A 72,089-nucleotide genomic window follows, 5' to 3' on the forward strand; every position below is an offset into this window, starting at 1 on the left:
ATTAATGCATAAAGCAATATTTGTAGTATAAAACGTGCATGAATTCACTTGTATAGTATGTAATCAGACAATGTTGACATTTAAACACATAATTGAAGATATTAAATAATAATTAAAGTGTACGGAAGTTACTGGTTTCGTGCCAGTTGTCACAGTCTCCCCCCATTAAAAGAATTTCATCCCGAAGTTCAGGCTGAGCTAACTCTCGCAGGAGTCTTCTTGAACAGATGGGGGTATTTTTCTTTAAACTGGTCTTTACGTTCCCACGTGTACTCGGGTCCGTGCTGAGAATTCCAACGTACTTTGACAAGTTTGACATTGCTCCTCCTGGTCTTGTTGACTTTCAAGTCTGTAACCTCAACGGGTTGTTCTGTAAATCGGAGGGTGTCATCAATATGCACTTCATCCGTAGGGATGATCACTGTTTCTTGTGTTGGACTCTTCTTGAGGTTGGATACATGGAACGTATCATGTACTCCATTAAGTTCTTCCAGTAATTCCAACTTGTATGCCACGGTACCAATTCTTTCCAAGATTTTGAATGGTCCGATGTATCGTGGATTCAGCTTTCCATGTTTTCCGAATCTTACTAGCCCTTCCAAGGTGATACCTTTAGCAAAACTTTGTCTCCCACCTCGAATTCCAAGGGTTTTCGTCTTCGATCCGCGTAGCTCTTTTGTCGATCTCGAGCCGCCTTAGTGCGCTCTCGGATCTGCATGATTTTGTCGGTTGTCTCTTGTACAAGTTCAGGACCAACCATTCGTTTGTCTCCAGCGTCTACCCAACATAATGGTGAGCGGCACCTGCGGCCATACAGAGCTTCGAACGGTGCGGCTTTTATGCTTGTATTATAACTGTTATTGTAGGAAAACTCAACTAAAGGTAGATGAGTATCCCAGCTACCGCCTAGGTCCATAACAGATGCGCGAAGCATATCTTCTAGCGTTTGTATGGTCCGTTCGCTCTGGCCGTCTGTTTGCGGATGGAAGGCCGTGCTTAGATCTAGCTGAGATCCAAAGGTTTCCTGAAAGGATTGCCAGATTCTTGAGACAAAGCGTCCATCTCTGTCTGAAATAATTGAGATAGGCACTCCATGACGTGCCACGATTTCTTTTAAGTATATCTCAGCAAGCTTTCCAGTGCTATCCTTCTCTCGGATCGGTAGGAAATACGCAGATTTCGTCAATCGATCAACTATCACCCAAATCATATCGTGCCCTCTAGGGGTCCTTGGTAATTTTGTTATGAAGTCCATAGAGATTTGCTCTCACTTCCACATGGGTATCTCTGGTTGTTGCAGTAGGCCAGACGGTTTCTGATATTCAGCCTTAACCTTAGCACAGGTTAGGCACTTTCCAACATAAACAGCAACATCGCTTTTGAGTCTCGGCCACCAATAATATACTTTCAACTCTTGATACATTTTGTCCGATCCTGGATAGATCGAGTATCTCGACTTGTGTGCTTCATCAAGGATGACTTTTCGAATGTCGCCATAGAGCGGAACCCAAATACGCCCCTTAAAGTACAAGGTTCCCTCTTCATTTGGCACCATATATTTCAACATACCCGGGAGGTATTCAGCTCTACAATTTTCTTCCTTAAGGGCTTCTTGTTGTGCGTCATGAATACGTGCAGTGAGGATCGTTCGAATAGTCATTTCCAATGCTCGAACCCTTAGGGTCTTAAGCCTTTCTTTTCGACTTAGCGCGTCTGCTACAACGTTTCCAGGATGGTACTTAATCACAGTCATAATCGTTCAGCAGTTCGACACATCGTCGCTGACGCATGTTTAATTCCTTCTGATCAAATCTGTGTTGTAGGCTTTTGTGATCTGTGAAGATTGTACATCGAGTACCAAATACTTAATCTCACAGTCATAATCGTTCAGCAGTTCGACCCATCGTCGCTGACGCATGTTTAATTCCTTCTGATCAAATATGTGTTGTAGGCTTTTGTGATCTGTGAAGATTGCACATCGAGTACCAAATAAATAATGTCGCCAGGTCTTCAAGGCGAATACCACCACACCTAGTTCCAAGTCGTGCGTGGTGTAATTCCTTTCATGCACCATTAACTGTCTTGAAGCTTAAGCGATGACTTTCTGGCGTTGCATGAGCACGCAGCCCAAACCTTGACGCGAAGCGTCGCAGTATACCACGAAGTCTTCAGTGCCTTCGGGCAAGGATAGTATCGGTGTGTCGCATAGCTTATTTTTGAGCAGTTGGAAGGCTTCTTCCTGCTTGTTACCCCAGTCGTACTTCTTGTCTTTCTGCGTAAGGGAAGTCAGCGGTTGAGCTATCTTTGAGAAATTCTCGATGAATCGCCGGTAATAGCCCGCTAAGCCCAAAAATTGTCGAACTTCAGTTGGGGTTTTGGGGGCTTCCCAATTCTTAATTGCTTCAATCTTGGATGGGTCTACATGAATGCCCTTCTCATTCACAACGTGACCAAGAAATTGAACTTCGCGAATCCAAAATTCGCACTTGGAGAATTTTGCATAAAGTTTCTCTTTCTTCAGTAGTTCCAAAATGGCTCTGAGGTGTTGCTCGTGCTCTTCTCTTGTTCGCGAGTAAATCAGGATATCATCGATAAATACAATCATGAATTTATCGAGATATGGTTTGCATACGCGGTTCATCAGGTCCATAAATACCGCTGGCGCGTTCGTCAGTCCGAATGGCATCACAAGAAACTCGTAATGCCCATAACGTGATCTGAATGCAGTCTTTGGTACGCTTTCCTCTTGGATCCTTAACTGATGGTATCTAGATCAAAGGTCGATCTTGGAATAGTAGCTCGATCCTTGCAACTGATCAAATAAGTCATCAATTCTTGGTAGTGGGTACCGATTCTTGATTGTGAGCTTGTTTAACTCTCTATAGTCGATACACATCCGCAGTGTTCCATCCTTCTTTTTCACAAACAATACCGGAGCTCCCCAAGGTGAGAAGCTTGGCCTTATGAATCCTTTATCCAACAACTCCTGGAGATTGTACACTAGACTCGAGAAGGGATCCTAAAGATTGTAGACTAGACTCGAGAAGGAATCTTGGTTCACTACAATCGCAGCTCTGATACCAATCTGTCACACCCCTTTCTAAGGCCGAAGCACGAGGTGTGATCATGAAAGGTTCTCATTGCATACGAATGGTAAACATACTACATGCTCGTAAAAATAACTTCAAATGCCAATAACATTACGTAATTGAAAACATAGGTTAAGTTTGGAGTTTACATCACATCATAAAACGTTGTCTAAAAAGTTTACAACATTATTCATAGATAAACATAAACGACATCCCAGAGCAATAGTAAGACCGCGCGCACATCCACTTTAGTTACCTGAAATATGTGTGAGTTTTTAGAAAATCGTCAACATAATGTTGGTGTGAATTCATGCAGTTTTTGTATTAAACGTTTGTATACTTTGTATGAAAACATGGTATGTATCTTGTATAAATCAAGTATTTCTGTAAGTATCGAGTTTGTTAATGGGTTGCAAGGCCATTAACATGTGACACGACATAGGAAGCATCCAAACCATATGCATTTTTCTAGTTGTCGATTCACGACTGAGACACAAAAGCACTACTTGGTACTAGTTTTCACCAAGAGTGTGGCTGCCCGAAAACCCATTAGATCTAACCTTTTGTTCTGCGGTCTAGGTATATTGTTGATTAATGGTGCTTCTGGTACCCTATTCATGACACGATTTAAAGTATCATTCCTTAGTCTTTGTATCCAGCATACCATAACACATGTATTTCCCCCAAGTTTAAAAAGTATGTAAAAGATTAAAAGTGGGGACATGAACTCACAACTTTGCGTTTCTTGCGTCGTAAACTTCACGGGGTTTGCTTATATAGTGGCGTGACCTATACATGATTTATTAACGTTAGTCACTAGACTTGTATCGCACAAGTACAAGTCACCATTGTAGGTCCCTTGTTTCGCGGAGGATTACGAACCTAAACCTTGTTATACAAACCTACTAGCGAGTGCGGAATCCAAGCTAGCAAGCAAACCAAGTTAGTAGCAAGTAGAGAAACAAACACAAGAGTTCACCGATTAACACAACTTGTATTAATGCAATGAGGGTTCGGTTACAAGCTCAATGTTTACAGAAATGTTCTATAAACTCTCAAAGTGTGTGTGAGTTCTGGGCAGAATGCTCTCTAAGCTTTCTATCTCTCGGATGTGCAAATGGCAGAACTCTCTCACATACATACACTGCATGGGTATATATACCCAGCCCATGAAGTCTGGATCGAAGGATCTGATAGATGGTCCGAAGGATCATCTATCGATCATAGTTCACACGAAAGATCAGCATGGACCTCGAAGGATCATCCTTCGAGGTCTAATGGTCGAACCATGGTCGAACCATATCTTTCGATCACCTCGAAGGATCAGGTGTATCCTTCGAGGCTATCCTTCGATCAGAACATCTTTCAACTGTTGTCCAAGTCAAACCGGAGGATGGTTGACTTGGTCAACTTACAACACAAATCAGGACATCGTTTATATCAGACCGAATACAGACAAAGTACAGACACAAGTGCACCAACAAACTCCCCCTTGGCTGTAGCTTTGTCTTTGTCTTCCAATAACTGTAGACTCGTCTTGGACTTCGACGGTCTTTGGTCTTCGAGTTCCCAAAACTCTGACGTCCTTACAAGTCTTCAATGTCGGAGGATCTTCAAAGTCTTCACGTCTTGAAAGTAGAAAGTGTATCAACAAACTACCCGTATCATGTAGGAAGTGTGTTGACAAACTCCCCCTTAACATAAGCTCCCCCTTGAGTTATGCTCGTGAAATACTTTAACTTTATGAAGTAAGATCCTTGAGGTGATGATGATAGCCAGCGGCAACTCGATCATCTTCATTCATTGAGTGCCTTCGTGTCTTCATTCCAAAGCTCGTCATCGACCATGTTCTCCTAGCCTTTAGAATCTGCACATGCAAGAAATCTAAACGCGTAATGAGAAACAACTGCTTGGAATATAGTTAACATAAACAAATGACACACGTATGACCATGTCACAATCAAACACCGTCCGACAGTATGAAAGTTTAATAAATTTTTCAAATTTTAGATTCTAACTTTCAAAATCTGCAAATTTTGACCGTTTATGAAGATTTAGTCAGTTCGGTTTTCAGTCAGGTTTCAGGTAACGAAGACTTGAGCTCCAACATCGTACGATCGAAAATAAAGCAGAAATAAAATCTTTTTGGCTTTTATAAAGTTTAAGACAACAATTTAAAATCCTTTGAGTGTTATCAAACGACATCACCGCTAATGTCGTGCTGATATGCACCAAACGACGAAACTGTTTTAAAAGAAAACAATAAAAGTTAAGCAGTAAATAACTATATACAGACATTCTTTTTGTGAGTTTCGAGGGTAAGAGAATCATATCAGTGTACGGTCATGCCAAAACACTCTTGTTGTTCAGTTAGTTAACAATAAGATAAGCATCCTATAACAATTATCAGTATTGTTGTCCACTTAAGCTCAACTTGTCAGATGTAATCATGTTTAGAGGATACGTTAATGTATGATTTATACTTACCGACCGGTGTTCATCCACATCACGACACATTCCCGTATCAAGGTATGCACGAGAGTTCATCTTACCGGTGAGTATACCGATTATCATCTGTTTGACCGTATAAATTGTGAGATACTCACTTATTTTGATTTGAAAACAAGTCCTTTGTGATATAATCACTTATTGATGAGGAACTTGATTTTCGTATGCATGAGGGCACAGGTGCAAGTCCGTGAACAGGTCAGTACTTCCGTACAGCAGAGAGACGAACTTGACACCCGGATAAATGTGATATTTTTATCACTTATTTGTTTGGACATGTGATTGTTTATCACTTATTGAGGTCGAATGCAGTATGCAATATGTACACGTATGTGTAGTATCATGGAAGATCTAGACTTGCGTCCCCGTTATTTTTCGGTAAAAGATACAACCATGATACCCAGATGATAAGCAGCATAAAGACCGAATATCTCAGAACCTCGGCAATCTATCAAACGAAATTTCGGTACTAAGACCATATGCCAATGAATGGTTCCCACCTGGTTTTCAGTCGATTAAGATTTATATCACCCTGCACACTTTAAAATGATTGTGAGCCTACCGATACATCTTATATAGAGCTGCTTATCGTTTTTCATTTAAGGTTTAAAGAGGTTTGGATAGACCACTGATGTACTATCATTTTCTCTTTTGTTCGCCAGGAAACTCATTTTTGATTTTCTATTGTTTTTGTGATTTTGAAATTTTTCGATGTTTTTGTATTTTCCGATTTTTGGATTTACTCCCCCTAAAATCAACAAACTAAGATAAATTTAAAAACACACCAAGATATTTACAAAAATGATTTTCCGATGTTGGTTTTACTCTTGCTTGACCTTAATGCCGTTTACCAATAATAAAAAGTCAAATCTTGATTTGTCAAAAGCTTTGGTAAATAAGTCGGCACGTTGGTCATCGGTGTGGACCTTAACAACATCGATTAGCCTTTTCTCAAAGCAATCACGTATGAAGTGATATTTGATTTCGATGTGTTTGGTCTTTGAATGCTGCACAGGATTTCTAGTGATATCTAAAGCAGCAGAATTATCAACGTAAATAGGAGTAGTTAGGAATTCAAAACCGTAGTCCCGCATTTGTTGTTGGATCCAAAGAACTTGGGAGCAACAACTTGAGGCAGCAATGTATTCAGCTTCGCATGTTGATGTAGCTACACACGTCTGCTTCTTGCACTGCCATGTGACTAGGCGATTTCCTAAGAACTGACATCCAGCCGTTGTGGATTTGCCGTCGATTTTGCATCCGCCAAAATCAGAATCACTGAAAGCTACCAATGCAAAGTTATTATCCCTAGGGTACCACAGACCGGTGTCAGGGTACGCCTTCAAATAACGAAAAATCCTTTTAACAGCAGCAAGATGTGAGGCCTTCGGGTTAACTTGATATCTAGCAAGCAGGCACGTTGGGTACATTATGTCTGGCCTTGATGCTGTGAGGTACATGAGAGATCCGATCATGGCGCGATAGATAGAAGGGCTAACAGCTTCTCCCTTCAAGTCTGGAGTAATTCCGTGATTAGTTGGCAATGGGGTACCAATGGGCGTTGCATCAGACATCTGGAACCGGCTCAAGATGTCACCAACATATTTAGTCTGATGAATAAATATTCCAGACTCCGTTTGTTGTACTTGTAGGCCCAAGAAGAAGGTCATTTCCCCCATAGCACTCATCTCGAATTTATCCTGCATAATGCGCTCGAATTCCCTACACAAGACATCATTAGTAGAACCAAAAATAATGTCATCAACGTATACCTGTACCAGAAGAAGATCTCCATCTTGTTCTTTGATGAAAAGAGTACAGTCGATAAGACCTCTACGAAAACCGTTCTCCAGCAGATAGTGTGATAAGGTTGCATACCAAGCTCGTGGTGCTTGATGAAGACCATAAAGAGCTTTGTTGAGCAACCAAACCCGATCGGGATGGATAGGATCTTCAAAACCTGGAGGCTGTTCGACGTACACCTCTTCTTCAACCACACCGTGTAAGAATGCACTTTTCACGTCCATCTGATAGACCTTGAATCCTTTGAAGGACGCATAGGCTAGAAAGATTCGAATTGCTTCGAGACGTGCCACTGGTGCATAGACTTCGTTGTAGTCGATCCCTTCAATCTGACGAAAACCCTGAACGACTAAACGAGCTTTGTTTCGGATAACAACTCCATGGTCATCCTTTTTGCATTTGAAAACCCAACGGGTACCAATCTTCTTGTATCCAGCAGGTTTCTCTACAAGTTTCCAGACACCCAGCTTCTGGAATTGTTGCAGTTCTTCCTGCATTGCTTCAACCCAAGCGTTATCTTTCAAGGCTTCTTTCCACGTTCTTGGTTCTTCTTGTGAGACATAACACGCGAAGGACCAATCGTTTTGTTGTCCGGATTCTCGAATAGCTGCATACAAGCCTGCATTGTTGTTGTTTCGCAACATGTTTCTTGTTTGAACGCCACTCTGCACATTTCCAATGATGTTTTGTTGAGGATGGGTATTATGAATCCTTGTTTCTGGATTATCTGGAACTGGAACATTTATACCCAGGTTGTTGAGATTAAGATCAACAACCAATTCAAGACCCGGAATTGACGAAGAAGATGATGCAGTAGTCTCAGCTGTTCTATGTGTATCCACTGGAGGAGTACCCTCTGAAGTACCATGAACTGCTGTTGTAGGAGCTTCTTGATCTGCATCTAGAAATTCATCATCCTCTGAAGATTCGTTCAATTCGTTTGCATCATGAAAATCCTCATTATTGAGAGTATTATTGTTCACCGAAGAAGATGGTTCTTGATTAACAAGAATTGGACGAACCACCGGTGAAACTGTTGCATTGTCACTCTCGAAAAACATCCTAGCCGCAGCATTTTCTTCAACGGCTTCAACATTGATCGAATTGAAAAAGTCATCGTACTCAAACATCCAAGGTTGACCCGGATTTTTGACTGGCAAGGTATGCCTTTGTACTCTGACCTCAGACCATTCCTCAACCCTTTTAGTCTCTAGATTCCAGACTCGTAAGTTAGGGGTGGCATACCCAAGAAAGTATCCATCAATTGCTCTTGCCCCAAACTTTCCATTAGGGTCGATGATTGTGCATGGAGCTCCAAACGGTTCTAGATAAGACAAATCTGGTTTCCGTTTCTGAAGAAGCTCAAAGCAGGTCTTGTTGTGTCTTTTGACTGTAAGGACTCTGTTCAATGTGTAACATGCAGAGGCCACAGCTTCAGTCCAGAATGGAATGGGCAACTGTGACTCTACCAACATTGTCCTAGCAGTCTCGATCAATGTGCGGTTCTTACGTTCAGCGACACCATTCTGTTGAGGAGTATAAGCTGCACTAAACTCATGAAGAATACCCTTTGAAGTGCAGAACTCCGCCATGGAATGATTTTTAAATTCAGTACCATTGTCGCTACGTATCCGCCTAACCTTCAACTTATACAAATTCTCAATCTGAATGATTAAGTTTTTGATAATACCAAAGGTTTCACTCTTGTGTGCCATGAACGCAACCCAAGAAAATCGTGAATAATCATCAGTAACCACGAGGCAGTATTGATCACCCCGAATACTCTTGTGCTTGACAGGACCGAACAAATCCATGTGCAAACGTTCAAGAGGAACTGCCACCGTGTTGATCTTCTTTGTAGGGTGCTTCTTCTTTGTTTGCTTTCCTTTCTGGCACGAAACACAGATGTCTTGAAGATGGAAATTTTTGAGGGGAACACCATTCACCAATTCATTTGAAACCAAATGATTCATTTTTCGTAAGTGAATGTGACCCATTCGTCTGTGCCAAGAGATAGTGTCTTTTTCTGTGGCTTTGGAAACGAAACAAGTTGCTTGTGCAGACGTAGTAATAGCCTGGCTCATGTCAAGGACGTACAAATCATTTATCCTTGGAGCCGACAAGAGAATCCATTCTTTTGGAATTTTGAAGCCGGGTTTCAGCACATAACATCCATTAGCATCAAAGTGTACTGAAAATTTCTTGTCACAGATTTGAGAAACACTAAGAAGATTGTGATCAAGTTGTTGCACAAAATTGATCTTGTCAAAGCTGACAATCCCGTTAGATATCATTCCTTCACCCGTAATGTATCCACCTTTATCTCCAGCAAAAGCAACATAACCTCCTCTAATAGATTTAACGTCGTAGAGAAGCTTCATGTCGCCCGTCATGTGCCTGGATGCCCCACTATCAACAATCCAGTGACTACTGATAGTTCCTCCTGAAGCACCCTGCACATGAACTCAAATGAATTAGTTGGAGATGGGGACCCAAGCCATTGTGGTCTTGGGTCTTCCATTTTCATCAATGACAATAACTTCTTGTCTTTGATGGTTGGTGAATTGTGATGGTCCCCTTGATTCAACAACCGTTTTTGGTTTCCAAGTCTGTTTGGTTTCACCAGTGTTTTTCTTTAAAATTTTAACTTCTTGATGATTTGAAGTTTTAGAATTTTCTGGTTTTACAACAACAGATTGTTTTTGAACCACATCGGTTTTAATCGCTTTTTCAATCCTTTTGACCTGTTGGCGTTTCTGTTTCTTTTCCCTTTCTTTTACAAGGCGGGAATCTTGTTTTGTGGAAACAGTTGGCTTACGGTCAGTTTTGCCACGGGGATCATCAACCTTTCCTTTCTGCTTATGAAGATATGGGCAGTTTCTAATAATGTGCCCAATGGTTCCACACTCAAAACATGATCTTCGGTCTACAAACCCCGAAGTATCATGTGATCGCTTAGCCGATGATGTTGAACTTTGTGAACCCGAGGTACTAGGTTTTGAACTACTTGGTTCATTTCTTTTCTCGACAAAAGCTTTCTTGACAAAATCTAAGTTAGATTGATTTTCAAACTTTTCAATTTTGTCCGTTCCCGTCGATTTCACAAAGTTAACCTTTTTCTTCTTCTTTTGGTTCGGCTTCTTGTCAGCTTGAGCCGGTGCTTTACCTTTGGGTTTGATGTGATTTTGCTGTGTTGGCACTGTTGGTAATTTCTTGTTACCAAATTGTTTTCGAATTTCAGCCTTTGGAATAGGAGGACACTGTGTAACTGTAACTTTAGGTCCTGCCTTTCCCAAGAACTTACTCGTCGAATTCTCAAAGACTTTGCAGATTAAGGATTGATTAACATTCTTAATGGGAAAATCTTTGTCTGAGTAAATTTTATCATCACCAACTAGAGTGTACAGCAAATTCACACTCTCCGGCTTTTCCGCAGATGAGGACTCAGTTGCAACAGTCTTAGCGGGTGTGGCAGGGGGATCACACAGAATGTGATTCTCAAGAGGTATGTCCTCATTTTTGGCTACCGCATCAGACTTTGCTGGGACAGTATCGTCAGATTCATCATCAGACGAATCAGCATCCTCAATCACAACTGGAGGATCTTGATTCTGTTCAGCACTCACAAATGTATCTGCTGACACATCTGAATCTGAGGATACTTCCTTTTGGTATCCGAGTCCTGCAGCAAACTCCTTAACATCTAGAGGCACAGAAGGTTCAAAGAAAACTCTGTCCTCTTCATCAGGCATGGCGTCATAATTATGTCTCACTGGTGGTGGACACTTCTTGTAGCCTATGCATGTGACATCTCTCTTCTCCTTCTGAACGTCAATGATGTGATCTAACACATAGCTAGAACTCAAATAACTGTCTAGCTTGAGTTGGATCGCATCACTTTCGGTTTTCACACAAGCCATTTCTTTTTGCATACTCTCAAGGCGAGATATATACAAATTAATATCAGTTTGTTTTCTTGAAACCATTTTAGTCAGTTCAGTTTTATCCTTCTTTAATGTTTCAATTACTGACTTAAATTCTTTTTCATGGTTTTCATAAAACATGTTGGCTTCTGTGCATTTAGAGAGGTCCACAGTCAACTTCTGATTGTGGATGAATGTCACATCATATTTCTCTTGCAAAGCCTCATGCTTGCTTTGCAAGTCACACCAATCAGCACTCAAGGAACTATGTTTGTCTTGCAAGTCAAACAAACTAGCTTGTAAAGCATCATGTTTGACTTGCAACTCAGACATGTTTCCTTCCAAATCAGCACACCTAGCATGCAATCTATCACATTCATCACAGTTAATAGCAGTGGGTTCATCGACACATACCTGACTTGATGAACCGTCGACATTAGCCATAAAGGCTGAATGGAGAGAAGACGAAGAGTAAGCAGCCTGATCCACCAGAATAGATCTTCTTTGAGTTTCTGCTACAGCTTCCCCCAAGAGTTCATCAATGTCAATATCATCCGAAACATTAGATGTCTCACCCACATGATCATCACCAGAATTGGATGATTCTTCATCAGCACTCCTGCTATAACCAGAAGAGTCTTCATCTTCAGACGATTCACCACCACTGGCAGAAGATTCTCTACCACTGGTGTGAACCAACTCTTTCACAATTTGAGCAAAACATGCTGTTTCATCAGGAGCATCACCACCCAACTGGATTGACCAGTCACAACCTTCATCCACCTGAACTGCAAGTGCTCGGTTGGTTTGGTTATTTGCAGGCACCAATGAACGCTCAGTGTTTCTGTTCTGATTCTGCTGGTTGCCTCGGTTTCTGAAGGGGTTTTGATTCCCGTGCTGGGCTGGCTTTGTGCACTCCCTTTTGAAGTGACCCCGTTCACCACAGTTGAAGCATTTTACAGCTTGCTTATCGAACCCATACTTGGTGTCTCGCTTGCTTTCCAAGCTGGTTCTGCCAGTACTTTCCATCCAATCCTTTGCTCTTCTCACAGCACTCGCAAAGGCCCACTTGATATCCATCAAGTCCATCTCTTCCTTATCAATCTGCCTGTAATCTTCTTGTGTCAGATTAATGTTTCCAATCTGACCTTCTATCAACCCACAGTACGCGCTCACTACAGTGTTAAGCAGCTCCATGTGTTCCTTAGCTACTTCTACATTGATTTTAGAGAAGCTTGACGTGTCGAGCTGTACTGTACTTGACTTTGATTGTTGACCTGCAGCAGATGATGTTCCTCCATAACACGCATATTGAGGTTGTTGAGCAGGAGGAGGAGGAGGTGGTTGTATTGGATTTCCATACAGATCTGTGGTTGGAGGCGGCTTTACAGGAACTTGCACTGGATTGCCATACATATCCGTGCTTGTGACGAACGCCGTTTGAAGTGGAGCATGTGAACCGGCTTTTGCAGATGAAGTAGTGGAGGTGCCATAATACATCTCTGGATTCTGTGGCACTGCAACTCTCTTTGCCTTCAACGTTTCTTCCTGATCCTTGTTCTCCAGAAGCTGCACGAAATCGTTGATATTTGTAGTTTTCAACGTTCCGTTGTACTTCAAGATTTCCAGGAAGTTATTCCATTGAGGAGGCAATGCATCGGCAAACTTCTTTACCACCTCTGTTGGAGTCGTTGTGACTTCAAAGTTGGTCAGCTCAGTAAGTAGGTGATAAAAACGGCTTGTCATATCTCCCAAGGACTCCTTATCCATACATGTGAAGCCATCGAATTCTTTCTTCAGTAGATCTCGTCGTAGTTGACGTGTGGCTTCATTACCTACTCCTCTTGTCTTCAATGCATCCCACAGCTTCTTCGTAGTCTTGAAACTGACGAACTGATGATAAATATCCTTGCTCAGTGCTTGAGTGAGAATAGCGTATGCTTTCTTTTCTAAGTCATACGTCTTCTTTTGATCATCAGGAAGATCGGCAAAAGTAGCTGTCGAAGAAGCAGCAACCTCGATAGTTTGATCGAATTCCGTAGTGAACCGCAACCACAACTCTGTATTTTGACCAAGAATGTATGTATGGAAACGATCAACCCATCCCGGATATTCATTAAGATGCATCAACTTTGGAGGCCTGTTCAAACTTCCGGTTTCACTTTCGCTTAGTAGAAGACTTTGAATACTCGGAGTTTGATTTGAAACAAACGCCCATTGACCAGCTGGAGTGGCATTTGTTTGTGAGGATGTAGATACCGGAGATTCGGCCCATGATGGAGATTGACTGGTATTCATGTATTTTCCACTGTCTGGAGCCGGACTTCCCCACCAACTCGGATTCATGATAGATGAGCAAAATAAATGCTAAGTAAGAATGATCCGAAAGATACACAGCCGAAGAATCCTGGTCGAAGGATCTGAAATCACAGAAACTTGTTAACAACAAACTGACCACAATCGAAAGATTAACTATTGTTCGAAGGATCAACAGTATTCGAAAAATCACTGTTGAGTCTCGAACAATGATTTCGAAAGATTCAAGAGCTCGAAGGATTCTCCTTTGAAAGATCCTTATCTTTCGAGCTAAATCCCTATCTTTCGGACACTTATCTTTCGAATAGCTAACTTCCGAAGGATCACACTTGTTCGAATGATCAACAGTGTTCGAAGGATCACTGTTGACTTTCGAGCACTGGCTTCGAAAGACTCAAAATCTCGAAAGATTCACACTTGAAAGATCCTTATCTTTCGAGATAAAACAACTATCTTTCGAAAAGATTCCCTGATCGAAAGATATGTTTCGAACTTCGAAGGACTACTCGAAAGATGCTTATCTATCGAGCTGTCACTGATCGAAGGATGGTCTTTCGATGTCGAAGGATATCTTTCGATGTCGAAGGATATCTTTCGAATGTGCACTGACACACTGACACAGATATGACGGGTTGGTGAAAAGGTGATTGGTTGGTAAGTCAACTTTCGGCAAAAGGGTATGGCAGGCTGACAACAATCTTACCAACCAAGATTTTGAAATAAAATATGCCAAAAATGGAAAACTTAACCCAGAAACCGGTGACCGGAACCTTAACCGGAATATTGCCGGAATTCACCAAATCACTCAAAAACAAGTTTTTAAGTTACCCAACCCACTTTAAAACACTCCCGGTTAGGTTAGACACGTTTTTACTCAAAGAAAATGCAAGAAAACAAGTAAAAACAGGTGCAAAACCAAGTGTTTCAACACACCAAAACTTGTAAAAACCCGGTTTTAAACAAGGTAAAGAGCGAGGCTCTGATACCACTTGTAGGTCCCTTGTTTCGCGGAGGATTACGAACCTAAACCTTGTTATACAAACCTACTAGCGAGTGCGGAATCCAAGCTAGCAAGCAAACCAAGTTAGTAGCAAGTAGAGAAACAAACACAAGAGTTCACCGATTAACACAACTTGTATTAATGCAATGAGGGTTCGGTTACAAGCTCAATGTTTAAAGAAATGTTCTATAAACTCTCAAAGTGTGTGTGAGTTCTGGGCAGAATGCTCTCTAAGCTTTCTATCTCTCGGATGTGCAAATGGCAGAGCTCTCTCACATACATACACTGCATGGGTATATATACCCAGCCCATGAAGTCTGGATCGAAGGATCTGATAGATGGTCCGAAGGATCATCTATCGATCATAGTTCACACGAAAGATCAGCATGGACCTCGAAGGATCATCCTTCGAGGTCTAATGGTCGAACCATGGTCGAACCATATCTTTCGATCACCTCGAAGGATCAGGTGTATCCTTCGAGGCTATCCTTCGATCAGAACATCTTTCAACTGTTGTCCAAGTCAAACCGGAGGATGGTTGACTTGGTCAACTTACAACACAAATCAGGACATCGTTTATATCAGACCGAATACAGACAAAGTACAGACACAAGTGCACCAACAACCATCTTTTATGTATTTGTTCTTGTGTTAAAAAAATTTATATTTTTAACTACGTATCTTACTTATATTATTTTCTCAAAAATAAATATAAGTATCTTGTATTTTTTTTTCACCCGAATTATGTATTTTGTCCAAAACTTCATTTCATGTTCATAACTTGTCCAAGTTACATAATCTATAAAGTAATATATTTTCATAAATATATTCTCTTGTATTTGTCTATGCATGTTGTATGTGTATTTTTGTATTTTCACTCCTCAGGAGTATTTAGTGTATTTTCAAGTCCTAATACACTAGTTACACATAATACATAGTACATACACTTAGCACAAAATTTTGTGATCAATAAATATATATATTTTTCTCAAAAAATATACATACTTAATATCAATTCTTATTTTGAAGAAATCGTCATTTCTTAACTTGAAGTTTACATAAAAATTAGGGAAACCTTGGTAAATACATTTAGGTAAATTTTTAGGGAATAAGTTTCATCAAAACTTATATTTTTCTAAGTGTCAAAATTTATAAAAATTTTGACATAGTTTCCCCTAAAAATGGAGGTTTCCCATGTTTTCAAAACATGTGTTTATTTTCTTTTAAATCATCATCAACATCAAGAACACAATCAAGACTTACCACAAGCCAAGATCATGTAAATTACACTACATCATGAACTTGAAGTTTTTGTAAAAACTTGTAGTAACTTACCATGTTATTTAGTAGGTTTAGTTACCCTTAAAACATGGTTATTATTTTGTAAATCACTTTATTAAAAGATTTAGTCATTTACAACTTGTAAGATGATTTTTCTAAAAATATTCCTTTTGTATTTTTCTTGTTACTCACATGTTTCTAGTCTTGTTTAAACACTAAAAATATGATTAGTTTATTTAGAAACCATGACTTTGTAAATCTCATAAATAGACTTGGTTTCTTGAGAAAAATATTTTTGTAATCATCTATTTACAAGATTTGTATTTTGTTTTATCATCTTTACATATGAAGATCACTTTCATTATTCAAGTTCATGAAGACATATAGTATGATGATCTTGGTCTTTCACAAGGTCACCCCCTTAACTTACTAGATCATGTGTTTAATCACAATCTAGTAGGTTTCTTATGATGCCTAACATCACCAACACAAATCATAAATCAACAAGAAGCAAATCAACACATTCAACATGTAATCTTATATTTTTAAGCTTATGTTAAAGTATTATGATCATGTTCTTTAGTGTTCTTGTGATTAACATTATTTAACATCCTTTAACCATCAAGATATGAAGTAATAAGAGATCATGAGGGCTCACCACTAGCAACAAGGTTAGGGAAGAATACTAGAAGTTGAAGATGACAAAATGGTTGGATAAAAGCAAATGAAGAAGGTCCTTCAAGATCCAAGAGTTCCAAGCTTCGTGAATCACCTTCTTACACCTCAAAATGATCTTGGAATGGATGAATGTGATTGAATGATGATGGTGGTGGTGGTGGTGGTGCCTACTCACGGCCGAGAGGGAGAGGAAGAGAGTGAGAGTTGTGGTGTTTGTGAAGATGAAGCTCTAGTGTTCTACTTATAACCACAAGTCCCTAATATCCAATGGTCCTAATGTCTCAAGAAGTACATGCATAATCTTCCATAATCTAAGAAAAATCAAGATGATATCTTAGGAAATCAAGTGAAGATTTGGATGTGGGGTCACCCTTTATGACCGTAGACAAGGAGGGGGGTGGTTAAATGTAATTTTTGAATGGTAATTAGTTAGTTAATAATTCAAATCCAAGTATATGGTTACAAGTGTTAGTTACTAGATATTCTAGTGGGTGTTAGGGTGTTCGGGGTTCATAACTAGCCAAGAAATAATAAAGCAATACTTCTAGCAATATTTTGGTGTTCCGGGTAATGTCCGGTTGTTCGGTTAAATACCGTTTCGTTAAAGTGCTAAATTGCACCGTTTAGTGTCCTTTAAGTATCCTTTTGTCACCCTTTCAATTCCCGACACTTAGGAAAGCATTCTGGATAATAAAACATGAATTCTGCATGATATATCAAGGTTAAAATGCTGAATTATGGCTGATTTATGTAAAATTCTGCATTTAAAATGTGTTTCGGGTGCTTTTTAGTGCACATTCTAGCTTCCGGAACGTCTATATGTTAACCCTTGTATACATATTTGGGTTTTAATGTACTCTTGACGTTGGACCTACACCTAGGCCCCAATTCTATTGTCTGACTGCTTTCTGCAGAATTGTTGAGACAATGTGTCTTACCGGTGAGTTTACTAGTATTTCTAACGCAACGCTATCATTAATGCATAAAGCAATATTTGTAGTATAAAAGGTGCATGAATTCACTTGTATAGTATGTAATCAGACAATGTTGACATTTAAACACATAATTGCAGATATTAAATAATAATTAAAGTGTACGGAAGTTACCGGTTTGGTGCCAGTTGTCACACTGTTAAAACACAATGTCAAGAAATCTTCCCGCATTACCGGCATGAATGGTAAAACACATCGTCAAGAAATACCAGCATGAATGCTAAACACAATGGTATTAATCTGCTTGCTATTAAACACAATGTCAAGAAATCATCCAGCGTTACCAAACATCATTCATATTATGGGATCTATAAAAACATTGACTTTAACCCTCTAACTGTTAAAACACAGTACCAAGAACATGCTGATAGATTGCAGATAAAGTTTAATGATCAGCGATGAATCTTGTGAGCAAGAAAACGAAGGAATGATTGATATTTATGTGAGATCAGAATTCGAAAACAAAAAATTCCGAAAAGTATGGAGGAAATCGGTTTCATTCGTGTACATGGATAGTTAGTTATTAAAGATAATTTCCTAAAATAAAAATAGATTGTGAAATTACATAATTGCCCTTCTAGTTAAAATCCTTCAATGCCACGTGTTGCATTCTGATTGCTTTCTAGACTTTCTAGGAAAAATCCACTTTATACCCAACTCCTTCTATATATATATATATATATATATATATATATAACTGTCTTTTTATATATTTATTTCTTTTTATTTTTTATTAAAATGTTTCTACAAGTATTTATAAGAAAAAGCGTTGAAAAATTTAAAAAAAAATTGATTTTTAACATGTTAAGTTAAATTTTTAAGAGTGTTCCCCGGTTCCCCATTTCTTTGGTGTTCCCCAATGAATCTCACACTATATATATATATATATATATATATATATATATATATATATATATATATATATATATATATATATATATATATATATATATATATATATATATATATAGCGGATGGTTCAAATGAAAACCACTTTTATTGTGAAAACTCGAAAACTAACTAAAAAAGCCTAAAAGACACACAATTTTTTTTCAATTTTTTTTGTAAAATTCGCAGGTTTTTATATATAAAAAAAACTTTTTTTCAAAAAAAAAAAAAATTTGTATGACACATGTGTAATAATACACATGTGTATCGTGTATTATTACACATGTGCACTACACAAAATTTTTTTTTTTTTGAAATTTTTTTTATATATAAAAACCTGGGAAAATTGGTTTGCAAAAAAAATATATTTGGTATGTTTTTTTGGCTTTTTTTATTAGTTTTCGAGTTTTCACAATAAATAGTGGTTTTCATTTGAACCTTCCCCTATATATATATGGCAAGATCAAATAAAAAGTAGGATGAGAATAAATCTTAATTATTTATTTTTCAAATCAATGATTAAGATGAAAAGTTAGGAAAAAAGAGAAGTGTAAGGGTACATTGAGAAAATCATATTTATTGACTTTCTCTTTTCACATGCAAGACACATGCATATTCCACATCCATTTTTTAAACGTTCATAACTTTTTATACGACATTATTTTTTCATAAAAATTTCACCATAAATCGAGCGTCTTTTTATCTTTAATCCGAGTACCATATTGTTATATAAAATATGAAGACTAAAAAAACCCACAAAAATGTGTTATATTTCTATGTTATATAACTTTTTTTTTTGCTAGATTTTTGTACTACGTTTTTGTGCTAAATTTTTTGTGCTAAAATTTTGTAGATATTTTTTTTGTGCTGAACTTTTTTATGCTATATGGTTTTATACTAGATTTTTTTATGCTATATTTTTTTTTGTACTGGATTTTTTGTGCTATATATTTTTGTACCGGATATTTTGTGCTAAATTTTTTGTACTGGATCTTTTTTATTGTGTTTTTTAGAAAACAAAAGGAGTGTCACATGTCACTTTTACACTCCTACTTATAAGGACCAAAATGTTTTAGTAACAAAATGACTTCATTCCTACTTATAAGGAGTGTCACATGTCATCATCACAATCCTCGTTAAGCTACTTAGGCAAAATCCACTTTTTAGTGGATCCTTCCCCAAATCACCTAATAAGCAACTGAAGATGCATACCTTGATCGCAGGTAGTCGTAATGTCGTGAGGGTGATGACTACAACAATAATAAGCAATGCCCAATCACCAAATCCGTCTTCAGTGTGGTTCGAACCCTTGATCTTAATGAGAGTAACATCTTTAACTCCAATGGCTTTGAAAATTGGACCAACCCCCCCCCCACCCCCCACCCAATATATTTACATATCCTGACCACAAAACTTTGAAGAAAAAGGAAAAAGAGTACTTGGTTTTGCAAGTTATACATATGTATGTACAGTCTATGGCAGAGTCAAGTCAAGGTGTTGGTTTAAGGGTTTTGTTTACAATAATTTTGATTCATTCCTCGTAAGCCTTGAATATTACATACTTCATGCAAACCTTTTTGCATATTCCAATAGGTTTGATGATAATATTTATTTCATCAAGTTGTTTGTAGACAACATGTTGACGGTAGGCCCAAATTAAGATGGTATTAACTAGATGAAGGGATATTTGGCTAGAGAATCTAAGATGACTAATTTACCTAGACAACTTTACTTATCCACAACTTTATTACATAGTGAACTTGATGTAAGGACACCTGCTTTTGACTTTTTTTGGCGACTCCTTGTTCTTCATGAAACCCTAGATTTTTCGTTGTGATCTTTTGTATAACAGTCTGTGATTAGAGCTTTGATCTATCAAAAATTCTATAACGAACTTGTTAGCAATAGTGATCAATCTGAAATTAGGGTTCTTATTCGCTTTTCTTCAAGTCGCTGCCTTAGTTTCTGATTGGATGTTCTGACATATTAAACTGGTTGTTATTGATTGCGGTTAACTGAGATTAATTTAGCTAGATTGATACACTGGTTTAATCAGTTAAGGATTGAAGATTGGCACTAGAGTTTAAGGACTAGGGTTTTATTGTTTTGTGGTTTTGGTCTTCGTTTTCTTTGCTGGAGTGTGTTTTCGGATTGCATGGTTAATTGTTTTTCACAGAATAAGGGAGAGTGGAATAATCTAGGATGAATGAACGTAAAAAGCAGGGGAGTAACATCCCGAACAGCCAGCCAAAGCCGCCATTTTTTGATCGAGGTAAGCCTTTGTCGTTAAAGGGTCGTGCGGATAGGGTTGGGGATATTGATGGTAACACTTTGCTTCCACGTCGTGGAGTAGTGGTTAGCGATCAGAAGGAACCCAAGTTAATTAATGTCATTGATGAACTCACTAAAGTGACTGTTCCTGTTGATTTGGGTAAAAATCAGCCAAATCCGATGGAGGAGGCGATAGTATTATGAAGCAGAATATTAGTCAGGGGTCTTGTGATGATACCATGAAGCCGAATGATAAATCGGAAAACATGGTGACCGGAAAGAAGCAGGATGATGGTCTATCTGAAGGGGTCGAGGGTTTTGTAGGTAATCTTGGTAGCACATCAAAACCTCTATCTTATGCGGATACAGTTATAAATTCAGCGACTAGGAAAGTTAATTTCAAGTCACTTGCTAGCTCTGACAAGCAAGAGGGATGTGATGTTGTTCTTCCGCGGGCATCAGTTCGTGCAGTTCAAGAGAAGCTTGCTAACACGTTGTACGGATATTTTTTAGGTGACCGTTTGGCTTATCCAGTTGTGGAATATTTCGTCAGGAACAATTGGAAGAAATTCGGGTTGCAAAAATCTATGATGAATGCAAATGGCTTTTTCTTTTTTAAGTTTGCTGATGAGGTTGGTATGATGAATGCACTTAAGGAAGGTCCCTGGATTATCAGGTCTCAACCTTTATTTCTTAATATTTGGTCTCCATCTTCGAAGCTGGAAAAAAAGGAAGTCAAAAAGGTGCAAATGTGGGTGAAAATTCATGATGTTCCTATTGCGGCTTACACAGAGGATGGTTTAAGTTTGATACCTACAGCCATTGGAGATCCAAAGTTATTGGATTCTTACACTACTTCTATGTGTGCCGATGCTTGGGGTCAGAGTAGTTACGCTAGGGCACTAATAGAAATATCAGCTGAAAATGATTTTAAAGAGGAAATTACTATGGCGGTTCCTGATGTTGAGGGTGATTGTTTTGTTAAGGAGAAAATGTATGTTGAATATGAATGGAGTCCGCATAGGTGCTCGCATTGTCGTGTGTTTGGACATTCGGATGACACTTGTCCGAATCAGAAGTTTGTTTATGGTAAAAATAAAGGTCAAAAGCATCAGCAGGTTCAACAGAATGTTGGAACGGTTAAAAAGCAACCGATGGTGGATGAAGAAGGTTACACTGGGGTATATGGGAAGAAAGAGGCTAAAAAGGTTGGTTTCAATGTGAATAAACAAAAACAGAAATTTGAGTATAGGCCTGTTGGGGTTCGGGATAAAAATGGGTCTACTAGTTCAGGTCGACCGGCTTCAGTGGCGTCCCATAACAAGTTTGATGTTCTAAGGAATGAAGAGGCGGATAAGGGTCAAGGTAGTGATGGTCAAGTGAATCATAAAGATGATTCGGACGATGAGGAGGTTTATGAAGTGTACAACGAGACGAACGAATTCCTCAGGATGGATAATCAGTCTACTAATAATGTCTTTAAAGGGGCAAGCACTCCTTTCACTGGGGTTTCCAATGGTTAGTTTGGCTGCTTAGAACATAAGGGGGTTGAACCGCCCCCTAAAACAAATGAAGGTTCGTCAGGCGGTTAAGGATAATAATTTGAGTTTCTGTGCCATTCTTGAGTCTCATGTGGATGTAGGTAATCTAAGCAGGGTGTGTTCGTCTGTTTTCCGGTCCTGGGATTGGACTTTTAATGGGGGTTGCTGTGATAAAGGTACGCGTATTATTCTTGGCTGGAATCCAGCAGTAGTCGATATTATGGTGCTATCTCAATTATCTCAGGTTATGCATGTTCAAATGTTTCTTAAAGCTGAGAAAAAGTCGTTGTTTTGTTCGATTGTTTATGCGGATAATTCTCATATTTCTAGAAGGAGTCTGTGGAATCACTTATCTATGCATAAATCGCTTGTTAATAATAATGCTTGGGTGGTTTTGGGTGATTTCAATTCAGCTTTGTTTTTGGAAGATAAGTCCATTGGTACCTCGTCTATGTCGATTGGTATGCGTGAATTCCGAGATTGTGTTGATAACTTGGAGGTGTTCGATATTAATTCTACTGAGTTACACTTTACTTGGAACCAAAAGCCGAGGAAAAGAGTGGGTTTGCTTAAGAAGATCGATCGTATTTTAGGGAATACTACTTTTGTGGCTGCCGGAATCGATTGCTATGTTTAAACCGTATCGGATTTCTGACCATTGTCCTTGTATTTTAAAGATTACTAGCCCGTCTAGTATGAAGCCGAGGCCGTTTAAATTCACCAATTTCCTGGTTCATAAACCTGAATTCATGGAAATTGTCTCCAAGGGTTGGGAGACGCAGGTTGATGGAGTGTATCAGTTTCGAGTTGTTAAAAAGTTGCGGATGCTTAAAAATCCTCTACGGTCTCTCTTTTTTCAACAAGGTAACCTTCATAAAAAGGTTATTCAACTGCGTGGGGAGCTGGATAATCTGCAAAAGGATGTTGATTCTGACCCGTTAAATGAGGCCTTGAGGATCCGAGAGAATAGTGTTTTACGGGATTACCAAGAAGCCTGCTTGGATGAGGAAAGGTTTTTGAAACAGAAGTCCAAAGTTGATTGGCTAAGGGCAGGGGATTCAAACACTGCTTTTTTTCACTCGTCTTTAAAAAGTAGAAATCACAGAAGTCGTATTGATGGGATTATGGATTCGAATGGGATTTATGTTGAGGGTGAAGGCGTTTCTAAAGTGTTTGTGGATCACTATGAGAATTTTTTAGGCAATGCGGGTAGTGTTTCAATTATGCCAACGCCTGATTTATTCTTAAAAGTTTTAAGCCCTGAGGTGGCTAGTTCCATGGTGCGTCCGGTTAGCATTGAAGAGGTTAAAGCGGCTTTCTTTGCTATGGGTTCTGACAAAGCTCCGGGCCCTGACGGGTCTACGGCGGCTTTTTATAAGAATGCATGGCCTATAATAGGTACTGAAGTGTCAAATGCTAGTCTTGATATTTTTAACACGGGGCGTCTTCTTAAAGAGCTGAATCATACGTTAATTGCTCTAGTGCCAAAGGTTTCTACTCCTTTGATGGCTACGGACTATCGTCCTATTTCATGTTGCAATGTCTTATACAAATGTATTAGTAAACTGGTGGCGGATCGGATTAAAGGGGCTCTTAATGACATTGTTTGCATTAATCAATCTGCGTTCATTCCAGGTAGAAGGATTTCGGATAATATCTTGCTAACCCAAGAATTGATGCATAACTATCATAGGAGTTTTGGTCCTCCTAGGTGTGCGTTTAAGGTGGACATTCAGAAAGCGTACGACACGGTCGAATGGAGTTTTCTTAGAAGTGTTCTCCAAGGATTTGGTTTTCATCGTAGAATGGTTGATTGGATTATGATGTGTGTCGAGACCCCCTTCTATTCAGTTTGTATTAATGGTAATATTCACGGTTACTTTAGGGGAAAGCGTGGCCTTCGGCAAGGTGATCCGTTATCTCCTTATTTGTTCACATTGGTCATGGAAATGTTGACAGGTATCTCGCAGCATGCTTCTAGGATTGACTCGTCGTTCAGGTATCATAACAAGTGTGAAAAGCAGCAAATTATTAATCTTTGTTTTGTCGATGACTTGTGTTTGTTCGCTAGAGGTGATATTGATTCGGTTAGGTGTATTATGATGTCTCTTTCGAAGTTTACTCAGATGTCGGGATTAATCCCTAGCATTCAGAAAAGCACGGCTTATTTTTGCAATGTTCCTAATCATACCAGAAGTGCTATTCTAAGTTTTATGCCATTTGTCGAGGGTGTGTTGCCTGTTAGGTATTTGGGTGTTCATCTTATTTCTTCAAGACTTCTTTATAAAGATTGTAGCATTCTTGTAGAGAGATTGGAGAATCGTATCATGAATTGGAAGAACAAGCTTCTGTCATTTGCTGGTAGACTTCAACTGATTATTTCGGTATTGTCTTCTATGTATATCTATTGGTCTTCGGTTTTTATCTTGCCTTCTCGGGTTATTTTGGAGTTGGAAGCTAAAATGCGAAACTTTTTATGGGCTCAGTCTTCTTTTAATAGTGGGAAAGCTAAGGTTGCTTGGAAATCTATATGTGTTCCTAAACATGAAGGGGGCTGGGGATTCGTCGGATTGGTGATGTGAATAAAGCGCTCATGGCATTTCATATTTGAGCATTGTTACTAAGCGAAACTCTCTTTGGGTTGACTGGATCCATTCTTATCGGCTGAAAAGCCGTACTTTTTGGGATTGCAAGGTTGTTACGAATTGCTGTTGGAGTTGGAGAAAGCTCCTCCAGTTGCGGTCAGTTTTTAGAAGATACATTTGGACCAGAATCGATAATGGCAAGAGTACCTCGGCCTGGTATGATAATTGGTGTAATAGTGGGCCGCGATGTGAGTTCTTAACTCCGAGAGTTATTACCAGAGCTGGTTTTAATCTTCATGACAGGGTGGAGAACATTTATGGTGATGGTATGTGGCTTTTACCGGAGGCTTGGAGAGACTTATACCGTGTTCTTAATCAAATTGATCTCGTACAAGTTAATCCGGATGTTAGCGACCAGGTTTTTTGGAAAGATGGTAATGATCTAAATAATTTCTCGTCTTCGGGAGTATGGAATTCGATCAGAACCAGGGAGGCCGATGTGGATTGGTTTAAGATTGTTTGGTTCTCTCAATGTATCCCGAGGCATGCTTTCTTAATGTGGCTTATCATGCGTGGTAAGCTCTTGACTCAAGATAAAATTTTACAATGGGATTTTGCGAGACGAAAAAACATGAATATGATGTGTTGCTTGTTATGCTATGCGGATGTTGATTCTCATGCCCATCTCTTCTTTGAATGCAAATTTTCATCCCAAGTTTGGTGTTCGGTCAGAAATAAAGGGGGTATGGCTTCAGTGGGTTCTAAATGGGATACTATTGTTGCTTGGCTTTCGTCTCGGGCCAGTTCGAAGTCTGCCATCAATTTTGTTAGTAGAATTGTTGTTGCGACGACGGCGTACATAGTTTGGCAGGAACAGAATGCTAGACTGTTCAAGAACCATGCGAGACCGCCTGATGTGTTATGTGAGATAATTCTAGCTACGGTTCGTTACAAGTTAATGGGTTTGAAGTTCAAACACACGGTTAGAGTGAGGAGCTTGCTGGATGATTGGGGGATTCATGGAGATAGCGTCATCGATAATGGCGGTTGATTAGAGACTAATTTGTTTGTTTTTTCTAGATATTTGTCTCGTTGGTCTACTTTGGTGGTGTTTTTTCTTGTTTCTCTTTTGTTTCACATTCAAAGGGGTTTGTCCTGTGTTTGAACTAGTGGGGGTTTTTCCTCACTGCTTGTTTTGATTTGGTTGTGAATATATACAATCACCGGGGTAACCGTTTGCCAAAAAAAAAGACTTTGGACTAGAACAACTTGACGTAAAGACATGTCTTATGGTGAACTTGAAAAGCAGATCTTATATGAGAAGCACAAAGTTTGTTTGATAAAGAATTATTTTATTTTATTTTTTTGTGAAAAGGAAAAGGAAATATTAAAAAGGAAAGAAGGCCCATGAATGTCATGGTTTAATCCATGTAAACCATAGTGGATGAGAGAAGGGGTGGTGTAACAATTCATTAATGGTCCTACGTGTTGATTGATGACCCAACCCATGCCCCCACACCCTTCGGTTTAATAGCACAAGACAATTTATAAGAGTGGAAGGGGTACTCAAACACATAGGAAGTGATAAACTCTTCACTTAGCCAATCATCTCATGTCATGTCAACTTCCCTCTTCACTCCTCATTTTGCACTAAATCACTAGAGGTGCTTAACCCAAACAATTTTTTCTTTAAAAAAAATAAATATAAATAAATAAATATGTGATTGGTTGGAAGAAAGTGGGACCCAGCATTAATCCCCTCTCTCCTCAGTGACTAGTCACCGTTCATGCTCTTCACCGCACACCGAAACAGAGTCGGCGCCCCGATACACTCGCGAAGGGCGCCTACTCCTCCCTAAGTACAAGATTCTTTTTTAACATATAAATAGAAAAATTACTTGAATATCAGGAATTCATGAAAATTTACAAAAAAAAAAAATGACCGAATTTTTTGTATTATGTTTTGCCAAAACAACAAATTACAAAAAAAAAAAAAAAAAAAAAAAAAAAAAAAAAGTGACAGGTAAACGGAAACAAGTTGCGCGCAACCCCCTTTTAGATAGCAAAACTGATCATACTGAAGACAACTATGGATCTTAGGGGTCGAGAAATTACCATACACAACCTTCTGGACCCTGTTGAGGAATTCCACGGGCTCTGGGCTAGGGAACCAAAAGTATCAAAGTAAAGGGGATAAACGCATGTTGATTTTCTAAACAAGTTTTCACGTGTTTAGCGATTTTGCCTGATTCCAACTTCAACACCACTTGGCTAGCAACAAACTCATTGTCCCCGAGCCCAACAAGGGGGACACTCCTGTAAAGTCTACACAAGCATGTTTCCCCTTGCCCACCCTAACACAAGAATATCAATTGGCCGAAGAGTAGGCCTCCCATCAAGCGGATCCGTCAAAAAGTTCACCGTAGCCTCCTTTTTAGCCGAAATCCCTACCCATTTTAGAACAATAAAACATCACATGTAACTCCTTGCAATGAACCGCATACTCACCAAAAGTATCTAAACAAACCTTGCGGAAAACTAAGCAATGCTCGTCAACCAGAAATAGAGGGATCATTTACCGGTACATAAGGATTGCCCAGTACACCACAACTGACATGTGTTGGCCCAATCCTTCAATGGGGATGACTGTCAGAAAATCTTGAGCAAGAGGGGCTCGAATTCATCAAACACCGTTTTTGGTGAGGAGATAGATCAAACTTCTCACTCATACTCTGGACGGGTTCTACTAAATAGGGCACTCGCCAAAGCATCTGGGATTTAGGGGGCATGTTCTCATTAGAGAAACTGCCAAGATCAAAATCGGGAAGGGAAAGCATATATCAAAATATGTGGTACAATATCTCTCATTATTTTTAAAGAAGCAAATATGACAGTTATGCTTTTTTACAGGATATTCATCACTAAAACTATTATATGTAGATGCACATGATAAACATGAGGTTGATGCAACTAAGGAAACACTTGAGGTAGAGTTTGATATCAAAGAATCAGGAAATGTCAAAAATATATTTTTGAATAGAGATCCAAAGAACCTGATAATTATTCTGTTGTATATATTATCTCCAGGATAGTCAGAGCAATACCATGAAAACAAGTTTTAAAGTGTGCGAAGTAAACCTAGACCCTTGATGAAAACAAATAAAACACAATGACAATTTCATATTTAGCTGAAAATGGCAAAAAAGTAGAAACCCACAAATGCTGAGTTTTTATCTTGTACCACAATTTTTTTAGGCACATAACTTTTCTATACTTCATTAGTTTTCTAATATACATTGATATGCCATCATTTATACATATTTTTAGTGTATATCTGTCCTCATATTTGACCTCTTTGGATGCATTTTCACATGATTTGATACTTAATAGTTTCCTTGGTAAAACGGATGTAGCATTGGCTTCCCGATAATAAACGAGCCAAAGACAGGAGAAAATCCAAGAAAATCACCAAGTCAAGCCAAGCATGACTGAGTATCAAGGATGCACACCCGTGACACTCTAAAGGTGGCCTTAGAAACCAACTCCAATAGACGAACGGTCGTGGCAACAAGGTGCAGGGACATGCCAATCAGTGGCGAAGCTTGAAAAAAAAGTTCGGGGGGGTCGGAAGGTAACGGACCTAAAAAAAAATTTCAGGTGTATGTTCGGATCGGACGTCGGTGATTCGATTCAGGTCGGGTCGGGTCAAACATTAATATCAAATAAAAAAACGTTCTCAAACATTAAAACGTAAACATTGTTTAACAAACAAACGAACAAAGACACCAAAATTTTAAAAAAGAGAGAGGAAGGTGAGCACCCGGTTCTCCTGGATGAGAATTATAGTTCTGCCCGTCTTCCCCATAGCATAATCTAATAACAAAACAAGTTAACAAATCACCCTAAATTTCAAACTCTAATTTATATCTAAATCAAATCACAATAAGATTAAACAAATAAAATTAGACATAGTCACAGAAATATTCAACAAGTTTAGGGCACAAATTCGGACCAATTTCACCCGTAATTTCAACCTAAATCACATAATTTGCAGCCCTACATTAAACCTAAAGATAAAAAACACATACCTTTAACCTTATGAAGATTGAGGAAGTCGTACAAGACCACAACAACGAGCAGCGTTTTGGCTTCTGTTCTTGAACAAGAAGCTGAAGTCAAACAGTTCTGGAACCTGCGTTTTCCCCCTTCCGCAGTTATGTCCCAAAGTAAACGAATTTGGGTTTTTTTTTTATAGGGTGGGCTTTTAAGTTGGGCTATATAATTATTTGATTTGGGTTATATAATATATAATATTCTACCAAATATAATGATTTGGGCTATAATATTTGGGCTAATTAAATATTTTTTTGGGCTATATAAATAAAAAAAAATTAAAACTGGGGGGTCGAAATTATATATATCTATTTTTTTATAAAACCGGGGGGTCGAAAACGTATATACCTACAAAATCCTATACGAAACGTACATATATAACACTACTGGCCGAAAAGTTTGGGGGGTCGGGCGCCCCCTCCTGCCCCTTAAATCCTTACCTGATGCCAACCAAAAGCGTTGACTCCACCCGTGCCTCCTGCACAAACGCTTGACCGTGCCAACTAAATCTGAGGAATTGTATAAGCGTGGCATGCGTCAAGATAATGGCACGGCCATGCATATGGCCAGAATTTTGCCTATAATTTGAAGCTCTCACCACATTTCAAACCAGTGTCGAAGCTTGAGGTTTTCGACGGGGGGTCGAAAACGTATATACCCAAAAAAATTCTATAGAACCGGGGTTCGAAAACATATATATCCAAAAATTTCTATACGAAACTACATATATAATGCTACTGAGTGAAAACCTCGAGGGGTCGGACCCCACGGGCCCCTTGAAAACTACGCCCCTGCTTCAAACATCCATCCACAATCCCCTTCCACCCCATTCTACCCCTAGGTTCAAGCTCCTAATGTCGTATAAATTCATCTGCCCACTTTTAGTCTCAAGTCGTATATGATTCCAACTGTTTACTCATTTGATCCTTAATAGATCTTGGCTTTTACGATTAATTCTTCTAAACCGGTCACTTTTCACTTTACTAAGAAAAGGCATGCCGAGTGAGCGAGACCATATCCGTAATTTTCCAAAAGAAATGAAAAAGTGAACTATTATAATTAGATGAAAACAATAGTAGTTATGTGGCAATTAACAAAGCCCAAAGTATCAATGGATGATTGTGGAGAAATGGCTTGCTTCTGTATACAAAATTTTAAAAAAAACATTTCAACAATTTTTTCTCAAATTGAACTTCATATAGATGACTGAACAAAAACTAAAATCTCAAAACTTGTAACATCTATTAATTGAGAAAACCAACCAATTCTAGCCTCCATACACCATAAATCATTCAATGTCCTTGACTGCTTTATAAAAATCAAACAAAACAAGAAATAATTAATGAAGCCGAGCAATGTCCTCGGGTAGGGAAAATGAAATGACAAGTAAAATCCGCTAGACGATTATACGATCAAGTTCTTGTGTACAAGAAGGCAACAGATATAAGCATATTCAACCATGATTATGGAAGAATAACATGCTTGCAACTGTGAGCATCGTTTATCTCACATTTTGCCTGGTCTTGATCATTCGCTTCAGAGTTGCTAACCAGAAGCTGCACTCATCCCAGTCACTTGTCGTAAGATCCACCTTTTACAAAAAAAAAAAAAAAAAAAAAAAAAAAAAAAAAAAAATTATAATTAAAAAAAACATTGTTATAACTAAAACTTGAATAACTGAATTGTAATCTCTAGAGTTTAAAACAATACCTGAATTTTGAGAGCAGTAGCAAAATCACCACGATCCAACGACTGACAAAGCTGCACAAGCTTTTCAGCAGCATTCTTTGATATATCACCACTATTTAGCTTCGCAAACAAGGCACCAATTTTCTTGGAGTTATCATCGATTTCCCGCCGCTTAGCTGGCGCAGCGTTTGACCCTCCCAATGCTTCTGATGTCTCATTGAAAAGTCTTGTCAGAGTTCCAATAACTCCCCTTTGCTGGGCTGAAAACAAAACGGTCAACGTTACCAACATAATAAAAACATAACACGAAAAGCTATAAAATCAAAAGGAGAAAAAAAGAGAGAAACATTGATATTAGTATATTACCAGGTACATTTGACACATCAGCTGTCTGTACAGTTGGAGGAGCGGCAGGAGGGGCGGAAGGCGGTGGAGGAGTAGACGGTTGCATTTGAGTAGAGGAAGGTCTTTGTAATCCTGTATTATTAACGGGCATAAACCCCCTGACTGGTGGTGTCACACCGTGTGATATCTTCGGCCCGGTGGTTGCAACCATTGGAGACGGAACGGGCCCAAGTGAAACAGGCCCAGGTGGTCCAGGTTGGTAAACAGGATTAGCATTCCCCTGAGACTAAATTATTAGCAGATAGCCCGATATTATACAATCTAGTAACAACAATCAAGAAGCAGAAAAAAAAAAGTTGTGTATATATACATACAGGGTATAACTGGGAACCCAAAGTGGGAGGCTGCTGGTATTGATCAGCGTTTCTCATAACAGGAGGTGTTGTCGGAACAAAGACTTTCGGTGCAGGCTGAGTTGTCACTGGAGGTGGATTAAATCCCGCCTAAAAAACATCTCACATATAATATTACTAATCCAACTTTCCATATTATAATACATATATTTATATACAAGTGTTCAATTATTTACGTACAGGTGGAACATGCGCTGCAGGAGTTGGAACAAACAGAGAAGGTTGTTGCGGCTGTTGATATTGAGTATTGTATAAAGGTTCAGATGGTTGTTGGTAAGAGCTCCCATCCTGCATGGTTTTCTGTAATTGAATATACGGGTTTTCTATATGTATAATATTTTTATTAGATGAGAGACTATGAAAAAAAATACCTGATAATAGTTTCTAGAAGGTTCAACAGAGTTTGTTTGCTGGTGTGTACCATACACAGCTCCCATTTGTGGTTGAGTGTGAACATAATCTGTAGACCGTGTTGTCTCTTTCTCTGAATAAACAGAAATACAAAGATTTAAAGAAACATGAACGAAAAAAAGTCCCTGGTTTATTTGAAAGTATAAATATATATATATATATACCTGGTTCAGATGAGAGTGCGATACGATCTCTTAAAATAACAAGTTCAGGGGATAAATCTTCAGTGCCCATTAGTTTCAAATATTCCATAGCTGTGGTCAAAAGTCCTTGACTTGCTAATATTTCAGCATATTTTTCAACAAGTTTGCATAAAGAAGCACTGAATCTCTTCTGACCAGTTGCTAAAGCAAGAACCACCGTCTTTTCCATTAAATCCTAATATAAAAAATATATAATCAACCTTTCGTTATTACTTTTCACATGAAAAATAAATAAATAAATAAATAAGCATAAGGTAGTATGATTACCTGAAGAAGGTCAACATAGGATTCACCCTTGTGTTCACCAGTAACGTTCTTTGACCAAATTTCAACTGTTTTATCAATGTTGCCAGCACATATGTAACAAAGAGTTGCAGCTAGTGTATTACCAGAAGCCACAAGCCTAGCTGCAAGGGTGTCACAAAGTAAAGTCCATTCCTCCCTTTGGGCAAACTGCGAATGCATATGTGTAATTAATCAATGGTAATTACAACAGGCATGACTAGAAGAGTAATTATAACTCTACGAAACTTACAGTGCATAGAAGAGCTAGTGTTTCCTTCCAGGATTTCAGGGGCCTGGTATTTACCAGACTAACTAAGTCATTATTTACCATTGCAGCAACAACCTGTTGAAGAAAAACATACACATACTCAACTGAACCACAGAGGTCAAAAAACTCATAAATATTTTATATAATTAAGAGAACAAAATACATAAAATACAAATGTGTTTTCATTTGTCCCACTTTAATCATTGTTCTCAAGAAAATACCACATGGGTCTAGGTCTAGGTCTAGGTACTAGGCCTGTAAACGAACCAAACGTTCATGAACTGTTCGTGAACTGTTCGTGAACTTGTTCGGCAGGAAGTTTATTTATGTTTATTTATTTAATAAATGAACGAACATGAACACAACTTTTTGTTCATTCAATTAAACAAACAAACATAGACACACGTTTTGTTCGTTCATTTATGTTCGTGAACGTCCGTTTATGTTGATTCATTTATATTCGTTTATTTACATTTGTATGTGCGTTCGTTAATATTTGTTCGTTTATGTTCATTTCAAGTTAAACACATAAGTAGTTATATTTATTTATATAAATATTAAACATAAAAGGAACTTTCTACTACTTACATAAATATAATTAGTTGGTAATTGGACTTTCTAGTAATAAAAATGAGGTTTCCAATGGAATTTATAATTAATCACTAATTTATATTAAAAATTACTGTAGGTTTGTTTATGTTTAGTCAATTATAGTCATTTGTGTTCATTTATGTTTACTTAATTATGTTCGTTTGTGTTGTTTATTGTTTGTTAAATTATGTTCATTTAAGTTTGTTTGTTTATGTTCGTTTATGTTTGTGAACTGTTCATTTAGGTTTTAAACGAACGAACATGACCATTTTCTTAATAAACGAACATGAACTAGAAAAATGTGTTCGATTATATGTTCGTGTTCGGTTAAATGAACAAACACGAACATGCCTCTGTACGTGTTCATTTGGTTCATTTACAGGCCTACATGGGTCATTAGAAAAAAGGGTATTTTGTTCCACTTAGTTCACCCGGTTTACCACCTGATGACAGATAGACACTAACAGTACTCTGATGACATGGCGCTTGTTATTGTTTACTTTTTGTTCCAGTTGGATCATTCAGTAAACGACATGTCAGTGCGTCAACCAATCAACAGGTTACCGAATGATGTTAGTGGAACAAGAAACCGGCTTTTAATGACCCACATGCATTCTAGTATTTTATGTAATTTATCATAACATTTAAGGCAGAGAGAAGATGAAAAGGGGTATAAACCTTAAGGTAAGGAGAACGATTCTTCTTTAGGTATTGATCGCGTGTGGTCTCCCAAAGGGAAGCACCGCCAACCTGTGCGATAACTAAAGCATCAGCCATCTTATCTGCAGCTATGCACTGTGCAACAGCTCCCTTATAATCCCCAACAACCAAAGCGCGTTGTACAGCATCGTTAAACGAAGGGTCATTGGTCCCCACATGTAAATCACTTTCCTTAGGTGATTCTTCGAAATTAGGAACGTATTCTTCAGCGTTTTTGCCAGGAGTTGAGACGGGTGTATCACATTTAGGACTTGGAAGATTGTTGAAGAAATCTTCGCCATTATCAATTGGTGTTTGGTTGCCACCGATAAATGCTTCTTTATTTGTTTCTTGTTCTTCGAAGTTTAGAGAACTTATTTCTTGAGATAACTCTTGCACATCCTCATTCGCTTCTGCGGGTAATGTAAAGCCAAGGTGGTTCAAAAGCTTCGATCTTGCGGTCCCGTCATCTTCAAACATCACTTTCAAAAATCCCCATGTTTCTTTTTCCTCCTCAGATCTGCTCACACAACAAAACAAATTCAAGGGTTGGGTAACAGGTAAAAACAGGCAATTTTCAATCCGGGAAACGAACACAAACAGAAACCAAAAAAAAACAATTTAGCCGAAACGAAAAAAACTGAACTGAAATTTACGGTTCAGTTATGGTTTTAATTTTTTTGAAAACCAAAAAAAACCAAACCAAACCGAATAATCTAAAAAATAATTTTTTTAATGTTTGTTATATATTGATTTAAGAATTATTAGTTTTATTCTTGAATGTTAAGTATTTTTAATAAAAACATTAAACATGTTTATCTATCTTTGAAATGATTTATCCATTGCCTACAAGAAATAACAAAATTCAACATATAAATTTAATGATTTTTAAAGTAAAAGAAAATATCTTAATAAAAACTTTGGAGAAACATAAAACTAGATTGGAAGGTCAGTTTTATGTGAACATTATTAATTAAAATGGTTAAATATGATAACTTAAATATAAAAATCTAAGAAAGATTCTTGAATCTGGATTATGCTTTTTATTTTGTATCTTACGACGTAATTTTGTTCCAAAAGCCAAAAAAAAACCACACCGTTGCTAAAACCGAAAAAAACAGAAACCGAAACCAAACGGTTTTCAATAACCGAAAACCGAACATTTCGGTTACGGTTTCGGTTTTACCATATAGCCGAACCAAACCGTGCACACCCCTACCAGGTAGAAATGGGCGATGGGTTTACCTCTAGACACCTTTTAGTCTATTTTTTATTTTTATACATACGTCTGAAATTAGAAAGAAAAGAAAACAGCCTAAATCAACACATTAAAATAAACGGGTTGAGATATCTAGTGGAAACTTACTCAGACTCTTGAGATTTTTTGTCACAAAGAAGCCTTAACGTAGATCTATCTCCACTTCTCATTGCATCTTCAAATTCAGATGAAGTAGTCACTAAATTGTGCTCGGTAACCAAGTCATGCACATTAACCTGAAGAACAAGATAGTTGGATAACCAAAAGAAACTTGCATACTAAATAGACAAGCAGTGCAAATACGAATACCTCTGATGGTCCAGAAGAGCCAGTTGAGTGAAAAGAAACAAGCTTTCCACCAAAACCAAAAGATACTCCAGCTTTACGTTGATACCATTTCGGGGCTTTTAATGGTGCTGCATAACACGAACCAGATATAAACAATGGTTTAGAATAGTTTAAATAGTTATAATTGACTATAATAACAAAAAGTATGCTGTATAAACAAGGGCGTAGCTTTGTGGGGGCGGGAGGGGCCGCCCGACCCCCCGAACTTTTCACTCAGTAGAGGAGAGTATGTAATTTTCGTATAGAAATTTTTGGGTATATACGTTTTTGACACCCGGTTTTATATAACTTTTTGGTATATACGTCTTCGACCCCCCGGTCGGAAATCTCAAGCTTCGCCACTGTGTATAAATAGTTAAATACATAAAATGTCATAACATTATATAGAGCCACATTACCTGAACCATAATAATTCGCACCAGCACCGTATCGTGCACAAGCCTAAGGAAAAAAACGTAATTTAAAAGGTTAGTATATAAACTTCCTGATTTCGACATGGTCAGAAGCAAATATGATTGTTGAAATTATGGGTGGAGTAAAATGCCATTTTCGTCCCTGAGGTTTGACCAGTTTTGTGACTTTCGTCCAAAAGTTTTTTTTTCGCATCTGGATCCAAAAGGTTTGGAATCATGCCATTTTCATCCGGCTCATTAACTCTATCCATTTTTCTCCGTTAAGTCAAGGGGTATTTCCGTCTTTTTTGTTAACTTAACAGGGCGATTAGGTCTTTTTCACTTTATGTACAAGCATTTAGCATAGTGTACAAGTATTCAAAATACTGAATTGCCCTTTAAGTTAACAGAAAAGACAGAAACACCCCTGACTTAAGGGAGAAAAATAGATGGAGTTAACGAGCCGGATGAAAATGGCAAGATTTCAAACCTTTTGGATCCAGATGCGGAAAAACAAACCTTTTCACGAAAGTCGCAAAACTGGCCAAACCTCGGGGACGAAAATGGCATTTTACTCTTATGAGTGTGGAAGTACCATGGTATTGCAAGAAAAATCAAGATATAAAAAGACGTGGATGGGTAGGTACCTCAATATTATAAATGCCAATTTTCCCATCAAAAGAAGAAGCCGATATGATCCCTGGTATCTTTGGATACCAGTGAACGTCAAAATTCCAGTTGGTGCCAGCTGGAAGTTCAGATACGATCTATATCAAGAGATAAATAAGTTAGACGCCAAAAGAACCAGAAATTACCATAAGATATTTACAAGTAAAACCATTATAGATTTAAACTAACAGAAAGATAACAGACCTCAGCAGAGTTGGTGTCCCAGCAAATAGTACGGTTATCTTTGGCACATGTAAGCAAATACGAGCTGTCACTGGGACACCATGACATAGCAACGACACCTGTTACACCATATTGTCGAAAAGATTAGTTAAAAAGTAACACCATCAAAAGATACATAACTGCAAACTAAAATCATTATCACATATAGCATACCTTTATCGTGACCTACCAACTCTCGCAGTGGTGACATTGTGTTACGCATATCCCATATCTGCATGCCAAAACAAAGGTTATATTTATATTACAAGAATAATATAATAAATTGGGGAATTATTCGACATATAAAATATAAAGCCTAACTCATTACCCTCAAAGAAGGTGAACTATCATCATCTGAAGCAACAATCAGCTGAGTGGCAAAATCAGGATGCCACTGTAAAACAGAGCATCGTCTTCTAACTGAATCTGAAAAACTGTATATTGAAAATCATGCATTATTCTTTAACAGTTCAGATATGAGATACCTAACATATGAATTAATTGGTTTTTGTATCCAAGTCCATATGTTTACCTTATAATTGGTTTTTGCTTCCTGAGGTCCCAAACCACTGAAACAAAACAACAGTATAATGTAAATATCTCTAAACATATATTAGCTTAATAAATAAATAAATAAATAAGTAGATATTGATGTTTATGTTTATGTCCATACCAGTTGTCCCATTAATAGAGGTGGATGCCAATATGGGCTGAACTTTCCTGTTCCACGATAAGAAAGAGATCTCACCCTGTTTAGCTGATGCACTTCCCTGCATGTAGAGGTTTATTATATATCTAAAATATGGTTAAAGTGCACAAATACTAAAAGAAAATATTATTTCTCTTACGTTCCAACTTTTTTCTGTCTTTATGCTAACCAAAGTGCCTAACAAGATCTTTTAGTAGCTAAAACTGTGCTTGTAGAAATGAATATTTCACTTCTTTTAGAAATTTAGGTGTTGTGTGTCAAAAAGTAGTATTTCAGAGTTTCATCTGATACGAGTTGGTGAAACTAAACAAGAACAAGCCTTTTATACCAACTGAATTGGTTTTAAAACGCGTGATGCATTTTGATCCCAAAAGCCGATGCGCATTGCGTGATGCGCGCGCATCACGTATGCAAGGCGTTTGTTATTTAAAAAATTATTATTTATAGATAATATCTTAACTTGTTAACTTTAAACACTAAAAACTTAGAGATAAAATAAATAAATACATAAAAATTGCTCTAGTACCATAAAAGAAGTTCAATATAACCAAAATAAGCCTTGAACTCTTATGTGTGTGTACAAGTAGCCTATGCAAAAGGCACATTTAATCTATGTAGGAACTAACTTAACAACTTCTATCAGCTCATTGTACAAGCTTATTAAGCACACTGTACAATTTTACTCTATAGTGGTCGATTTCAAAAAAAAAACGTGCGCATCATGCGAGCGCATTATGTGATTTAGAGCGCATCATGGTGCGCACATTTTAAAACCAAGAATGGAGTGAATAAAATATATATGCAGCATACACAAAAATACTAGATATATTCTCTTTTAACCAAAGATTGTAACCAGGCAATATTCCTTGTATGAACTTGTGCTATAAACCGGAAGTTTGCAATTATTTTAACGTATAATGTAGACCGACAGTGTCAGAATATTAGTATCCTTATTCCTTACCTTGAGGGGAGGAAAATGTGTAGGTTCTGCTGGTTTTGCGATATCCCATATACAGATTTCCCCTTCTTCAGCACCAGAAGCTAGATGGTTTGGTGACAGACTACTAAACTCAAGACCACGAACCTAAGGGGAGAAATAAAAATTATAATTATAAAGAAAAAGTAAGAGATGTGATGCAGAGTGGCGACTTATCTCATATGCCAAGAGAATATCAAGTGTAACACTGTAACATCATAGAAATGTAAAACTTACAGGCCCTCTATGCCTTGATAGTTGTTGAATAAGAGCGCCTTCATTTTCTTCAGAACTGTAGTCAGTTAAGATAGGAGCAATAAGACTTTCATGATAATAATAATAATAATAATAATAATAATAATAATCATATTGTAGTGATTATTACTTGCCTTGGTGTCATAAGACTCATAACAAGTTAAAAAGAAGCACCATACTACAAAGCACAAGCAAAGCATTTGCAAATAGAGTGAAAGAAAAAGCTTTTCCTCTTACCAACTAGAATATAAGTGCCATGGACAACAAGACTAGATTTTTTTTCCCATTTTCATTTCCTATGACGCATCTCAATTCTAATTTGTTTAATTATCAATATCTTAGCATGTTACCACTAAAAACACCATTTTAGAATCTCGAACGATGATCAGCAGCAAGAAAATTATGCGTCTTGAACTTTTGGTATCTTTTCACAAGAAAAACATTAGATATTCCTACTCAACAAGGCTACCTCCAATTGAAACCAAAATTAAGATGCAAGAACAATTTTTACGAACAAAAGAAGCCGTCTCTGACTCTCTCTATCTTTTAAATACAAGCACCATTTCCAATTTCATTACTTTTTTGTCGCAGTTAAAAGTGGATCAATGCTAACATCATGTGCTGCCCAATATAGATATAAAGGTCATTCCTACAAAGCTTAAGAGAGAGACCTTTAACTGTAGACCATCTAAATTGCCACTACTACCTCATGAAACACGAACAAACCTCATATTAAAACTTCTAAGAAAATCAGATCTAATAACAAAAGTACATTAAATCTTATTGGCAAGTGATCTTCATAAGCTATAAATTCACAGTTAGATCCATCTTCTATCAAGAGATCCATTTAAAACTCCAAGTAGTATCAAACAGTGTTGTTAGGAAATGATCAAGTATTACATTATTTCTGATCAACTCTAGCACATTGCCAATTACACAACAATTATGCATCATATCATAAACAATCCAATCAAATCTCTCAGATTCAAATCACAAAACACAAAAAAGAACACATTATCCAAAAGATCAATCCATTAATCCACACTCCTCAAATCAAATCAAATCAAATCAATCACGAATAATAATAATTCTACCTGATAAGTATCCTTGGATTCCAGATACCGATATTTCCATCAACAAGACCACCGGCAACGAGACCGAGTGAGAATTCTTCCGAACCAGACACCGGTGATTTCCCCCAGGATAACCGATTAAACGGTTCGGAACTAGGAATAGCGCCAGCTAACGGAAGTTTACGATCGTCGGATTGGAAATCAAGCTGGAAGATCTCGAGATTCGCGGAGGAGCTGAACGACATGTCGACGGCTCCGGCCATGGTGCCGGCGGCGATGTACGGCGCATCGGGAGCGAAGGCGACCGATGCCGATCTGTTAACCTCTTTTATGCAAGCGGATGTATCCATTTTGAATCGGAATTGAGAGATCTAGGGTTAGGGTTAGGGTTGTGATCTGAGAGAGAAACAAATCTGATCTGGCTTCCGGTGTAACTATCGTGTTCGCCTTCTTCTCTCTCCTCCTCGTCTGTTACTTCAGTTGTTTCATGACTTGTTTTCGGGTTCGTTCGGGACAGGCTTCATAAAAGTACGCTCTTTGAGCCAAAAGTACTAATCCACCTTAGGTTTGCTTGTTATGTTACAATTATCATTTTCTTTTTAATTTCATAATGGCACTTGTTATGTTACATAAAGTTGTGTGTTTAAATTTTTTATTTGGGGATTGAAAAATTTTAATTTTTGTATGAAAAATAAATGGATTTTAGGATTCGTGTTTTTTGGCGGGACCGTTAAGTCAAAAAAAAAATATACGTAGAAAAGGTTGAATCATGCATGCTCGTTGTGACGTGTTTACTCGTCAAATTTGGATCGGAACGTAAAACATTATCGTAGATAATAATAATAATAATTAAAGAAAATTGGATTTTAATAATCTCAACTTTAATCTATTGGTCGGGATTAACCCAACTCAAGAAATGTTTGCATACAGTCTTAACTATGAACGTATTTTTCATTAACAATATCATACTCACCAAAACAGTTAGTTTTTGTTGATGTGGACTATTTATGTGGCAAAAAAAGTATAAGTTTTGATGGCGTGGACTGCTTACGTTTAAGTCAGCAAAAACTAACTTGATTAACTTTTAGTTAATACAAGATCGCTAATACGAAATTACTGATGGAAAATATGTTGGTCAATAAGTCAAAGTTAGGATTTTTAAAATCTAATTTTCCTACCAACAACAACAATAAGTAGTAGTTAAATAAACTTACAAAATATAAGACTTTTTAAAATTTAAATAGTGTGTGTCGCCTAGAGCAAAGAAGAAGAAGGGGAAAACCCTTTTCTTCACAAAATCAAGCAATTGGCAAGGGAATCATGACTAAATCTAATACATGAACACATAAAATCGACCATCTAAGCTTGTAAATTAAGAGGTAAGAATCAATTTGAGATTTGGTGAGTTTTGATGCCATAAGAAATGTAAAAAAAGGGTTATTCTTGTGAGATTAAGATGTTACATACCAAACGAGAGAACTCAACCCAAAAGACTAGTCTGGTGGGTGAGAGAGCTCATTTGGTATATAAACCCCACATCAGTTGCCCATACAACCTATGTGGGACAAGTCCCATACCTTGCAATGATATTAGTCCATAACAATCGACCCTCCTTAAGGGCCAACGTCCTCGTTGGTCACGGCTGGCTCTTTCTAGGCCACCACTCCGAGCCTTGTTGGTCACGGCCATGTTGGTCAGGGCTGGCTCTCTCCAGGTCACCACTCCGAGTTCTGGCTCTAATACCAATGTTACATACCAAACGAGAAAACTCAACCCAAAAGACTAGTCTGGTGGGTGAGAGAGCCCATTTGGTATATAAACCCCACATCAGTTACCCATACAACCGATGTGGGACAAGTCCCATACCTTGCAATGATATTAGTCCATAACAATTGGAGAGAGCCAGTCGTGACCAACGTGGCTGTGACCAACATGGCCGTGACCAACGAGGCTCGGAGTGGTGGCCCATGGAGTGGTGGCTTGGAAAGAGCCAGCCGTGACCAACATGGTCGTGACCAACGAGGACGTTGGTCCTTAAGGAGGGTCGATTGTTATGGACTAATATCATTGCAAGGTATGGGACTTGTCCCACATCGGTTGTATGGGCAACTGATGTGGGGTTTATATACCAAATGGGCTCTCTCACCCACCAGACTAGTCTTTTGGGTTGAGTTCTCCCGTTTGGTATGCAACATTGGTATCAGAGTCGTTCCAATCTCCGATCGGAATTACTCTTGTTATCATGACGAACATGCACAACCAAGAGGTTGACAACACCCTCAAGAATCCTGACAAGACAATCAACGAGATCCAGGCAACACTATCGGCGCTAGCGAAACAACAGGAAGAAATCTTGAAGGCAGTTACCAATAAATCGGGTCAAACAGTGGCGGCGTATTTAGCTCAGGTTTGTTGTTTTCTCCTGACGGTGCAGACTCGAAGGGTAATCGGCTCCTGAGGATCGGGAAGGTCGACTTTCCCAAGTTTTCGGGTGAAGACGTAGAGGGGTGGATCTACCGTTGCGAACACTTTTTCGCGATGGACGAGACTCCGGACGAGGTGAAACTTAGGTGCGCTGTTGTTCACTTGGAAGGGGACGCGCTCCGGTGGCATAGGGCTTACCTGCGCATACGTAATGCTACTGTATCGGAAGTTCCATGGGAAGAATATGTGAGATCTATCTCGACCCGTTTCTCTAATGCTATGTTTGAAGATCCCTTGGAAGAGCTGGCTTCCCTCAACCAAACCGGTACTCTTCATGAGCTCAACATCGCGTTCGATTCTTTGTTGAATAAGGTAAACCTCACTAAATCTCAAGCTATTAGTCTCTATCTAAAGGCCCTTAGACCGGGTATTCGGGGACCGGTTAAGATGTTTAAACCGCGCACCTTACACGAAGCATATGGGTTGGCTAAGACTCAAGTTTTGAATAACAAAAATTTGAAGGAAAAATTTAGCAAGGGTAAATGGAATGGAGGAAACACAAAGAGCTACAACAACTCCAAGATTACACCGCCAGTTAATGCTACCGAATTACCACTCTTACCTACACCTAACCAAACTAACACAACTGTTACTAAACCGACGGGAGGTCCTCGTCGTCTCTCGCCTAAGGAACTGGAAAACAAACACGCAAAGGGAGAGTGTTTTTGGTGCATGGAAAAATTTGTGCCCGGGCATAAGTGCCCACGAAACCGGAATCAAGTTTACATCATTGAAATGGAAGACGGAGATGAGGAAGAGGTGGAGGATAAACCGATAACCGAGGAAGGGGGAAAATGAAAGCCACAGATTTCGGTTCACGCATTGATGGGCATTCCGTCATACTCAACCATGCGAATACAAGGGTCTATGGGTAATCGACAGCTTCACATACTTATTGACGGTGGGTCAACCCACAACTTCCTTAAAGACCGGTTAGCGAGGAAGTATGTCATGATTTTCGGTGGAATATGCAAATTGGTTCACAGCGGACGTACTTTTATTATCGCTTGAGAGTTATGATATGATATTGGGGGTGTAATGGCTTTTGCCCTTGACTGACATTTTATGGAATTTCCAAAAAATGACCATGAAGTTTGAGGTAGAGGGTAAACAGTATGAACTTAGAGGCCTACAAAACAATTTATTTTCAGTATGTACAATGGAAAAATGGGGGGGGGTGTTGAACAAGCATTCAAGGGGTGGTGACTTGCAATTATTTGGATTACAATTGACAAATGAAGAGGCTGACAAAAATTACCATTCGAGAGTGGTTAGTTTTTCGGACGATCCACAAGACTCTCTACTGTGGAAGTCACTTGCGATGCAATACTCAGAGGTTTTTCAGGTACCAACGGGGTTGCCCCCGACACGAGCCTTTGACCATAAAATAGTATTGAAAGAGGGAACGAAACCTATAAGCTTACGACCCTATCGATACCCGGTCGTACAAAAAGATGTAATAGAAAAAACCACCCGTGAGTTGTTAGATTCAGGAATTATTCAAAATAGCCAAAGTTCGTTCGCGGCCCCGGTCGTGTTGGTAAGGAAAAAGGACGGTCAGTGGCGAATGTGTATGGATTACTGCGTACTCAATGAAGCAACAGTAAAAGATAAGTTTCCGATTCCATTAATCGATGAATTATTGGATGAATTAGGCGGAGCATCGTTTTTCTCTAAACTGGACTTAAGGTCCGGTTACCATCAGGTTCGTATGGCTCCCGAAGACGTTCATTGTGACAACTCGAGTTTCCGAGATTCCACTTTCGCATTTATTGCACGTTCACTGCTTGTTTAGTTTTTATTTGCACAATTGGTTTACTTTGTAACTGTATACGTTTTGGTTTAATAAAGTGTATTGTGATTGTGCATGGTTATGTGTTATTTTATGAAAGATTTGACAAATACATGAACTTGGTGGTGAAACTGTAAATTATATTTAGATGGGTGTACTTATGTAAAAGATGATACTTAGGGGTGAGTAGAGTAGTTAGTGAAATTCCAATCACTCTTAACCCTAACCTTCTCCCTAATCATTCACTAATCATCTCACAAACCATCATACTTATCTTCAAGACTTCTCTACAACCCTCTCTTGCAATCATCATCTTCATCATTGACACAAGCTCTTCATCACTCTTGATTCCTCTCTTTGTCTAGAATCAATCCAAGGTAATTGTTTAATGATTGTTTGTTGTTAATCGTTGATTGATTGATTCATGCTAAAACCCTAGTTCTTTATATGGTAGTTCTGTGGCTACTGATTGAATCCTGATTATTGTGAAATGATGTTAATTAGTTGTGTTATCGTATGCCCGACAATTAGATGCATGATATGTTAGAATCGTGTGATTTTGATTTGATTACTGCACTGCAAGTATGAAATTAGGGTTTTCTGGATCGTGAACACGTAACTGTTACATTGAGTTTATGTTCGTATGATTGATGCTGATCTTTGTTTTCACGTATAGTCCGAACTTCATATTGAATGGACATGGTCCGAATTTTTGACAAGGGAAACTTGTCCGAATTTTGTATTGAGAAGACATATGTCCGACCTTTAATCATGCAAATATGTCCGACCTTTAATCATGCAAATATGTCCGACCTTTGTTTAAGTTGTGATGTCCGACTTTTATAGGCTATAAGGGGTCTGACTTTGTTAAGGGAATCCTTGGGGTCCGAGTTTTATAGGATAATGTGGGATCCGACCTTTTAATGCTCATCATGGTCCGAAGTTTTTAAGGATGTTTGGTCCGAGTTTCACTAAAGCCTCCATGGTCTGAGTTTCTTTAAGTGATGTTGTCCGAATTCGTGATGGTTGTAGCATAGTCCGAACTTTTAAGGGATTTGAGGGGGGGATGTTTTAGTCCGAGTTTGTTGAAGGGATAACTTAGTCCGACTTTGATTAATTGTAATAAATAGGTCCGACCTTTGATTTGTTAATTCTATTTATTCAGTTAGCGCATTGGTTCTGATTGATGATAACTCTGTTAGACATGTAACATTTCTAGTGTATGAGCTCTGTTAAGTGCGTTGACTGTATGAAATATGTTAACTGCCTGTTAATCCTGTCAAGCATAAATGGTGCGATTTTGACTAAACTACATACGTGATATGTGATAACTGTTTAAACACACTTCGTGACATAAATGGCATGCGAACTTGAACTGATTTAATATACATGCATACTATAGGACGTGATTGATTATTCGTGAGCACATAGTTAGCATACCGAGCAAACCAAGGTGAGTTCACACAGCCAAGGCATGGGATTCCCGGGTTGGGAATTGGGTTGGAAGATTTGAATTGGATAATTACTCGTACTTACGCTATTGCTAGACTATATACCATCGTCCTCAGGTTAGTCAGGACACTTACGTAAAACCTACGTAAACTAGTATCTACCACTGTCTCCCGGGTCGGGAGGACACTTACGTAAAACCTACGTAAACTCATACCTACTACTGTCTTTCGGGTCGGAAGGACACTTACGTAAAACCTACGTAAACCCCACACGTACCACTGTCCTCGGGGAAGGGCACTCACGTAAAACCTACGTGACCTTGTACGTATTCCTGTTCTCGAGTCAAGAAGAACACACATGGTTACAATAGTCTAGTAAGGATAAACATGGGAAGCCCCCGCTAGTAATAAATATAATCATGGGAAACCCCCACTAGTAGTACATACATACATGGGAAGAAGCCCCCACCAATAGAACATACTATCGGCCCAGTAGAGCCACATGTTACAAACGAACTTACTATTACGCGTTTACTTTCTGTGAACTCGCTCAACTAGTTGTTGATCCTATGTTACATGCCTTGCAGGTCGTTAGGTACATGGAGCTTGCACTGGGAGGCGCAGTCGTTGTGGACAAGGATCGTGAATACTTTGATTTAAACTTTATGACATTGCACACTTTATTTATGATTGGGCTCTTATACATTTGCTTCCGCTAAACTTTGTGATTATACTTATGTTTTGGAACACCTTTCATATGGATTGGTTTGGTTTAAATACAATTACTTTTACTATACACATTGTTCTATATGATTGGTGGCTTGATCCTGGTCATGTCACGCCTCCAAGCGGTAGTACTCCGCGGGTGGATTTTGGGGGTGTGACAGATTGGTATCAGAGCCATTGGTTATAGAGAACTTGGTTTTAGTATGGGGAAAACGTTTTTATTAAAACCAGACTATAACCAGAACAGTGCTTTCAACGATCCACAACGACGCTTCGCTCCACGTGCAAGACTCAACATCCTAGGTAATAAGGTTTATGTTTATTACCTGCTTGCTAGAACTACATAGAACTTTGCTCGTAGTATGCTTAGATTACATTGCTTACTATTCGTTATTACTTGGGAATACCTATGTGCTTACACTCTTCTGTCATCGCACTACTCTCGAACCATTCTCACTTATGCTACTTTTACTATGAAGATCATGTCTGGACGTGTTAACATGACTCAAGCCCAGTTGACGGCTCTCATTGCTGAACAAGTAGCTGCGGCACTGGCAGCTGCACAAGCAGGTAGTATATCCTGCGGATGTGATTCACTCTAGGATCTTTAGATCCTACATTAACCCTTATGTTTAACATTGTCCTATTCGTACACAATAGGTCAACCCGCACAGCAACCTGTCTGCACATTCAAGAACTTCATGGACTGTCGTCCAAGCACGTTTTTTGTGACACGGAAGAAGCAGTGGGACTACTCCATTGGTTTGAGAAGCTTGAGTCGGTATTCGAGATATGTGAATGCCCTGAGGCTCGCAGGGTCAAGTACGCCACTGGCACGTTGGAAGGGATTGCGCTAACCTGGTGGAATGCACAAGTTCAGATTCTAGGGCTGGCGGCTGCTAACGCCACCCATTGGAACGAATTCAAAGAACTGATCAAAAGGGAATACTGCACACGCGATGACATCCACAAGTTGGAAGTGGAGCTTTATCATTTGAAAATGACGGGGTCGGAAATCGAAGCTTACACGAAACGGTCGAACGAACTGGCCATCTTGTGTCCAACCATGGTGGACCCTCCGATCAAGCGCATTGAGTTGTACCTCAAGGGTCTAGCCTCAGAGATTCGGAGCCATGTGACATCGGCTAATCTCGATAATATCCAAGACATTCAGCATCTTGCTCATCGCCTCACAGATCAGGCGGTGGAACAGAACAAGCTGCCCAAACGTATCAGCGCTACTACTGCTACCACATCAGCCGCTACTCCTACTATCCCCGGTGACAACAAAAGAAAGTGGGAGGGGGATTCTAGCAAGGGTTCAGCAATAGTCAGTCTCAGACTCAGCAGCAGAAGACTGACCACTACCAGAGTCCTAGTCAGCAATCTTCTGGTGGTCATAGGCAGAAAAGGTATCAAGGATTTCACCCCTAGTGTCACAACTATAACAGGCATCACAGCGGCCAGTGCAACAAGGGTCGTTGTCAGAGGTGCCTCAAGATGGGTCACAAGGCCAAAGACTGTAGGAGTCCACGGCCTGCGAATCAGAACCAGCAACTGCAATTACCAGCTCCACAAAACCCGCAGCAGCAGCAACAACGGGGCAACAGGGGATGTTTCCAGTGTGGGGTCGAAGGTCATTTCAAACGTGATTGCCCCCAGTTAAACCAGAACCAGAATCGCAACAACAACAACAATCAGGGCAATGGCAACAACAACAACGGTGGGAACAATAACGGCAATGAAGCTAGGGGTCGTGCTTTTGTGCTGGGTCGAGGTGACGCAAGGAACGATCCTAACGTAGTCATGGGTAAGTTTCTTCTCGACGACTTTTACGTTACTGTTTTGTTTGATTCGGGTGCGGATACAAGTTATGTGTCTTTGAAAGTTAGCCAAATGTTTAAACGTGCACCAACTCCCTTAAACACCAAACATGTCGTAGAGTTAGCTAACGGAAAAAGTCTAGAGGCCACACACATAGTTCAGGGTTGTAATCTTATCCTCGCTGGTCAGACTTTCTCCATCGACCTCATTCTTATAGTTCTGGGGAGTTTCGACATCGTCGTTGGTATGGATTGGTTATCTAAGCAGCAAGCAGAGATCATATGTAAAGAGAAGATCATCCGTATTCCTCGTTCTGGTAAAGAACCACTCGAAGTTCAAGGCGACAAGAGTGGTGCCGTGGTTGGCATCATCTCCTTCCTGAAGGCTCAGAAATGTTTACGAAAGGGGCACACTGCCATTTTGGCACTAGTTACTGATGCATCGACGAAAGAGAAAAGAATAGAGGATATCCCAGTTGTACGCGAATTTCCTCAAGTGTTTCCTGAAGATTTACCTGGTCTACCGCCTCATCGCCAGGTCGAGTTTCAAGTCGAGCTAGCTCCAGGAGCAGCACCTATAGCTCGCGCACAGTATCGTTTAGCTCCAACTGAACTGGAAGAATTGTCAAAGCAGCTACAAGAGCTCTTGGAAAAGGGCTTTATTCGTCCTAGCTCTTCGCCTTGGGGAGCTCAAGTGTTATTCGTGAAAAAGAAGGATGGCACTTTCAGGATGTGCATAGACTACCGCGAACTGAACAAGGTGACAGTGAAGAACCGCTACCCTCTGCCGCGTATTGATGACTTATTCGACCAGTTGCAAGGGTTGAGCTACTACTCCAAGATTTATCTAAGGTCGGGTTACCATCAGCTGAGAGTCCGGGATGAGGACGTCTCCAAGACTGCATTCAGAACTCGTTACGGCCACTACGAGTTTCTAGTCATGCCATTCGGGCTAACGAACGCGCCTGCAGTTTTCATGGATCTTATGAACAGGGTGTGCAAGCCTTATCTAGACAAGTTTGTAATTGTCTTTATCGACGACATCCTGATCTACTCCAAGAGTCAGGAGGAACACGAGCAGCACTTACGTCTCATCTTAGAACTTCTTCGAAAGGAACAACTGTACGCCAAGTTTTCAAAATACGACTTCTGGCTTCGTGAAGTCCACTTTCTAGGCCATGTGGTAAACAAGGATAGGATTCATGTTGATCCATCCAAGGTAGATTCGATCAGGAACTGGCCTGCACCGCGTACACCAACCGAAATACGCCAATTCTGGGGTTTGGCGGGTTACTACAGGCGATTCATTAAAGATTTCTCAAAGATCGCACAGCCGCTTACATTACTAACGCAGAAAGGTGTTACCTATCGTTGGGGTAATACACAAGAAACGGCTTTTCAATATCTAAAGGATAGGCTCTGCAGCGCACCTATTCTCTCATTGCCAGAGGGCACGGACGATTTTGTGGTTTATTGTGACGCATCGATACAGGGGCTTGGTTGCGTATTGATGCAGCGGGATAAAGTTATTGCTTACACTTCTCGTCAACTCAAGGTTCATGAACGGAACTACACGACGCACGATTTAGAGCTGAGAGCTGTTGTTTTCGCGCTTAAGATATGGCGACACTACCTGTACGGTACCAAGTGCACTATTTACACCGATCACAGGAGTCTCGAGCATATCTTCAAGCAAAAGGATTTGAACATGCGTCAACGAAGATGGGTCGAACTTTTGAATGATTATGAATGCGCCATCAAGTACCATCCAGGCAAAGCCAATGTTGTGGCTGACGCCCTGACGGGTGGTCCGTAGGACAACCCTTAAAAGGTTTAATACAACGCATATTCTACACTTTATTCGGTTAATTGCTTGAAATAGATAACCACTTTGTGTTGGGTTATGCAGGTGCTAAAGTGCTCAAAAGGTGGGTTTTAGGAGGCACGGATGGATCCTAGAAGTTGCGGGACTTAAAAAGAGCGAAAGAATGGAAAGATGGAGAAGTCATGGAAGGAAATAAAGCTCAGGACCGTAAGCTACGCCACCAGGCCGTAGCTTACGGCCCCCATCCAATGCCAAAATGATCTGCCGTAAGACAGGAGCAACTTGGCGTAAAAGAACACTGACTGCCGTAAGCTACGGTGGTCTGCCGTAGCTTACGGCTCCTAGCTGACTTGTTGACCTGCTGCCTGCCGTAAGCTACGGCTGGGAGCCGTAGCTTACGGCTCCGACTGATCCCATCTTGTAACATTCGCATTTATTGTCCATTTTAAGGAGATTTATGATGCCTAATCATGCAATTTCGGTTACTACTTGGCTAGAACGAGTTGGGAAGTATATGAAGAGCACTTGGAAGCTAAGAAACACATCTTGGAACTATCTTTTCACTAAATTCTTGTCTAGTTTTTGTTGGTGAACAATATTTTCCATTTCTTGCATTATGTTAGTTAAAGCCATGAGTGGCTAGATATTTGGGTGATTATCTTGTGTTGAAGGTTTGAGTAAGACTATGTGTTTTCATTTCATATTTCTAGAATAACAATTGCTTTTTATTTGAATTGATTGTTATGGTGTATGATTGATTGTTAGTAACTTGTTGATTCTTATGTTGAACTAATTAGAAACCATACGTTCTTGGTGCCGTTGGCAATCGGGATATCATGGGTATAGTTAGGTTTGGGTAAGGGTTGATTGATCATCGGGTGATAACCTCACGTTCTCGGAATCTGAGTACTTAGTCCCCTTTCATCACTGCAATTGATTATACATGAACTATGTCTATGTAGTTCTTTCTAGTGAAATATTAACACAGACGTCGAACCAAACCGGAAACTCAAGATAGTCATTTGTCTCTCAACTGTTTACAATCCAAATTTTCATTTTGCAAATTAGTTAATTAATCTTAGTTTTTAAAACCAATCAAATCAAACCAACTCTTGAATTTTATTTTTCTTGCAATTAGATTAATTTAGTTAACTTAGAGAAGCACTTCAAATAGCACATTTTCCACAAACTCCCTGTGTTCGATACCCACTTGCCACTATTTACATAGTTGTTCTTGGGATTAAATTTGCGTGACCACGACATCACGTCAAATTTTGGCGCCGCTGCCGGAGAGTAGTGCGCAACGTGTGTTATTTTTGTTCTTGTTTTGAGTTTGTTATTTTTCTGGTTTACGTTGGGTGTGTTAGTGTGCAGGTATTGACAGGTGCATGCGTACTAGGAGCTCTCACAAGCTATCACCATTGGCGTTTGATCCGGAAATCGAGCGAACTTTGCGAGCAAACAGAATTTTGCTAAGGGAAAATACAATCAACAGTTCACCAACAACACCAATTACACCGATCACACCACTTCGATACATGGATCCACCACCACCACCACCCACTACGGGTGAATCCACGTCATCATTCATACCAACATCCACCCAACCTTCACCAAATACCATCATTCCACCAAATACTACCGAACCCACCATACTTCAAAATGTCACATCAACCAACACCACACAGCCCATTACTACACAAATTGAACCTACTCTTACCTTTAGCCCTGCTTCTACAATTCCACCTCTCACCCATTTCTTCCCAGTTTTAGGTCAATCATCATCCACCTATACACTACCACAAGGCTCAACTGTTGTTCATGCTACTTCATCATTTGGAGTACCAAACCAGTCCGGTTTTCAATACTCATCTATTCCATTTGGGCCATCATCGAGGGGTATAGAAGGAGATGGATATGAAGAAGGATATGAAGATTTCGAGGGTTATGAGGAAGAGGGTTATGCTTATGTGGGTAGTGGAGATCAAGGGGAGTTGACTTATATACCTGGTCAAACACAAAGAATGTCGAGTGTTGGTGGGATTCCACAACAACAACAACAACTCATACCACAACATATTAGGCCAAGGCCACAAGGGTCGCAATTGCAACGTCCGGTTCCTTTGCAACAAGTTCGACCACAACATGTTCAACTGCCATTCCAATGGCCAATTCAACACCCACCGGTGCCACAACCACAATTTCAACAACCAATTGCACCACAAGGGCCTATGCAAAGACCAATGGGTCAAGTTCGTCCAAGGGGTCGATTTGGTGTGCCAAGGAGGCATCTTAGGGAAAATGCGAGGGGTATTGAAGCGCATTTTAGGCCGGTGATTACTCACAATCCTTCACCGGTGGTTATTCCTCATAACAACCAAGGGAGAACTTTTGAAGTAAGAACCAATTCTTTACAAAGTTTGCCGAAATACAAGGGGCTAGCAACGGAGGAGCCTTATTTCCATTTGGAGGCATATGACTCAATTTGCAATACTCTTGGGAGTCAAGGTTTTTCGGCCGATGATATCAAGTTGGTATTATTTCAATTTTCTTTGGAGGACAAGGCAAAGAAGTGGTTCTATACTTTGCCTTCGGCATCTATTTATACTTGGGCAGAAATGCAACAATTTTTCCTAGACGAGTTTTATACCGCCCAAAAGACCAATGATGCTAGGAAGGGGTTGAGGAGTTTCCAACAACAACAAGGCGAAATGTTCCATGAAGCCTTCGAGCGCTTTAATATGATGATCAAAAATTGTCCACATCATGGGATTGAACTTTGGGAGTTGATGAATGCCTTCCACGAGGGGTTGTGTGCCGAGGATGCACGTGATCTAATGTCCATCACAAATGGGACTTTTGGCACAAATTATGAAGATGAGGATTGGGAGTTCTTGGAACAAATGGCCATTACCTCAAAGAGGAAAGCCCAAGCATCAAGGAGAGCACGACCGGCTGTCACGAGATCGCAAGTTCATGCAGTTGACGATGGTAATGTTCAAACTACTAATCAAATTTATGATGTTTGTGTTATTTGCAATGAAATAGGTCATGCGGCTGAAAATTGCCAAGGAGGTGATGGGCAATATGAAGAGGTTCATGCTGTGCAAGGTCAAGGATGGGGTGGTAGAAACTATAATATGAATTCTAACACTTACCACCCCGGGTTGAGAAACCACCCAAACTTTCGGTATGGGAACCCGTCAAATCAAGCTAACCCGAATTTCCAAGGAAACCAAGGATTTCAAAGGCAATATCAAACGGGTCAAAGCTCTTCGGGTGGAAACGAAGTGATGGAGATGTTGAAAGCAATGCAAGTTGAAATGCAACGAATGAATCAACATGATGAGGTTCGGATGCAAAAGGACGAGGCCCGTGATAAAGCTATTCAAACTTTGACTACTCAAATGGGTCAACTTGCGAGTGAAGTGGCGATTTTGAAAAAAGCAAAAGGCCAGCTACCAAGTGATACGGTGACAAATCCCAAGAACATAAAAAGCGTTAATATCAATGTGGTAAGCACCGTTCCTAATACCGAATTTAATGAGAAATGTCTAACCTCTTCGTGTCAAATAAATGCAGGTTTGAAAAAGGATGCCGAAGTTGAAATAGACAAAGAATATGGAGTGCCAATCGTGCCTATCCGCGTGGGAAAATTAAAAATCCCTCACGCATTGTTGGACTACGGGGCAAGCATGAGTGTGCTACCAAGCGATCTATATGACATGTATGATTTCGGTCCGCTTGAAGATGTAGACACCATGGTGAGCTTGGCGGATGAGAGTTGGAGGCGTCCACGAGGAATAATTAAGAATGTTATGATTCAGTTGGGAGAGTTTGAATACCCGGTGGATTTCCTAGTCTTGGACTATGCTTCTACCAACATGGCATCACAACAAAGGGTAATTTTAGGTCGACCGTTTCTATACACGGCAAATGCGCAAATTAATTGTAGAGACGAGATTATTACCATGACCGAAAAGAACCGTAAGTTGTCTTTTGATGTTCAAACTAAAGTGATTAGTTATGAGTCCATTGAGGGGAAGGGTGGTGAGTCTAGTGATTGTATGAAAAACGTGTTTCAAAGAATGAGAAAAAAGCAACCACCGGACCGTGAAGAAACACATATGGGGTCAAGCAAGAGCGTATTTGATTACCCACCAAGTCAAAACAAGATGGATGCATTTTGCTCAATGGCACAAGGAAGTGATGGAAGTGATAGGAACCGGTTCTTTGAGCCACCTTAAATGAGGATGGCATGGTCTGGCTGAAGACTCGAAACTTAGCGCTGCTCGGGAGGCAACCCGGGGTTTTATATTGATCTTGCTATTTTTATCTTTCTATGTTTCAGGGCCATGGCAACACTCAAGTGTGGGGAAGATGTGCGGAGATTGGTGTGAAGGTGGTGATAGGAAGTCGGATTTTCTACAACATTTGTTATATCAAACTTCACCAGGTCGATGTACTCTTTCCTTAGTCTTGTTGTGTTCTTTAGCTTTGAAATATTGGTAGTTAGTTGTTTGCTTTAGTTTATGGTTGGGAGGTAGGGTGGTGTTTTGATGTTGATGTGTTTGTTGGGTTGTGAAAGTTGGTGGTGTTTTTAAAAAAATAAAAAAAAAATTTGGGGTTCAAGATGCAAAGCAAATGTGAGTGTTCTTGTTGAAAGCGATCTTTCCCTCAAAACCATACATTGGGACAATGTATCCCAAGTGTGGGGATGGGGGAAATTTTTGAGAACTTCAAAAATTTTTGCAAATCCAAGCGAAAAGTGTAAAAATTTGAAAACTTGATATTGTACCATTTAACACACCGACACCCGTTCTTAGTTTTTTCTTGGTGAGAATTGAACCACATATGAGAGTTAATTTTTTGTTGCTTGAGTGGCGGTGTGTGTAGTGTGTAAATAGAACTTGGGTGTGAATGCTTGTTAAATCCTAGAGTTGGCATGCTTTTGAAGATGATAAGGGACTTTTAGGATGTCTCGTCTAGATGTGTGAGAGTGCGGGAATTGGTGGGTTGGACCTCATACGTTACATATATGAGCTTGGTATTGTGAGGGGTGGGGGTTTGGTCCATAGAAAGCTATGTTTGAGCCTTAAGCCATTCGATTGAAACCCAAAGCCTACTTCCTATATAAATTATACCCTATTGAGATGACCCGGTTTAGGATAATGTTGTGATTGTGATGTCTTTGTATATATTGTTGAGTTTTATGTGTTTTGAAAAAAAAAACAAAAAGAAAAAAAAAAGAAAAATATGAGAAAAATACAAAAAGAAGTCATGAGTGCAATAGTAGTTAGAAGTTTATGATGTTTTGGTACATAGTCGTTTGCTTTGGAAATAAAACCGGGTCAAATCAAAATTAGCTCTTATATATATGTTCCACCATTTTCCTACCTTTGCACCTAGCCCCATAACAACCCGTAAGTTCCTTTGATTCAAAAGCATGTTAGATATTGGTTAGGAGGAAACTTGATTTTCATACAAGCTTATTGTCGCACACACACACATATACGCATTGAGTGGTTTAGCATAACTTGCTAATTTTTCTTGTCACCGAGAGTTTTTGTGAGGGGTGTGTTTTGTGGAATGATAAAAAGTTAGTAAAAAGGACGGCACTTTAGTTTGGTTCGCACGATTGGTCGTTTATGGTTAAAAATAGTTTGTGAAGTGGTTGCTTGGGACAAGCAACGGGTAAGTGTGGGGATGTGACGGGTGGTCCATAGGACAACCCTTAAAAGGTTTAATACAACGCATATTCTACACTTTATTCGGTTAATTGCTTGAAATAGATAACCACTTTGTGTTGGGTTATGCAGGTGCTAAAGTGCTCAAAAGGTGGGTTTTAGGAGGCACGGATGGATACTAGAAGTTGCGGGACTTAAAAAGAGCGAAAGAATGAAAAGATGGAGAAGTCATGGAAGGAAATAAAGCTCAGGACCGTAAGCTACGCCACCAGGCCGTAGCTTACGGCCCCCATCCAATGCCAAAATGATCTGCCGTAAGACAGGAGCAACTTGGCGTAAAAGAACACTGACTGCCGTAAGCTACGGTGGTCTGCCGTAGCTTACGGCTCCTAGCTGACTTGTTGACCTGCTGCCTGCCGTAAGCTACGGCTGGGAGCCGTAGCTTACGGCTCCGACTGATCCCATCTTGTAACATTCGCATTTATTGTCCATTTTAAGGAGATTTATGATGCCTAATCATGCAATTTCGGTTACTACTTGGCTAGAACGAGTTGGGAAGTATATGAAGAGCACTTGGAAGCTAAGAAACACATCTTGGAACTATCTTTTCACTAAATTCTTGTCTAGTTTTTGTTGGTGAACAATATTTTCCATTTCTTGCATTATGTTAGTTAAAGCCATGAGTGGCTAGATATTTGGGTGATTATCTTGTGTTGAAGGTTTGAGTAAGACTATGTGTTTTCATTTCATATTTCTAGAATAACAATTGCTTTTTATTTGAATTGATTGTTATGGTGTATGATTGATTGTTAGTAACTTGTTGATTCTTATGTTGAACTAATTAGAAACCATACGTTCTTGGTGCCGTTGGCAATCGGGATATCATGGGTATAGTTAGGTTTGGGTAAGGGTTGATTGATCATCGGGTGATAACCTCACGTTCTCGGAATCTGAGTACTTAGTCCCCTTTCATCACTGCAATTGATTATACATGAACTATGTCTATGTAGTTCTTTCTAGTGAAATATTAACACAGACGTCGAACCAAACCGGAAACTCAAGATAGTCATTTGTCTCTCAACTGTTTACAATCCAAATTTTCATTTTGCAAATTAGTTAATTAATCTTAGTTTTTAAAACCAATCAAATCAAACCAACTCTTGAATTTTATTTTTCTTGCAATTAGATTAATTTAGTTAACTTAGAGAAGCACTTCAAATAGCACATTTTCCACAAACTCCCTGTGTTCGATACCCACTTGCCACTATTTACATAGTTGTTCTTGGGATTAAATTTGCGTGACCACGACATCACGTCACGCCCTCAGTCGAAAAGACACTACACCTAAGCGCGTACGAGCATTGCAGCTCACCATTCAGTCTAGTCTTCCAGCACAGATACGAGATGCTCAGGTAGAAGCATTGAAACCAGAAAACGTTAGGGCTGAAGCCTTACGTGGCTCAAGGCAGCGATTGGAACAGAAGGAAGACGGCGCTTACTATGTAACAGGGCGTATTTGGGTCCCACTTTATGGCAACTTGCGTGAGCTAGTGATGGATGAAGCTCACAAATCGCGCTACTCGGTACATCCAGGGTCGGATAAAATGTACCACGATCTCAGAACTACGTATTGGTGGCCTAGCATGAAGGCCCACATTGCTACCTATGTCAGCAAATGCTTGACTTGTGCAAGAAGGCAGACCAACAACCAAAGATACCACAATGGAAATGGGAGGAAATTTCCATGGATTTTGTTACAGGCCTACCTAGATCCCAGCGTGGGAACGATACTATTTGGGTGATCGTGGATCGACTCACCAGTCTGCTCATTTCCTGGCAATCAAAGAAACAGACAAGTTTTCCACACTAGCAGACATATACTTGAAGGAAGTAGTCTCAAGGCACGGGGTGCCCACCTCTATCATTTCGGATCGCGATGCACGATTCACATCAGAACTATGGCAAGCAATGCACAAGGCTTTTGGCTCTCGGTTAGATATGAGCACGGCTTATCACCCTCAGACGGATGGGCAGTCTGAGCGCACGATTCAAACCTTAGAAGACATGCTTCGGGCATGTGTTATCGATTTTGGCAACAGCTGGGAAAAGCGCCTCCCTTTAGTGGAGTTTTCATACAATAACAGTTATCACACCAGCATACAATCCGCTCCATTTGAGGCATTGTACGGGCGTAAATGCCGGTCACCTCTCTGTTGGGCAGAGGTGGGGGATAGTCAGATCATGGGTCCAGAACTTGTAGTGGATACCACGGAAAAGATTGCACAAATACGACAACGTATGGCGGCAGCACGCGACCGTCAGAAAAGCTACGCGGATAAGCGTAGGAAGCCATTGGAATTTCAGGTCGGGGACCGGGTTTTACTCAAAGTCTCACCCTGGAAGGGTGTGGTTCGCTTTGGCAAGCGAGGTAAACTCAATCCGCGGTATGTCGGACCGTTCGAAATCATAGAAAGAATAGGCACAGTGGCCTACAGACTAAACTTACCAGCTGAACTCGGTGCAGTTCACAATGTTTTTCACGTGTCGAATCTGAAGAAGTGCCTGTCAGATGAGACCCTCATAGTTCCTTTGAAGGATCTCACTATCGACGAGCGGTTGCAGTTCGTCGAGGAACCTGTTGAAATCACTGACCAGGATGTTAAGGTCCTCAAGAACACGAGAATCCCTCTTGTTCGAGTTCGTTGGAACTCCCGTCGCGGCCCAGAGTTCACCTGGGAGCGTGAAGATCAAATGAAACTCAAGTATCCCCAGTTATTCGAAAACCGTGCAACCACTACTGAGGCTGAAGCTACTACTGTAGAATTTCGGGACGAAATTCCAAATCAACGGGGGGAAGATGTGACACCCCATGAAAACCAGTAAACGATACAACTTACCTAGTTTCCTCAGTAACCGCATGCCAAATTTCGGGACGAAATTTCTTTCAAGTTGGGGATAATGTGACAACTCGAGTTTCCGAGATTCCACTTTCGCATTTATTGCATGTTCACTGTTTGTTTAGTGTTTATTTGCACAATTGGTTTACTTTGTAACTGTATACGTTTTGGTTCAATAAAGTGTATTGTGATTGTGCATGGTTATGTGTTATTTTATGAAAGATTTGACAAATACATGAACTTGGTGGTGAAACTGTAAATTATATTGAGATGGGTGTACTTATGTAAAAGATGATACTTAGGGGTAAGTAGAGTCGTTAGTGAAATTCCAATCACTCTTAACCCTAACCTCCTCCCTAATCATTCACTAATCATCTCACAAACCATCATACGTATCTTCAAGACTTCTCTACAACCCTCTCTTGCAATCATCATCTTCATCATTGACACAAGCTCTTCATCACTCTTGATTCCTCTCTTTGTCTAGAATCAATCCAAGGTAATTGTTTAATGATTGTTTGTTGTTAATCGTTGATTGATTGATTCATGCTAAAACCCTAGTTCTTTATATGATAGTTCTGTGGCTACTTATTGAATCCTGATTATTGTGAAATGATGTTGATTAGTTGTGTTATCGTATGCCCGACAATTAGATGCATGATATGTTAGAATCGTGTGATTTTGATTTGATTACTGCACTGCAAGTATGAAATTAGGGTTTTCTGGATCGTGAACACGTAACTGTTACATTGAGTTTATGTTCGTATGATTGATGCTGATCTTTGTTTTCACGTATAGTCCGAACTTTATATTGAATGGACATGGTCCGAATTTTTGACAAGGGAAACTTGTCCGAATTTTGTATTGAGAAGACATATGTCCGACCTTTAATCATGCAAATATGTCCGACCTTTAATCATGCAAATATGTCCTACCTTTGTTTAAGTTGTGATGTCCGACTTTTATAGGCTATAAGGGGTCCGACTTTGTTAAGGGAATCCTTGGGGTCCGAGTTTTATAGGATAATGTGGGATCCGACCTTTTAATGCTCATCATGGTCCGAAGTTTTTAAGGATGTTTGGTCCGAGTTTCACTAAAGCCTCCATGGTCTGAGTTTCTTTAAGTGATGTTGTCCGAATTCGTGATGGTTGTAGCATAGTCCGAACTTTTAAGGGATTTGAGGGGGGGATGTTTTGGTCCGAGTTTGTTGAAGGGATAACTTAGTCCGACTTTGATTAATTGTAATAAATAGGTCCGACCTTTGATTTGTTAATTCTATTTATTCAGTTAGCGCATTGGTTCTGATTGATGATAACTCTGTTAGACATGTAACATTTCTAGCGTATGAGCTCTGTTAAGTGCGTTGAGTGTATGAAATATGTTAACTGCCTGTTAATCTTGTCAAGCATAAGTGGTGCGATTTTGACTAAACTACTTACGTGATATGTGATAACTGTTTAAACACACTTCGTGACATAAATGGCATGCGAACTTGAACTGATTTAATATACATGCATACTATAGGACGTGATTGATTATTCGTGAGCACATAGTTAGCATGCCGAGGAAACCAAGGTGAGTTCACACAGCCAAGGCATGGGATTCCCGGGTTGGGAATTGGGTTGGAAGATTTGAATTGGATAATTACTCGTACTTACGCTATTGCTAGACTATATACCATCGTCCTCAGGTTAGTCAGGACACTTACGTAAAACCTACGTAAACTAGTATCTACCACTGTCTCCCGGGTCGGGAGGACACTTACGTAAAACCTACGTAAACTCATACCTACTACTGTCTTCCGGGTCAGAAGGACACTTACGTAAAACCTACGTAAACCCCACGCGTACCACTGTCCTCGGGGAAGGGCACTCATGTAAAACCTACGTGACCTTATACGTATTCCTGTTCTCGGGTCAAGAAGAACACACATGGTTACAATAGTCTAGTAATGATAAACATGGGAAGCCCCCGCTAGTAATAAATATAATCATGGGAAACCCCCACTAGTAGTACATACATACATGGGAAGAAGCCCCCACCAATAGAACATACTATCGGCCCAGTAGAGCCACATGTTACAAACGAACTTACTATTACGCGTTTACTTTCTGTGAACTCGCTCAACTAGTTGTTGATCCTATGTTACATGCCTTGCAGGTCGTTAGGTACATGGAGCTTGCACTGGGAGGCGCGGTCGTTGTGGACAAGGATCGTGAATACTTTGATTTAAACTTTATGACATTGCACACTTTATTTATGATTGGGCTCTTATACATTTGCTTCCGCTAAACTTTGTGATTATACTTATGTTTTGGAACACCTTTCATATGGATTGGTTTGGTTTAAATACAATTACTTTTACTATACACATTGTTCTATATGATTGGTGGCTTGATCCTGGTCATGTCACGCCTCCAAGCGGTAGTACTCCGCGAGTGGATTTTGGGGGTGTGACATTCATAAAATGGCGTTCCGAACTCACGAGGGTCACTACAAATTTCTCGTTATGTCCTTTGTGCTTACTAACGCACCGGCAACATTTCAGGCCCTCATGAACCACATATTTAGACCCCCTTCTTAGGAAGGGAGTGTTGGTGTTTTTTGATGATATCCTCGTTTTTAGCCGAAGCCAAGACGATCACATTCGACATTTGAACGGGGTCCTTTCTATAATGAGGGAAAACAAGTTGTTTGCGAAAGAATCAAAGTGTGTGTTCGGAGGCGGGCGGTAGAGTACTTGGGTCACATTATATCAAAAGAAGGGGTGAAGTCGGACCCAACTAAGATAGGGGCGGTGCAAAAATGGCCAACTCCAAAAACAATAAACAGCTTCGGGGTTTCTTGGGGTTAGCCGGGTATTACAGGCGGTTCATTCGATCCTTTGGAATAATTGCTATACCACTCACATATTTGTTAAAAAAAAGATGCGTTCCGGTGGAATCCTAAGGCTTAAAACGCATTTGATCGCCTCAAGGAGGCGCTTTCTTCGGCCCCGGTACTAGCACTACCTGTTGTAACCAAGCCGTTCGTAATCGAAACTGATGCATCGGCCGGAGGAGTAGGGGCAGTTCTCATGCAAGATCGACATCCGATATCATTTTTTAGCAGAGCTTTATCACCTAAACAAAATGCTCTTTTGGTTTATGAAAAAGAATTGCTAGCAATCATGATGGCGGTTAAGCAATAGCACTATTATCTCATCACGGGCTCTTTCATTATTCGCACCGATCAAAAAAGCCTCAAGCACCTCCTAACCTAAAAGGTGACCACTCCGTTACAACATAAATGGCTTGCTAAATTGATGGGTTATGACTACTCTATCGAGTACAAAAAAGGAAAAGAAAACGTCGCGACGGACGCCTAATCTCAGGTGCAAGGTACGAATTTATTTGTCACAACGGTATCACAAATTGAGCCCCTACTTTTGAAAAAAATCATCGATAGTCAACAAAGGAACATTGATGTGCAAAACATTATTAAAAAATGGGAAATAGAAGGTAATGTTCCAAATTTCAATTTTAAGATTGATAGTAGGGGCCCAATCGAATGGTAGTAGGGGGTGACGAAATACGATGTTTTTTTTTAAATTAATCATTATATAGTTTTACTTTTGGTGTCAAACTAAGAAGTTAAGAACTAAACGGGTGCTGCCAAATTAAGAAGCTTAGAACTGAATGGATGATTGTAGTGCTTTTTAGTTACAGCTATAGTCTTGGTGAGAATTCACCCATGCAATAGGCAGAACTTAGAGCTGAAAATGACATTTTCTTTCTCTTTATGGCCAGATTTTGCCTCCCTTTGTGGTGATGCTGATGTTAATAGCGACAAGTCCACAAGTTGATACAAAGATCCACGCTGCTCAATCTTATATAGTAACCGTTGTCGTGCTCCATTATCAAGGTTTTATAATCTATTTCTCTTTTTATTTCAAACCACAAGCATACTTTTGTACTTTCCCAAGTTCTAAGTATGGTTAAAAAATGTGTAATAATACATGGAGCTAGAATTGATGAATGTTTTGTTGTTTTTCTGTTCATTCGACTTTTGTATAATCTTGAGTCTTTTGGTCTTAAAAAGCTTGAGGTGGTACCATTGGTCCTTCATCCTCTGCGTATTATTCCGGCAAAAGGTGAAATAAAGTTGGGGCTTGTTTTTATCTGAATCACGTACGACTTTTTTTATTTACTTTAGAAGCAGGGCAGGTTGTGACTTGTGTGTGTGACCCAATTCGTGGAAACATTATAAAGGTGCCTTCTGGCCTTAAAACACGTTCCTTTAGTTCCATACTGGTAAGGGTTTTTTACCAATATTTATTTTCTGCAATTTAGTTGTAGTGTTTTATGGTTGTTATAAATTGGGAGAGAGGTCAAATGGTTACATCTGAAGTAAAAAATAATTAGTGTCAAAATCTTATTGGTTAAAAAAGAAGACCGCGCCATTTTTTGCTTTTATAGACCAAAAGCGCACCATTTACGGTTTAGGGTGACGTTTTTAATCGTTTTGTTTCTTGATTATATGATTTTCAGATTTAAGGCCCATGTGCAAATGTTGACTCTTAAAGCCAAAACCACTCGATTCTGTAAAATTATACATATTATATGTGAACATTAGAACCTTTTATAATTTTTTATTTATAGAACTAGATAGACTATTGTTTTTGAGTTTAGTAAGGTTTAGATTAAAATGATAATGTATAAAGCTACATGAAAAGATATTAGTAGATACTTGATTTGTCTTAAGCAAATAACCATGAGATGTTTTAGTTAAAGCTTAATTCGAGCTGTTCAAATAACTAAATAAGAGAGTTAGAAGTCAAATAGACAAAAAAAAATCAACATTCAATCGTATCTCTAATTTCATAGGATTCAATCCTTCACAAAGCAAACCCCTTCAAAAACTACGGTAAAGTTGGCAAGGAAGCTTTTATAAAGGTAATCGAAAGATTTTCTGCTTCTAGTGGGGAGGCCACAGAACTATAATCTAGCTGGCCTGATGAGGGTTTGCATGAACATATGATTCGGCGTTATTCCAACGTTCAACCGTAGCAGCTCCTGTGAAGACTTGAAGATGGTCCTCAAGATCTTCCAAACGTATGTCTAACATTAGATGACATCTTTATCATTGTTTGGAAGACTTAGTTGGCTATTTCTTCGGAGAAGCATGATAATGAGCTGGGATTATAAGGCATGGAGGGTATATCAAGGTTTGTTCCGGCTCCACTGGTGACCTGCCTGGATGTTGGGTTGGGTTTGAGCTTATGACCCAACCGGGGCAGCTTGCCACTTTGGATTCCCATAAGCTGCTGGCTCAGTTGAGCCAAGAAAACTGCCATCTATGGATATTGAGAACCATACAAGGGGAAACCCTGTTGAGGACCAGTAGGTGGTGACAGACTAGCAGCTACGGCCCTGCTAGCCAAGGGTAACGATCGAAGGGCTTCCTCGAAAGTAGTTGGTGGAGAAGGGTTAGCTGTTTGAGCCTGTTGGAGGAGTTATTCAACGGTGTATGGCTTCTTGGGAGCACAATAGGTGAGCTAGTAGAATAGCTCCCCGGCCCGAGTGAATCGTCAGGCATAAGGTACGAGCATAAGGTACGGATGCGGGTCAGAACTAGGTCCTGCTCGATTAATACTTGGAGATGTGGTAGTGCACAACGGGGAAGGCATATGGGAGTTGTAACATCCGTCAAAATGGATTCCCTAAATCTGACCCGTTTTGAAAGATCCGAATCCTAACATTTGAAACCACGGAAATTTTTCACGAAATAAATAATCTTTGGAAGATTTTATTTTAAGTCGGTTATAAATATGGTTACTTATTTATTTATTTGTCAAATTAATTTAAATTAATTAATATTATAATTAAAAGTTTTACTCTTATAAAAATGATCTAGCTAGTCATGTTAAGTTCAAAGTTAGTTTGCTAAGTTTAAATGTTAGTATAAGTTAATCAAGTTAGTAACCAAGCTAGTTTGGTTTGTAAAGTTAATGGAATACAAGGACCTTATTGTAAATAAATATCATGTTCCTAAAATTCTTAAACGAAAATTTTAAGTTCCTTTTTCATTATTTTTTTTTTGCCGCCCAAAACAGAAACGTAGACAACCTGTGCTTCCATTTGAAACCTCCCGACTGTTCGGTTCCCAGTTTTTAATTTCTAATACTTGGTTCCCGAGACATTGAATGCTTTAATAACCAAGACCTTCACCACTATTATGCCATCACACCTCCTGTTTTGCCACCCAACATCCATCTCGACTCTCCCAGACCCTCAGAAACTCACACCATCACAGTACCTCCCACTCTCTGTTTCTTATTAACAAGTTCGCCGGAATACACACCTCGTTTAATATCGGGTCACCGCCGAAGGTTTCCACAGCTCGCCGGAGTTCCTTTGATCTGTCGGAGAGTAACGAACCTTGTTGGAGGTGCTTAAACAACTGCCCGAGGAGCCTACACGGGTGGGAGTTGGAGCGCATTCACCGGAGAACTCGAAGACAACACCGCCGGAGATCGGAGAAACCACCGGAAACCAACGAGTTTTGTTTCGGTACATATACAAGCCTCTACAAATTGTCCAAAACCTTAGCACCCTTGCACCTTCACCGGAGTTCGGAGTTCATCGGAGAAGACGACCGGGATTCACGACGGACTCTAACTCGATTCGTTTCGGTATATATATTTTTCTTCATCTCTATTCGACTAATAAAGTTTTACATTTCTATCATAAACTTACAAGTTACAATCATATCTGATGTTACATGGGAAAATTGAATATGAGTTTCAAGTTGGATTAAATGAAGATGATGAAGGCATTAACTGTCTGTTCAAAGTTTTCACAAACAAATTACTTCACAAATATGAAGAATATCTCAGTGGTTGGATGTTGGCATGGAAAAACAACTTGGCCACCACTATATTCGTTATTTTTGTAGAAAAAAAAATCAATGATTATATAATTGAATTAGAAAAACAAAAGCATATTTTATTATTAAACAGCCTATTTACTCTATAGTATTAATTTATAACATCCCGAGCAACAAATTATTTATTCGAATTAAAATTCGTAGATGATAACAAGTTGCAATTTTTTTTAGTTAAATTATAAACTATCCTATCTAATCTTTTCGAATGAAATACATATTTTTATTTATAAACTAAATATTAGGGTTATTTATTTAACCTATAAATAGTAACGAGATCGTTATGTGATATTTGAACCTTTAGGATATCCGTTTCTTTCTCTTGGAAATTTCCCAATCCTTTCCTTGCGCGTTATTTCAAGGAATCTCCAATACGCAACCTATGTGAGTATACTCGTACTTTTCCCCTTTTTACTTTTACCACTTTCGGGGCGTAACATGTTTACCTATTGAAACTTACACATGAACTTTTGTCTAAACACATGAACATTCCTATAACATGCTTGTATATGTGATGACTTGATACTTTAAATTTGGGTGATTCTTATGTGTTGAACTTATCATTAACTTCGTACGAGCCAAACCTTGACATATGTAGCGCTATAGGATTAACGACCCGCCTCTACTGAAACTTTGGTTATGTCATGAGCAAGTTGCGTTTTCTTGGTTTGATATGTTAGACACATGCCATATTTAATGTTTATCTTGAATCGCATGCTTGCTATGAGGGATTGTTCACACTTTTATCTTATGCTATGTATGTACCAAACTTGTATACTCGCCTTTGCTTTTGCATTGAATTGTATTTTAAACATGTTACAGGTTGATGATGATGAAATGAAAGAGGTAGCACGATGCCTAGATACACACTTTAGACGTTAGGTTTAATATGTTGTATCGAATTTTGGTTATGTTAGTTTGTTATTTTGATTAAACTTGTTGTTATTTGGGATCTTGTATTGATGACTACTTGAAGTTTGGGAAATGAAATTTGGATTATTAAATTATTGTCACAAATAGTGTTATGATGTCTCGAGCAATCTTCACACTTCGTCTCATCCCGATGTTTCCGCCATTGGTTGGGGTGTGACAGATTGGTATCAGAGCCATAACTATAGGGAATTAGGAAAAGTAGGAATGCTTTAACCTAATCTATAGTTCTAGAGCCTTATTCGTACGTTTTACTTGAAACTACTTGCATGCTATCTTATTTGCTTTTATTTATTCTCTTTTGATCTTGTAAGCATATGTGTCACTTATGTGTTAACACTTAACATGCTATACTTATTTTTATTATGTGTTAATACTTGTTTCATCGTTTTATCCTTTATGTGTATTCTTGACATACTTTTTATGCGTTAATATTCGTTTCATCATTTCACTTTTATTGTGATATTCTTGACATGTTATACTTGTTTGTTTAATCTTTAATATACACTTTTCCTCACGCGTTTTACTCGATTATTCTAAATCCGACAACACACATATTACACAAACGAGACGAGTTCACCAAAATAGGCGTGAAACCCATAATTTGGTGAACAACTCTCAATCCATCCACTTTCCTTTTCTCTTACACGAAATTCACCATCAAGTTAGGAGTGAAATCCTCACCTTGATGGAGAAATTCAAATTTCAAGTTCTAGTGGACCCTCGTCATAGTGTTGAAATTAGATTTTGACCCGACGAGTACCAACCACACTTAGGATACGAAATCGTCAAGATAGGGGTGAAACTCGCACCTTGTCGACTAGCTCCACTCCTTAATATTTTTTTTAAATCCCACAAAGTCTCGAATTTTCGATGGATTGGGAACATGTAGTAACTGGAAGGGTGAATACCATTAACCGAGGTATCGGCGAGAGTATTCCACCTATTAGGCCAAAGCATGTTTCTCAAATTCAAAAGACTCTTCGACCTCTTTGGTTAGTCAACGTTCCATTTTGGAACCATCCGAGTTTCCTTTTATCAAACTCACGCTTTATTATTTTCGATCTTTTGTCAATTTTGAACCATTTTGAGATTTCACTTTTGCGCATGCATCATGCTATTACTTTTCATACGATTATACATTATTTGCATGCATATTTTCACGTAATTTTATTTACACTTTTGTAACGAGTGGAGACATATCATCGATATAGGAGTGATTTCCTTACCTTGACGATTAACTCCGCTTTATTTCTCACCTTACAACGACCTCACCAACGAGTTAGGGGTGATTCCCTTACCTAGGTGATCGTTACCAATGCTTTCTTCTAATAGGCTATATTATGTAAACACAATCATGTTTATACCTAAATCATTTATCATGTATTTCAAAATGCTTCATTTATTTAAACGTACCTCTTATTCTATAAATTATTTTCACATCACTCGCACACACAAAATTCTTAGCTTTTACCATAAACACTTATTCCCCGACATTCAAAATTTCACGAAATGCTACTCATCAACTTAATCGGTCCAACAAAAACATTGCTCACAAAATTTTGTATTCAACATAACTATTGAAACACTTATAAAATATTACAAATATTATTCAACATTTACTAAAACTCCTTTCAAAAGCAATAAAACATTTTATTAAAAGACGCTTTCAGCAAACACTAAGTCCATATACCAAATTCCTTTTTCTAAAGGATCAGTTTTTCACGAAAATCCGTAAACTTCGAAACTTTCTAATACAAAGTTACTTAAAACGGCGCAAACTTATTAATCTCTAGAACTTTTCAAAACCTCACTCAATACGTCAATTAACTTCAAAACACGTGGGCAAGGAAACTTCATAAGGACCGACAAATTTTCAAGTTATGTAATCTCTTTTAAAACCGTAGTAGCATTTCCATTCTTTTTACAAAGCACGTTTCACGTAACCAGTAGCTGTTTTATATTCCCTTACATTCACAAACTAGATTCTGCATTTCATGACAACTCAATCTATTTAACTTCACGTTTTACGCAAACAACTACATATGCGTACCATTTTACACGTTTTAGTCAATATCTCACAACAATCTCACGCGTGTCACTCGTTCACTTTTTCTTTCATACTCAAAACTTTCGATCTTTTACGCACATAAACTCGTGTATTTCGATTTATACTATAAACAAAATCATTATTTTCTACATCCATGCTTATACATTTTACGCCTTCACCTATGTTCACACTTACACATTTATGTTATACTCACGATTCAAAATTCGTACGTTTTACATTAATAAATACACTCACAATTATACACTTACGTTGTCCTTACATTCATGTCTATACTACATTCGTATTCATATTCATATTCATACTCATACGCTTTATGTTTCCACTTGCACTTACACAACTTTGTTACACTTATATTCATACACATATTTTACTCATACTTAACCTTCATGTTTTACACCTATATTCACATTCATATTCATATCTATGCTCATACATCTTATGTTCACACTGATACTTGTATTTATACTCATACGCCTCGTGTTTACGCGTATACTCATGTTGTACTCGCATTTATACTCATTTTTTCATACGTTTATGATTATAATTATCCACATACTACTTACACGGTTTATGTCTATGCTCATACATACATGCATGTTCATACTTAAACTCATGATTCATACATTCGTACCAGTACGCGAGCGTAATCCGAGTGATTTGCTTACGTGGGTCCCATACACACTTAAGCATGGACTTGCTTACATACTACATTCTTATACATACACGTTCTCACTTTTCAAATTATGTATACCCTGATTCGTACACAACTAGTACAAGCTATGCGGATCATGCGACGATCAATATAATCGCGGGTGCACACGGGATTATAGTGATAGGCGTATGAGAACCCTAGAGTGTACTATTGTGTATGGTAAAACACGGAACGTAACATGACACGAATAACGAAACGGACGTAACATGGCCAAAACATGGTGGATACGCCGCTGGTACTTCCTATATATAAGTGTTTCCACCATGTTACCAAACTTTCGTAAAATGTGCCATGAGAAATTCAGTGTTTTGCAGACCTACTTAGACCTAATACAAACTTTAAACAACTCACAAACGCATTATATCCGATTATCCACGACAAGACTTCATTTTCGTTATTCCAAAACTCAAGCCATCCTTATACTCATATCCGTCTATTAGATCAATGATTCACTCTTATGCCTCCATCATTCTCCCATCTTGTCTTTTATGCAAAACTCGCTAAAATCGGTTTAAGCGTTCGAATTCTAACAAATAATAAATAATCTCATGTGAACGAATTAAATTTACGATACTTTCATTATCTACATGAAATTCATGGTTATGTTACGTGAAACTAATTAAACATTTTGTATGCTATGTAATGCATTCATGAAAACAATTTCCTTAAACAAACATTATGATCAAGTCTCATCTATTCTCTGTTTTGAATTTTTAGATGTCATCTTTACTAAAGCGTTCCTCTTAGATTTCGAGGACGAAATCTCCTAAAGTAGGGGAGACTGTAACATCCGTCAAAATGGATTCCCTAAATCTGACCCGTTTTGAAAGATCCGAATCCTAACATTTGAAACCACGGAAATTTTTCACGAAATAAATAATCTTTGGAAGATTTTATTTTAAGTCGGTTATAAATATGGTTACTTATTTATTTATTTGTCAAATTAATTTAAATTAACTAATATTATAATTAAAAGTTTTACTCTTATAAAAATGATCTAGCTAGTCATGTTAAGTTCAAAGTTAGTTTGCTAAGTTTAAATGTTAGTATAAGTTAATCAAGTTAGTAACCAAGCTAGTTTGGTTTGTAAAGTTAATGGAATACAAGGACCTTATTGTAAATAAATATCATGTTCCTAAAATTCTTAAACGAAAATTTTAAGTTCCTTTTTCATTATTTTTTTTTTGCCGCCCAAAACAGAAACGTAGACAACCTGTGCTTCCATTTGAAACCTCCCGACTGTTCGGTTCCCAGTTTTTAATTTCTAATACTTGGTTCCCGAGACATTGAATGCTTTAATAACCAAGACCTTCACCACTATTATGCCATCACACCTCCTGTTTTGCCACCCAACATCCATCTCGACTCTCCCAGACCCTCAGAAACTCACACCATCACAGTACCTCCCACTCTCTGTTTCTTATTAACAAGTTCGCCGGAATACACACCTCGTTTAATATCGGGTCACCGCCGAAGGTTTCCACGGCTCGCCGGAGTTCCTTTGATCTGTCGGAGAGTAACGAACCTTGTTGGAGGTGCTTAAACAACTGCCCGAGGAGCCTACACGGGTGGGAGTTGGAGCGCATTCACCGGAGAACTCGAAGACAACACCGCCGGAGATCGGAGAAACCACCGGAAACCAACGAGTTTTGTTTCGGTACATATACAAGCCTCTACAAATCGTCCAAAACCTTAGCACCCTTGCACCTTCACCGGAGTTCGGAGTTCATCGGAGAAGACGACCGGGATTCACGACGGACTCTAACTCGATTCGTTTCGGTATATATATTTTTCTTCATCTCTATTCGACTAATAAAGTTTTACATTTCTATCATAAACTTACAAGTTACAATCATATCTGATGTTACATGGGAAAATTGAATATGGGTTTCAAGTTGGATTAAATGAAGATGATGAAGGCATTAACTGTCTGTTCAAAGTTTTCACAAACAAATTACTTCACAAATATGAAGAATATCTCAGTGGTTGGATGTTGGCATGGAAAAACAACTTGGCCACCACTATATTCGTTATTTTTGTAGAAAAAAAATCAATGATTATATAATTGAATTAGAAAAACAAAAGCATATTTTATTATTAAACAGCCTATTTACTCTATAGTATTAATTTATAACATCCCGAGCAACAAATTATTTATTCGAATTAAAATTCGTAGATGATAACAAGTTGCAATTTTTTTAGTTAAATTATAAACTATCCTATCTAATCTTTTCGAATGAAATACATATTTTTATTTATAAACTAAATATTAGGGTTATTTATTTAACCTATAAATAGTAACGAGATCGTTATGTGATATTTGAACCTTTAGGATATCCGTTTCTTTCTCTTGGAAATTTCCCAATCCTTTCCTTGCGTGTTATTTCAAGGAATCTCCAATACGCAACCTATGTGAGTATACTCGTACTTTTCCCCTTTTTACTTTTACCACTTTCGGGGCGTAACATGTTTACCTATTGAAACTTACACATGAACTTTTGTCTAAACACATGAACATTCCTATAACATGCTTGTATATGTGATGACTTGATACTTTAAATTTGGGTGATTCTTATGTGTTGAACTTATCATTAACTTCGTACGAGCCAAACCTTGACATATGTAGCGCTATAGGATTAACGACCCGCCTCTACTGAAACTTTGGTTATGTCATGAGCAAGTTGCGTTTTCTTGGTTTGATATGTTAGACACATGCCATATTTAATGTTTATCTTGAATCGCATGCTTGCTATGAGGGATTGTTCACACTTTTATCTTATGCTATGTATGTACCAAACTTGTATACTCGCCTTTGCTTTTGCATTGAATTGTATTTTAAACATGTTACATGTTGATGATGATGAAATGAAAGAGGTAGCAGGATGCCTAGATACACACTTTAGACGTTAGGTTTAATATGTTGTATCGAATTTTGGTTATGTTAGTTTGTTATTTTGATTAAACTTGTTGTTA

The 72,089-nt window shown here is 38.9% G+C and overlaps 2 protein-coding genes and 1 non-coding gene across 4 annotated transcripts; 1 reads left to right on the forward strand and 2 right to left on the reverse strand.

Moving 5' to 3' along the window:
• Positions 1–25,203: 25,203 nt before the first annotated feature.
• On the forward strand, positions 25,204–25,926 carry LOC110920089. Its single transcript, XM_022164325.1, has one exon. The coding sequence runs from the start codon at positions 25,204–25,206 to the stop codon at positions 25,924–25,926; it is 723 nt and encodes a 240-aa protein (XP_022020017.1).
• A 4,280-nt stretch (positions 25,927–30,206) lies between these two features.
• Positions 30,207–40,338, reverse strand: LOC110918195 (protein transport protein SEC31 homolog B). Of its 2 annotated transcripts, none has more exons than XM_022162542.2 (22): positions 39,816–40,338; positions 38,704–38,758; positions 38,452–38,574; positions 37,455–37,551; positions 37,314–37,350; positions 37,110–37,215; positions 36,956–37,013; positions 36,764–36,861; positions 36,538–36,657; positions 35,897–35,939; positions 35,460–35,566; positions 35,259–35,386; positions 33,872–34,412; positions 32,585–32,677; positions 32,317–32,502; positions 32,011–32,224; positions 31,807–31,919; positions 31,616–31,723; positions 31,397–31,525; positions 31,044–31,302; positions 30,699–30,937; positions 30,207–30,579 (listed from the first exon to the last, which is right to left on the reverse strand). In XM_022162542.2, exons 1-22 carry the CDS (start codon positions 40,142–40,144, stop codon positions 30,490–30,492), a joined length of 3,273 nt encoding a protein of 1,090 aa, XP_022018234.1. In that variant the 5' UTR covers positions 40,145–40,338; the 3' UTR covers positions 30,207–30,489. The 2 variants fall into 2 exon arrangements, with proteins under 2 accessions (XP_022018234.1, XP_022018233.1); XM_022162541.2 differs by having other exon boundaries at positions 31,044–31,308; positions 39,816–40,331.
• Positions 40,339–52,562: 12,224 nt separating this feature from the next.
• LOC118488668 lies at positions 52,563–52,668 on the reverse strand. The gene has a single exon (XR_004885212.1). It is a non-coding gene; the product is annotated as a small nucleolar RNA R71 (small nucleolar RNA).
• Between the last annotated feature and the right edge of the window lie 19,421 nt (positions 52,669–72,089).

Source organism: Helianthus annuus, chromosome 16 (genome assembly GCF_002127325.2).
Source record: "Helianthus annuus cultivar XRQ/B chromosome 16, HanXRQr2.0-SUNRISE, whole genome shotgun sequence".
NCBI lineage: Eukaryota > Viridiplantae > Streptophyta > Magnoliopsida > Asterales > Asteraceae > Helianthus > Helianthus annuus.

Coding starts and splice junctions, on each gene's coding strand:
- LOC110920089 (XM_022164325.1), top strand. CDS start 25,204: ATGTGGCTTTTACCGGAGGCTTGGAGAGACTTATACCGTGTTCTTAAT.
- LOC110918195 (XM_022162541.2), bottom strand. CDS start 40,144: ATGGATACATCCGCTTGCATAAAAGAGGTTAACAGATCGGCATCGGTC. Junction 37,552..38,451: donor CACATTTTCCTCCCCTCAAG/GTAAGGAATAAG, acceptor CTCTACATGCAG/GGAAGTGCATCAGCTAAACA. Junction 37,351..37,454: donor CTCTATTAATGGGACAACTG/GTATGGACATAA, acceptor GTTTTGTTTCAG/TGGTTTGGGACCTCAGGAAG.